The 70,529-nt window shown below is 51.6% G+C and overlaps 1 protein-coding gene across 1 annotated transcript; it reads left to right on the top strand.

Annotated features, from left to right (window-relative positions):
• The first annotated feature begins 44,636 nt into the window (after positions 1-44,636).
• ELFN2 (extracellular leucine-rich repeat and fibronectin type III domain containing 2) lies at positions 44,637-47,374 on the top strand. The gene has a single exon (XM_010585426.1). It carries the CDS (start codon positions 44,637-44,639, stop codon positions 47,061-47,063), a length of 2,427 nt encoding a protein of 808 aa, XP_010583728.1. The 3' UTR covers positions 47,064-47,374.
• The last annotated feature ends 23,155 nt before the right edge of the window (positions 47,375-70,529 follow it).

Genomic DNA, 70,529 nt, shown 5'->3' with positions numbered 1-70,529 from the left:
TGTATATGCACCTTTTCCATCTCTTGGATTTGATGTCTGTTCTCCAGGTGTGTAAGTATGTAAGTGTTTGTAGTTGTGTGCCATGTTCAGCTGGAGGACATCCATCCTACCTGTCCATGTATCTTCTCCCCACTTCTCATGAATCTGCTTCTTCTTCTCCCTGGAGAGAGGTCCTGTGCTTTAAGAGATAGTCTTGAGTTGTATTACCAGCTGCCACATGTATGAAGCGAGTTAGCTTTCCTGACAACTGTGTACTCAGGTACATCCAGAAACATCAAGCCTTGAAGCACAAGGGAGGCCCGATTCATGTTATTTCCAAGGCTTTAGGGACGCCAGTCTGGAAAACCTGGCATTCAAACCTGGGTGCTACGCTAGCTGAAGGAGGGTGATAAATTGGAGAGAATTCAGAGAAGAGCAACAAAAATGATGAAAGGGCTGGAGGGACTTATTTATGAGGAGAGATTAAAAGAACTAAATATGTAGAGCTTGGCTAAATGATGATATGATAACAGTTTACAAGTATTTGAGGAGTGTAAACACCAAGGAAAGGAAGAGATTATTTAAGGTGGTAAAAGATGGGCAAAGGCAGAGCTATGGGAGCAGGCTGAGCAACGAGGAGGATATTTGGCTGGCTCTGAGGTTACATGCAAGCTTCCTGGTGTGAGTGTTCAGACCGACTATGAAATAGTCTGGCAGGTTTATGGAGATGCAACTGCTTGCAGCAAGGAAACACATGGTGGTGAAAAGGCGTGGAGGGAACAAGCTAGACTTGGCCAGTGGTGGAGGTGGAGTGATCTGCAAGGCCTCTTCTTCATATGCAGCATTGCCAGGAATATTTTGAGAGATGTTTGATTGTCCTTCACCTTTTATTGATTCCCTGTCTCATGGCTGGGAAGAACCTGCAGACGGTGTTGTTGAGGGAGCAGAGAGGTGGTACAGAAGGAATGGGTAAATGGAGTCTGATGGAGGTGGAGGACATTATTCCCTCCAACTCTCAGTCCTCTGTGGCTGGAGAGGTAGTCTAGGAAGAAATCCTGTAGGAAGTGCCTGTAGGTGAAAAGGCGCTTTGCCATAACGACTTTCTAGGAGGGTACAGGCTGAACCTACCAAAGCGAGTCGTTCCCTCTTTCCAGACAAAGATGGCTTGGCATGGGGACAGTGGGGTCAGGAGGATCAGGCTTCCCTCCTCTGAATTCCTAGTCACAGATGGTCCAGAATTGGGACAACAAGGTCAGAAGGATTAACACCCCTCCTTTTTTTCCCCCCATTGCAGTCACAGGCCAGGAAAATTGAGTCAGATCATAATAAAAGGATTAGTGTGGAGAGGCTGCTGTGAACAGAGTGATAGACAGGTCAGGGAAATGGAAGGGAATTCAAGGGGGTTGGTCTGCTGTGTTTACCGACAGGGAAAGGGGATTTGGTCTTAAAAAGTCTGGAACAAGGCATCGAGGGGGCTAGCACTCAAGCACAGATACTATTTCCAGCAAGGATCTATCTGGGATGACTGGTTAAAATGACTTCAGACATCCTTCCAGCTTTAGGAGAGAGGTAAAAAAAAATCCTTCCTGGAATGGGCTGTATTGTTTGCTCCCTTGTCCATCCATCTCCAATACGATCTAATGCACCAAAATGATACTGTTACTCATAGCTACTCTTTGCCCGTGACTTCTGGGTCAGCCTGGCTATGGAAAGCCATAGGAATATAAGAAGGACCCTACTGAGCCAGGTCTGAGATCCTTCCAGTCCAGTATCTCCAACAGTGGCTGAAAGAGGGAAGAGCGTAAAGACAGGACAGCTGTGTGGGAGCACCTCCTCTGAACATTCTTTTAGCCTCCGGTGATGTGTGGCTGAGGGACCTTGTGCTGGCAGATCTGTTGTACACTTCACAGGTCTCTGTGGATTTGTTTATTCCCTGAATTTGTCCAGCCAATTTTTGAAGCCAGGTAAAGTTTTAGCATCCACAAAATCTCACAGTAGGAAGTTGTGCAGCCTAAGCATGCAGTGTGCGATGCAAGACCTCCTGTCATTTGTCTTGAACCTGTTACTTTCTGGTTTAATATCCTGACCCTTGATTCTTGAGTGTGAAGAGACAGTTAACACCTGTCCCCTCTACCCTTCCTGTGTCATCCGTGGTTTTATAGAACTGTCTCATTTTGTGCTCTCTATTGTCTCTTTTCCAGTAGCCCTTCACTTTTCATCTTTCTGTATCTATCAGCTGCCTCTTTCTTGGCTACAGAGTGCAGCTTGGTAGTGACAGAAGGACATGGGGCATTGCTAGGTGGGAAGAGACGTCACAGAGATGAGCTGTGCCAGGTCCCACACAGGTGAAGACTTTTGTGTCAGCTACAGTGGCATGGTGTAGGAGGAGGTGAGGGAGTTGGGCAAAAACTCTGAAACCAGTTGAGGGTGCTCTCGGCCATCAAGACAGGACTGGGCAGGATCCTAGGAGGCTTGAAAAATAGGAAAGGGAATTCTGAAGTGGACCTCGGGGTGTGGGGATAGCTTCTCTGAGCATGGGAGGTGGTGGTCAACACAGGCAGGAGTTGGGACTGGTCAATACAGAACAAGTGAGGGAATTGAAAGGCCAGAGGTGACGGAGATCTGATTGGGGCTCTGACTGAAGGATGTTCTGATAAGCAGATTGATGGTGGGACAGTCTGTAGACACGAGGGTCTGGGGAAAAATATGGCTTGGATATTCAGCTGGTGTGATGGGCAGTGGAGGGGAGTGGGAGGAGCAGGTAAGAGGGCATGGACTGTCTACGAGGAGACTCTCAGGCCTAAGCACAGCACAGGGACGTCTTGACCCACTTGAAAGAGATACCCAAAAGTCAGCTCCTAGGTCAGGACTAGGCTTTTCTATGGCAGATTGAGAGATTTAGCAACAAAATCGTTGCTGAAATTAAGTTTTTCTCTTATTTCCTGGCTAGCTGAGACCCTCAGCCAGGCGATGGAGAAAAGATGAATGAAAATGAAACATCAGCCATCTTGTGCGTGGTCTTCAAACGGAATAGGTTCAGAGGGAGGAAACAGGCTCATGCCAGGAAGAAAAAGGCCCTGGTGAGGTGCAGCAGCCTTGTGGTATTGGAGGGTACAGGGAAAGAAGAAGGTGCCCTCAGTAGCCATTATGACATTTGCTATAGAGGAAAACTGTTCTGAGTAACCTTTGGATTAAGGGCTGTAGGGGACTGAGGTGAGTGGTGGAAAGTCTGCTTAGATGCTGTCAAATGTGACCTGGGCCAGGACAGGCAGCAGGGAGAGTGAGGGACAGCACTGTCAGCAAGGGGAGGAGATGAGGGGAGAGGTTTGGTGTGAAGGAATGTGCAAGGGGTGAAGGCAGAAAGGCCTGAACAGCATCACAAGGAGAGACAGTGGTGGCGAGATCTCCGTGGCAGCCATTTATGCCTCGAGATTTCAGTCTGTGCTCCCCACTGGGTGCCTCTCATGGGGCAAGGAGCTCTTCTCCAGTCCCAGCAGCCTGTTCCCACCACGGGACGGTGCAGCAGCCTCGCTCTTCCTTACAGACCAAGGAAGGTGGTGGGATGTGTTGTATCGCACCACGTGCGTATAAAGATTTTCTGCCAGTAAAGTGTGGAGATGGCGAGGGAGAAGGTATCTTTTTTGCCTCCCCTCTCACTTTCTGTCCTTTTCTCTCTTCTGTCTGGTCCCCCATGCTGGCTGTAACCTTTCTTCCCTTCCCTGCCTGCTCACCTAACACCGGCTGCGTCCTGTGCCTCTGTTTGTTTTCCTTCAATCCACGCGACGGACCAGTGACAGACCCCCACTGTATTTTTTTAAATCAAAGCCCTTTATCTTGAATTGAGCAAGGGCAGGGGAAGCATCTTAAGGCATCCGCTGTATTTTCTAGCTCTGCCTCAGAGCAACTTAAAGGATGGCTCAACGGGATTAGTAAAAAGCGCAAGATTGGACAAATGGATTTGGCAGGGGCTGGCTGGTGGGCCTGGGGGTGTGGGAGCTCGCTGTGCTGGAAAGTGGGAGAGCTGGGCTCCGCTCAGGGCCTTCGTCGTTGCCTGCTGCCCACTGTGCTTCTGGGCACGTGAAGGCAGCTGGACTGATGCTGAGCACAGTCCTGACGCTGCCCTGGGAGAGAGCAGTCTCAGCCCGCAGCATCGCTCTTTGCTAAGCAAGGCTACCTAGCGCCGGCCGGGCGCTTTAGGGCCAAGGCACGGGGGGGATATCGCTCTGTGCTTCAGGGATCATCGCCGCCAGCGCGAGTGGCTCTGCAAAGCCTCGAGGGACACGCTGATCACCACGGAGCTATGTACAGCTGGAATAGCGCGGGTCAGGCCGCAGGAACGAGCCGGGATGCCATTCCCTGCAGTCGCAGGTCCCCGTGGCGAGATTCCCGCTCCCCCCGCCAGCCTGCTGGGTGCTGCTGGAGGTGTGAATTAGCAGTCCAGAGGCACCGTCATTAGACTCTGCTTCCTTGGCTTGGCTTCTTCTGCTTCCCTGCTCCCTTCTTTTGTCTTATGCTTTTGCAAGTGCATGTTTTAGAAGAAAGCGTCAGGCTTGCGGGCTGACAGAAGGGCAGCCGGCCACACGCGAGCTCTCTGCACGCTGTGCGGCCCCGACCAGTTTGTGGCTTTTGCTCCCCCAGTGCCTCGCTGGCAGCACCGGTTCTCCCCTCCTCTCAGCCGGGGTGTCTTCTCCTCGGGGGTGGGAGAGGGTCTGCACCAGGCTGTCCCTTCACTTGTGATGACCAAGCTGATTTGACTTGCCAACTGTACACCCAGCCACCGGCTTGTCCCAAGAGGGACCCGTCCCTTCCCCACCGCACAGTGAATCTGTGCCGAAAAGAAGCCCCGGTCCATTTGTTCTGTGATCCCATGGGTGACTGCTTCCCTCCTTCCCCTGAACCCCCTCTGTCCTGTACCGTGTTCTCAGTGGACTGGGGCTCAGTGGTCAGAAAGGGGACGCAGGAGGAGCATCTTGCCCAGCTGCAGCCAGCTCCTACAGCGTGTTCCCCATCGGGCAGGTACTCCCTCCTTGCACGTGGTGTTCAAGGGCATACTCCCGTTGTGTTATCCTATCTGCACGCACAGGGCAGCGTGAATCGAGCGTCCAAGGGAACAGAGATTCACACAACCTTGCCCTTGCTTTCCCAAGCCTCCCAGAAAGATGGGATGGCTGGATTAGCCAGGGATATGACTGCTCCTCCCCAGCGCAAGGATTTCCCTCACAGGACTTGCCACGCCATCATCTTCTCATTAGTCGCCCTTCTTTTCCCCAGCAGATGAAGGGTCTCTCCGGGATCCTGTTTCCTCTCCACTGTCCTCCGGTACCAGCCTGGCCATGTGTCCCAGGGCTCGTCTTTGGTCTGGGGCACCTTCAGCGTGTGCTGCCTGTGGGGGAAGCTCACGGTTTTTCCACACAGAAGAGGATTTGCATGCATGGAGGGGGAGAGACAGCCTGGCCTGTTTATTCTTACTGCTCCGTATTATCTTCCTTAATAATGCCACCTCTGCCTCACATGCTAATTAAGGCTCAAGATTGTTAATGTAATAGGGAATTTGGGCAGAGACCACACAAGACTGGCTGGATTAAGTTAACCTTATGGACTGTTAATGGATCTCCTGGAGGGGCATTTCTGCCTAATGAGAATCCAGCTTGAATGGTAATCAGGGACTCGCTCTCCGCATGCCCAGCAGAGCCGGGAAAGCTGGCGAGGCTGCAGGGTGGGATGCGGGAAAGGCACGGGCAGGAGCTGCTCGTGAAGCCGAGGAGGGAAGAGAAGGGTGCAGGGCTGGAGGGAAAGACCTCGAGGTGAGGGAAGAATTGGGGTGAGCGGAGTAGTGATGCTGGTGGTGCTGCGCAGGGGAGAGCCCCAAACAGGCGCTGAGGCTGGCCCCGTGCTTTTTGTGGTGGGCATTTAAATATTAACACGAAGGGCTGGTTTTCCCAGTCGTGATTGCCAGCAGTGAAAAGGTCACCCAAACAGCGTTAGCTGTGAGCAGGGCTCCTCTCTAGGGACAAAAGCCTGGCAAGATCCTGGCCTGGCTTCCAGAGACCTGTACCATGGGTCGTGGCTGCTGCTACCCGGCGGATCAGAGAGCCAGACTTTCCCAGCCTGTCGTCTTGTACGGTGTGCGGAAAATGTCGTGCAAGGGATCTGGCACTGAGCACTCTGATGTGTAAAGAGTACACTGCCTTGCTGGTGAGCAACAAGGTGAAAGGCTGGGTCTCTGTTCAGAAGAAACCTGGGGACAAATTAAAGGGGACAAAATTGAGCTTAGAGGCGAGGCTTTCAGTGTATAGGGTTGGGTGAAGTTTGGGGGTATCACTGATTCAGGGTTGCAGTTGAGGCAGAACAGATGAAACTTAAGTGTTAGGCTGCATTTTCAAGGCAAAACTGTATCATCCTGGGACTGGATGAAACTGGGAGCCCGTGAAGCCTTCTAGAGAAGGTGTGCGTATTTTCATATCTGGCTCTTGTGTGCTAGTTTCATCATCCAGAGGGAATAGGTGTGGAGTGGGATATAGGGCAAAAGCAAAGCCTGAAATGGAGGCCAGTTGTTTGCATTTCAATTTGGGCAGCTGAGTAATTTAGATCAGCCCCAGAACAAACATGTAGAGCTCAGGGTAGGGTGTTTGGGAGGAAAGTAGTGATCTGCAGAATTGGTTAAAGGAATAAAGAAGTGTGTTTGGGGTTTTCCTCTTGCGCAAGTCCCACTGCCACAGGAGGTGCTGCAAGCGGGCAGGCTCCGTGCTTTGGATCCTAGCGGGGAGGTTACTCAGTACACGTGGGGTCTGGCCGAAGGTTTAGCCTTCCGATGTCAGAGCAATGACAGAGCAGCTAAGATGTGTTGCTTTGGCTCCAGAGGCATGACTTTGAGCTGTGCTGACTTGTGCAAAAGGTTCCTTACACCAAACCCAGCTGTGGGTGATTCTAGCTGGGGAGTTGAAAGTCAAACAGGTATCCCTGTAGCTGCAGGAGCCTCTCTGTATTCCTGGCTGTAGGGACCGCTGCCTCCTAACTCTGTTACCTTGAGCTGCCTTACCTGGGCTGTGTCAGCTTTAGATGGCCCACGGCTTGGATGTGAGCCATGGACCTGGTTTGTGGTGCTCAGGGCTTGGGAGGTGGAAGTGTGTGGGTTTGGGTGAAAGTTTGTGGGTTTGGGTGAAAGTTTGTGGGATTGTGATGCAGTTTCTGGGGGCTGGAAGTGGGTGACAAGGACACGGAAAGGGAATAGGTCCAGTTCAGGTTGCCCAGTGGGGTTTTTCTTCCCTTTCTGGCTCTTGGTACAGGAAGATATCAGGGAACTGCAAGGAAAGGAGTTCCCTTGCTGTGTGTTGGTGTGTGGGAGTTGGTTCCCAGGGCAGAGTACGCTGCTGCCAGTGAGTGAGGGGAACTGAGGGAAGGTGAGAAAGGAAAAGCAGAGACCAGGAGGAGAGGCAGTGCAGGAGCCAAATGGACTGCTCCACCCAGAGATGGATCCCATCCCTGCAAACCTGTATGCACCCTGGAGTGCATGCAGCACGTGCACACTTACCGTAGTTTTGTGATGTCCTCGTCGCATTGCTTTCACAAGGATGCTCACTCTGCAGGTGTGCAGTAGCACACTGGTGTCGCATAAATGCTTCCACAGAGGACGCATCGCTCTCTATGACACCTCACAAATGCACCGATGTTTTCAGCAAAGAACAGATTTGCACACGTACACACTGTTCACCCTATAGTACAGCACTTGGGTGCACACGTGTATACATACACGTTCCATGCATTGATACCTGGAGTCCACTGCTGACAGTGGGCACGTGCACAACACCAACACACAGATGGTCCCCAGAGGCCACACATTCTTGCACCCATGACACCACGTTGTGCCCTTTCAGCATTATCCTGTGCAGATGGACTCCCTCATGACAACGCTGACAGACACACGTGTTTTTGTGTCTTCCACGTCTCCTTGCTTGCCAGCACAAAATTGGCATCTGAAGGTGAGGCAAAACACATCCCTTTGAGAGGAACAAGATGAATACCACACCGACGTACACGTGCAAACACACATACGCATCTCCCTTGGCTCCTGTTTGCCTTGCTTGCGCTCTCCCTGTTCTTTTGTTTAGCCAGTCCATGTTTAGCATGGTGCTTCTTCCATCCCGCTGAGCACAGGAGCAGGTGGTTTGGAGGTCAGTTTAGGATGATAGTTCCCTTTTCCACTAGCGGCTCTCTTCAGCTGCTTAGCTCAGTGCTAAGTATCTCAGAGATGAATATCCTCCTTGCCTATCCACACATGACACCTCTGTGTTACCTCTCAGCACCTATTAGAAATCCTGAGTCCAAAAGCCTCTTTAAATTGCCCTTGTAACTGTACTTTAACCCAAGTAGCACTTCAGGCCACGGTGGCTTTTCCAGGTTTGGCAGCGTCTGTTGTTAGCTTTGACGAAATGAGGCAACTCCATCTCCATTCTGCTCTGTACACGTGCCTTGCTGAGGCCCAAAAGACTCTCTTACTTGTCCCCTTTCAGCCTGCATTATTCATCTCCTGTAATGCACAACGGATGTTTGTGGGAAGAGGCATGCAGGTACAATTGAGCATAGTGCCTGTAAAAGCATCCACAGACGTTCCTAGCAAGCTGAAATTGCCTGGGTGCATAGGCCAAGTTTAGCTGAGAGAGGACATTTTTACTCCTCCAAAGCACTTCTGAAAAGCGGGTGGTGGTGGAGGTAGAGGGGGTGGTTTGGAGGGGTTGAGGTGGTGGTGGGGGGCTTCCCCACATGTTTCTTCTGGCTCCTCTCGTGCCGCCGCACGAACAGGCATGGGAAGGTGGGAGTGCTCTGGGGGAAGGTGTGAAGTAGGTGGCTTTGGGGAGCGGAGAGTTTGAGTAACGGTGGGGAAGGTGTGCTTGCACACGCTGGGAAGGGGGCCGGGGGGGTGCTTGGTGAAGAGCTGTGGACGCAGGGTGCCACGGCACGCCATGTGTGGGAGCGCAGGGAGCTCCTGGAGGAAGAGGCTATTGCAATGTCCGCTTCACTGACTGACGCTGAGGTGCGTCTGTACGTGCTCGGAGCCCACGCCCGTCCAATAGCACAGGACAAGAGCTGGTGGGGGTCCCTCCATTCTCCCTCCGCGTGGCTGGGGCTGGACCTGACTGCGTCGCCTGTGGCCAAGCCACCCCTATGCCAGCCCCTTCGTGTCCGCGGGCTCTTCCTTTTGTACCTGTGCCAGTACCCGCTGCTCCAGCGGTTCCAGTACAGCCACGGACCCCTGCACCGCATGCCCACGGTTGCGCTCACACCCAGTTGCTCTTCCCCCCTTAGAAACCCCATGCTTTCCCGTGCCTCTCCCATTTCGCGGGAGCACACAGGTGCTTGCCCTGATGCCGAACCCTGATTGCTCTCCGTCATCGTCATCGCTAGCAGTATCACGCTGTGACACTACCGAGCTTGTTAAACAAGCCTGGCAGAGTGCTTGCCTGTGCCGTCCCTGGTGCCAGGCCGGTCTCCCCTCCTTCCCTCGTCCCTTCTTACCCACCTTGCGCATCTCCTTGCTCTCCTCGTGCCTGGGGGAAGCTGGTGCCTTCCTGGCCAAATCTCTGCTTCCCATAAGGTTTATGTATTTCTTCACCACGATAAGGTTTTGCAGTCACATCCCCTGATGCCAGTATCAGCCAATTTCAGAGCACTCGGGGCTGCTGGGACCTTGCACTCTTCTTTGCATGCAAATTATGCACATCTAACACCAGAAGAAAGGAGGAAAGGAGAAGGGATGAGTCTGGATGCTTTTACAGCCTTTCTGCTCCAGAGGCTTTGCCCCCAGGAGCTGCAACACGTGTCAGCGGACAGATACATGGGCTTTGCTGGGAGATGGTAGAATGGGCAGAACTAGAAAAAGTGCAAAAAAAAGGGAAGATCTCAGGGATGGAGGCAGTTTAAGCAGGGTTGGTGTGGCAGTAGTACGCCTGTGTGCACGTGCATGCGTGCAGGTGCACAGAATAATACAGCTGTCTCCCAAGTGAGTTCCAGCCTCACAACTTTCAAGGATGTAATTTTTTGGGGTGAGCGATGCTGGCTGTCTGCGTTTCATGTGTAGTTTGTGTTTGTCTGCCTGTGCTGGATGTTGATGAGTATTTGTGTTTTCCATGTGACAGAATATGGCTGGTGTTTGATGATGCTGGGGCTAGCATTTAGGATCCAGAAGGATGGTATGCCACTGTGTGGGCTGAGTTAGGTAGGTAACAGTATCTGATGCGATCAGTTTGTATGCTGCAGGCGATTTGTAAGCGTAGTATTTTTGTGTGTGATATGCAGCCAGCGGTGCTTGCTTGACTTATGTTCCTAAGCACGTGAGGATGTTTTATGGGCTTTTGTTTTCTTATAGAAGTGTGCGTTGTGGTATGCGGGTGTGCTGTTTGCACTGATATAGACGCTCGTGTGTGTGTACGTGGCACTTTTTCTGGTCTTTGATATGGAGGTGGGCTTATTAAATGACGTGCTTTTGTGCAGTGACAGTTACGCATAGGTGGTCAGGAGTTTGTGTGGCAGATACGTTCAGATATTCAGCATACGTTTGTACAGTGGCCATTATTTGCTGTGCTGTATGTAAATGTTTGCGTGCTGGTATGAGTGGTGGAACAGGCTGGGTGGATTTGATGTGGTCGCGTGATGCTTGTCTGAAATCTCACATATGCGTGTTAATACAGCTGTGCGACCTTGTAGGTGCAGGATGTATGTGAAGAAGAGAAGCACCCCACCCTGAATTTTTAGGGGATGTATGCGAGGTGGTGCAGGGGGGGTATGAAAAGGCCGGCGAGCGTGCGTGTACACGGCGTGTGTGCGGCAGCGTGAGTGTGAGCAGCGTGAGTGTGAGCAGCGTGCTTGCAGGGGGGCGTGCCGGGGTGCTGTGAGCGGGGCCGGGAGGCGGCGTGTCTGCGTGCGTGCGTGCGGCCGCGTGTGTAGGCACACTTCACCTTCTCCCGGCACCGCTCCATCAGCACCTTGCCCTGCACCGGGCCGGGTGCCGTCTCCTTTTTGTGTGCGGTGGGACGGCTAGGCTCTTAGGATGCAAGGCCATCCTCCTTCCATCCTTTAAATCTCTTTCCATCGGTCCGTCTGTCTGCTCTGCTGCCCGTGTCCAGTTGTCTGTCCCCATAACCACCGATACGCCCTGGCTAGCTCACACCCCGCTCTGCCTGTGGACTCAGCAGCTGTGCATCTCTCCGTCCCTCCCACACACACACACATTCACACACACACACACACCCCCTGGATCTTCATCTGTGGTATATTCAGTTGCCATTGGAAACCTAAGAAAGAAGTGAATCTACCCTCCAAGTCTTAAGCTGGTGGTTTTTTTCCTTTTCTTTTTTTTTTTTTTCTCCCTCCCCTTTCCTCCTCTCCTCACAGAAGACGAAGTCGTTCGCAATGAATCCATGGCAGCTTCGATCGAGCGGTGAGCTGGAGCACCTACTCGCAGGCCACTCCTTGATGTGACCGAAGAGAGGGCCTTTTCCCAGCGCTCGCCGAGGAACGCGGAGCCCTGGATTTACCTCCCGCGCACCCGGGCACCCCCAGCGCAGGCACGGCGAGGTAAGCCAACCTCGGCACCTCTGTCTACGCGCTTCTCTCCATCCCTCCCTCCCTCTCGTCGCTTGTTCCCCAGAGGTGCGAGGGAGGGGAAAGGCAGAGGTTTCTGCTACGCCGTGAACAAAAATCTAGCCTTTCATCAGGCCCCCCCTCCTTCCCGTAACGGGGAGCTGCTCCCTCCCTTCCGACCCCCTTTCCTTGCAGCTCCGCATGCGTGTGCAGGGAGGGCTTGTTTGCAGAGCAGCAGGGGGAAGTGCTGCGGGTCCCCCGGACGCGGTCCGGAGCGCCTTCCCTTCCTTCCCCATCCCTCCCTTGGCACACACCTGTCTGCTTTTCTCCCTACGGTATTTTCCTCCCCCTTCCCCTGTTTCTCGGCAGAAGGGGTCAGCCGGGCTGACTCTGCTGCAGGGGCTCCGCGGCCGTGGCCTGGGTCCTCCCGGGGATGCAGCTTGCAGCAGAGCAGGAGTGGGCATCACGCTAGCGGCAATGGGGCATGCATGGGGGGGGAGGTTCCCCCTCCCTCCTCATCTCAGGGATATTTTGGGTATCCCGCTTTTCCCCGGAGGCCACCGGCCTCCATTTCCTAGCCAGGTACCTCCTCTGACTACCCAGCCCAGCCTGGCACAGCTTTTGGGGTGATGGGCATGCTTTTTGTCACTGCTTCTCTGCTCTCCCCTGGTTGCTCCTGCCCAGCTGGAAGGGATGTTTTTCCTGCTGGAGACAGTGTGTTTCATAAGCTGGGAACGCCGTGTGCCCTGAACAGGCAGTGAAGGGGCCCTGTGCCGAGCCTGACCCATTTTGGGGCGCAAAGCTCTTGGGAACACCTAAAAGGGCCTCCCACTGCCCGGGGCTGCCCTCGGTGCCCCTTTCCCCGGCTCCTCTGCAGGGGAGGCAGGGAGATCAGCCGCACTTTTTCCATGCTGTGTCTCTTGCGCTGCTGGAGCTGCTGCGGCGCGGGGATGAGCGGGGAGCAGCTGTTTCTCCCATCGCCTGGGCAGGCCCAGACGCGCTGCCGGCCCTCGAGGAGCACGGACTTGCCTGGAAGTGCTTTTCCCCAGAATAAGACCCTAAAGCAAGGAGCTGCTGGCAAGGCAGCGGGCAGAGGGCATGCTCGGAGGAGCAGATTTTGGAGGGGAGGTTTGGGGGTTTGCCTGCCAGGCTGTGGTTTCAGGCTCTGCACAGACTCTGGCAGATGCTGGGGTTTTCTGAGTCCGATTCTGGGGGTGCTGCACTTCTCCGAGGGGAAGGGGCCGGCAGGGTCTGTGCTGCTGCACAGCTCTGGCAGTGGTGCTGGTGTGGTGTCCCCTGAGGGAGGTGATGGGTTGCTCCCCTCCTGCCCAGGTCCCACCTGGTGATCCCAGAAAGAAGGATGCATCTTCCAGTGCGTCTCCCTGCTGCCACCGCGGGAACCTGCCGTCAGCCTTCCCCGGCTGCAGTCCCTCGATGCCCCCTCTCCGACTGCCCTGACACCTACCCTTCCACCCAAACTGCTGCCTTCAACTCCTGTCTGGTGCTGCCAGCTGTTTTTCTTCCTCTTCTGGGGTACCCCTGAGCCCTGCTTTTCCCTCTTTCGACAGCACCCCTTCCTCACTCCTTCTCCAGCACTTCCCATCCCTCATGGCCCCTCGGTGCACGCCATGCGGGGCAGGAGCAGCTTTGGGCAGCCTCGGGAAGGGCTAACGTTCCCTGGCGGGATCGTTTCTGGATGCTGCTGCCAGCTGACAATACTGTGAAGTGATTTTTTTCCCCGTGGTTCGCACTTTTCGGTGCACACGTGCGTGTGTGTGTGTGTTGCGGGGTGACGGATTTGCACTGTCGATGTGTCACTCTTCTTCTTGGCCGGGGCCCGGCAGGGAGCGTGACCATGCAGTCACACTCAGTTTCGTTATTGGGGAAAAAGCAAGCTCTTCCCAGATGGAGCCTCTGAAACCATTTGGCATTGGTTAAATTCCTCAGCCCTCTCAGGACATGGCTTTGGCAGTGGCTCAGGGTGGACAAGACAATAAATCCAGCTCTAGGGAGCTTGGTACTGGGTCAAAACTGCTGCGGCTACGTGGTAGAAAATGCTGATCCAGTATGAACTCACTCTGCTGCTTCAGATTTGTTTAGAAAACAATGTTGGCTTAACTCTGTACTGGCAAGGTTTATGTTGCGTTGGGTATTATCTGTCTGCACAACTCTAGCTTGGTGCTGGCTCGAGTGTTGTTTGTCCTTCCACATCTGGCACGCGCTCCGGATCGTGTGTGCTCTGGCTAATTTGACAGATGCAATTGCATGCCGCAGCCAGCCTGGTTCAGTCCCTCCTGTCGGGCAAGGCGGTTTGAAAGAGGGTTGAATTACAGTCTTAGCAGGGAGCAAGCCACGTCCCACACCAGGCAGCTGCCCTCCCGTTTCAGGAGTTATAACAGCCCTGGTCTCCCAGTTCCTTGAGAAGTGATGCACGGCGAGGCAGAAACCCAACTCTCTGTAGCTCCGTCCCTCCTAGCACCACGCCAGGTCCAGGGAGATCCTAGAGAGACAAGTATGTCCTCTGGCTGGTGGCCACATCTCTGCCCGGTTCTCCCCAAGGGCTTCTGAGCGGTGTCTCGCCTGCTGCCCTGGAGAACGTGTGTGTATGGGGACGAGAGGATGGCAGGCATCGCGCCGAAGAGGAAGAGGGGGGAAGGGTTGTCTCAGCAGAAGGATGTTGTTCTCCAGCCCTGACCACCCCACGCTCCCATGGTCAGTGCACGGGGCCCGGGAGAGGCGTTGTCATTCCTCATAGGATCGCGATGGCAGAAAATAGGGTTGCACCATGGGCGGGAGCCGAGACGGGAGCCCCACGGGAGGCAGATGTTCACTTGGGACAAAGTACGAGCGCAAACCCTCACTGTTAAGCTGTAGGGACTTTTTCCAGATCTGTCACTCAGGTGCTTGTGCTGCTGAGGGAGGTAGTTTTGTTTGCAGGGTGGGGGAAAGGGCAGGAAGGTGGTGAGGGGTGGTTCGCCTCATGTTTGTGTGTAGACGAGTGCAGGTCTCTGGTGATGAGGAGGAGCATTTGCTGAGCAGGTTTTGTGGTCTGAAGCCAGCTTTTACTTTAAAGCCCAGCAAGATGCGCTCTTGGAGGTCGAAGCCAAGAGATGACGCTGCCTACAAAAACCTCGTTGCTGAGGTCTCCTGAACCCTAATCCCAGCGAGGTCTCTCACCGGTCACCATGCTGTGCCTCAGTTTCCCCTACCTTTACGTGGGGCGGGCTGTAGCCACAAACACTGGGGGAGAGGTGGTGGATGGGGAGGAGGGATGTGAAGGCACGCTTACCGTTTGCGTGGTGCTTCAGGCTGCACAGAAGGATGCTGTGGGGAAGGGGAGGTGCAGCCTGCGGACTCTGCTGGCATGGCTGCCTGCTGACCTTCGCAGGGGGCTGGATGCTGGAGGAGAATCCGTAATGACCGGGATGCTGCGTGCCAGGGCCAAGGCACTGATTCACTCAAGCCTCTGTTTGTTTGGGAAGAGAAAGGGAGTTTGTGGCTCGTCGCTTGGGAAACAGAGTGGGGATTCAGCGGCGGAGGGCAGGCTTCTTGGCTGGGCCTCCCCGAGCAGCCATGCCGTGTGCCTGCGTGTGTGTCAGGGGAGCAAAGGGGACCCTGGTACAGGCCACGGCTGGCAGCCGGCCATCCCCGGTCCCCATCGCTTCACCTCCCCCTCGCAACCCCTGCACAGCCGCTGCTGAGCGGCCGAGGACGGCCCTGAGATGCACGCGCCTGACCGACCCACACACGTGAGGCGAGGCAGAGGAGTAAAAGCCTTGCTAGGAGAGCAGCTGGGTGGGATTCCTGCTACCTCCCTGCCCGGCTTAGCCCGCAGGCGGTAGCGCAGCATCTCTGCGGGTGTCCGTGCTGCTTCATCCCAGCCCAAGCAGGGTTGTGCTTGGTGTGTGAGGCCAGGTCACAGGCTGGGGAGTTGTGCCGGGCTAACTCGGGGGATGAAGAAGACCTCTTCCTCCTCTGAGCTCCTCCCCTGTCTCATTCCTGCTGTGCTTCTTCAGGCGTGAGCCCTGCCTCATTTCGTGGAGGTAGAGACCTGCAGGCAGCGGAGGGAGGTGTCGTGGAGGGAACGTAGGGGGATGGAGACACTAAGAAAGAGGGAAGACCTGACAGAAAAAGGGCAGAAGCAGCAAAGGAGAGGAACAGAGAGGGAGGCAGGACGAGAGCAGCATGGCCCTGCAGTGACAGTGTGGTGTGGAAGTCTCTTGTCTAGATATTACAGGCTGGAGTTCAACCTGACTATGTTTATACTGGGCACAGATGTGGTCTGCAAAGCTGTGGCAGGAGGACCAGCACAGGGGACTGCTCATCTCCCATCCTCCTACTTAACCCAGGGAATAAGCAGCCTGAGATTTCCTTCTGCTCTGAGCTGTCTTCTCCTGTGCATGTTCCTCTGCTCCCGATACAGAGGAGGGAGCGCGGCTGAGAAACCCCTTCCCGTGTCCTCTGTCCTCCCGGCCCTGTGGAGCCAGGGGAGGCGAGTGTGCTGCCCAGCACTGCTGGGAATTGCCTTGCTCTGTGCTGGAGGGATGTTGGTGAGGTCTTAGCGGCAGCCACAGGCTTGCCTTTAGGCTGCTCCCCAGAAATACTTATGGCCACATTACCTCCCATAGGCAGTGTCTGCAGGGAATGAATTCAACACGCTACATGAGGCAGAATTTTCTCTACAACTGCCCCACCAACACGTCCCGTTAAGAACTGAATAGCAGCGATTAGATAAGAGGGATTTATGGAAGTTTCTCTTCCTCTTTTATGAAATATACTTGAGTACATATCTGTCAGGTAAAGTAGATATGCCAGGTCTGTCATAGGGTAGGGAGGTTTCCTACGGATGTTGAGTGTCATTTTTGCTGGGAGCGTGGCAGTTTCCAGAAGCTGGAATGCCAGCGTTGGCTTGCAGGTGAACATCTACCCACAGGCGATCATGTGTTCACTGTCACACAAACCTTTGGGTGCTTCTTGCCCATCTTGAGCTTCCTCCCTGTCCCCCTGTTGTAGGACCAGTGGGCCATGTGGCTTGAAGTCAGTGGCATACGAGGGCCATCAGGCTGTGCCCTGATCGGAACTGCCATGCCTTTTGAAGCCAGACAGCATGGTGAGAGCTGTCGAGAACCAGCCCGGCACAAAGAGAGAAACACTCATATAATGGGGCTACTTATTTGAGTTCCCCAGCATTTCCCATTGCGTTTCATGTCTTGGGGCTGATTCAGTTGAAAGGCAATCAATGGAGCTAACAGCCCAGCATTGTTCTGCTCACCTTCTGATTTACTTCTTTTCATCCTCACTGGGTTTCATCTCCTCCCAGGTTCATGCATCCCCCAGCACTGAGGTCACTTTCTTTTTATTGCACCTTAGGCTGTATATAATCAAGCTAGCTCCGTTCCTGCCCTGAATCTTCTGGGGTCAAGTTGGAAATCACTATTCAGCCAGAGACCCAAACAAATGAGCAAAACTAGCCTGGTCGGTCAGAACAGGGTGGAAGTTATCCAAGAAAACTTGCACTGATCAATTCCAGTCACCTCCTGTGTTTAAAGTGACTCAGTATCTCCATTTTTAGGATGTTGCTGGGGAGCTGAATTCTCTTATGATTTCTCTCATATCAGCCATCCCTACCAACGGTGTTTCTGAGATTCTTTTCCCATATCTGCTTAGATGAGGAACTGTTCGAAACCATGCTGGTAGAATAATGGGTGCTGGGACAAAGCCAATCATAAAAGAAACCAAAACCCACTGAAAAAAACCACAAAACCTCCCCCCCCCTTTCCCTGAACAATAAGTTATCAAGTCCAGATGGTTAAACCCGAGAGTTTGGAAGGAGCTTAAGTGATTGAGCTGCTAACAAAAATATGCAATCTCTTGTGAAAAAAAGCTACTGATTCGGGGAATTGGAGAAGACCAAATGTTGTACCTATATTTAAAAAAAGGCTCCAGTGATGATCCGGGGAATTAAAGATCAGTAAGCTTTGCATCTGTATCTGGTAAACTAGTGGGAATGATAATTAAAAAGCAATGCTTGAAGACATCTGGAAGATTGTGGCCTGACAGGGCCTAACCAGCACGGGTTCAGCAGAAGAAAACTGCATCTTGCTAATCTCCTGCAACTCTTTGAATGTGTCAATAAAGCAGTGGATAAAGGACAACCAATTGATATAATGTATTTAGACTTCCAAAAGGCTTTTGAAAGAGCCTGCACAAGAGCTACTAAAGAAGCTAAGTAGTCAGTGAGAGACAAAATATTGACATAGATCAAAAACTGAGTAGGAGACTGAAAGAATGAGGGGATTAAACAGTAAAGTTTCACCATGGCAAAAGGTTAACGTGGCCTCCAGGTTCTCTTCTAAATCCCAGGTGATTTACTGTATTGTTTAATGACTTGGAAAGGTGGGAGGAAAGATATGCCATATGAAAATTTGCAGATGAGACAAAGTTATTAAGTTGGCTAAGGCCAGAAAGGGCTGTGAGAAATGGCGGGGAAAGAGAGCGAAGTTAAATGAACGTGCTGCGCTCTGGTGAACGAAACTCAGCATTGATATGTTCAAAGTAATGTGCGTTGCACGGCAGACTCGCAACTTTTTAGATACCCGCAAAGGTGCTGAATGAAGGGTATGAGCCAAATGAAAGTGTGGGCAGATGTCAGGGAGCTCTTTGCAGAGCTCTGCCCAGTGTTGTGCTGCCCTGGAGCAGGCAGAGTAGCTGTTTGGCTGCGGAGGCAGCGGGTAGAGAGTGCTCTGGAAGAGCTGCGAGATTCTCGGTACGCCTGCCTCATTTGGAATTGCGCGCTGAACCGGGGTCTGCCTGTTTCCGAAGGGATGCTGGAGAATTGAAGGGGCTCTGAGGTGAGACAGAAAGCCTGTGAACACCCCCAAGTGAAGAGAAGGAGGAGACAGGGGTTGCCGGTGTCAGACAGCGGGCTGGGAGGGGATGTTGGAAGGAAACAAAATTATGAGACTTATGAGTACATCTGTCCTTCCTTTCCCCATCACACAGGAGTGAGGGAATGCACAACGAAATTAAAATGTATGGGATTCAGGTGCACAAGGTTGGACTGTGGAGCTCTAAGTCGTGAGATTTTTGTCAGGACCAAGAATTTAGAAAGGTTCATAGTGGGCTTGTGTATTTTTGTGGAGAACAAGAATATGCAAATGAGCTTTAACTAAGGATGAGCCCAGTTTTGGAGCCTGAACCTTCAGGTTCAGTCTTCAGAGCTTATATTAACCTGCAACTCATAGCGGCAAATAAGAAAATGAAGATAGGAGCACATCGTCCCTCATCTGTCTGCTTTGAGGTTTTTCCACCTTTTCCCCCCCAAAATCTGGTGATATCTTTCATGAGAGTCAGCCTGGACATCTCTCTGATCTGGAATGGTTGTTCCCCAGCTTGCACCTTACCTTAATAACACCTACAGGGACATGAGCAGCGAAATTCTGTTCATGTCCCAACTCTTCCTAGCATCACGTGTTCAGGAGCGTCCTTAAGCTCAGGGATGAATGGGATCAGATTCCCTCCTAACATAAACTGGCATAATCATGAAGTTTAACAGGGCTTTTTAGTCTTTCCATTTGCCAGGCCAAGCTGAAGCCCAGAATTAAAAATCTGCTGGGGCTGAAGGGAGAAGAGAAGTCCCTGAGCCTATTGAAACTCTGAAACCTTATCTGATTATTTCCTCCTCTCTTCAGTGTAAGGAGCTGAATCTATAAACGCCTCCTCGCTGTCCCACAGCGTTCCCTGCCCAGGAGCATGGTCCCAGTTCTTGGGAGTTTTTTACTGAATACATGATACAGGGTGCTGAACTCATTAACAGCTTGGCTAACTGAGCTTGTTCACAGAGTTTGATTTCTAGCTATTTGTGTGTGGATTGTCTCCTTCCTGGGCAGCCCACAAGGTGTGAGCCGAGTGACTCCTTGCGCAGGGAAGTGTTTTTAAGCCAGGAAAACAAACACCGAGGATCATCTCCACACTCCACTCTTTGCTGGATCTCTGAGCTCTCTTGTATTCTTAGAGCTGTGATTTGTTTTGGTGGGTATCTCGGAGCTACACCCACTGCAGCTGATGTGGACAGAGTGGGAGCAGCCGGGCTCGTGTCCCAGTGCCGAGAGACCTGGGGTCAGTATCACACCTTTCCACGGGGTTAAAAGCTCCCGTATGGCCAGAGGGAACTTTGGCAGTGTTTCAAAGCTGACATCATCACAGCCCCTGCGAACCTCTGGGATGGAAGCGACATCTCCAGCACCTCTCCTGGAATCCAGGAGCTGGGGACTGCGGGGGCTGAGACGCTGACGTCAGCCCTGCTGCGTGCCAGCAACCCCAGGGCTTCGGAGACGGCTTGATCACCACTGCTTTATTATAGCACCTAAAAAGACCTCTGGGATCGGAAGATGATTGCATCTCTCTGCTCTATTACAGCAACCAATGAACCTCCGGGACCAAAGGATAAATGTACCATCTCTGGAGTATTATAGCATTTAGAAACCTCGCTCACTGACTCACGGCTGTCTTCCCCCCTCCGCTACCACCACCTTCAACTTGTCTCGGCATCCAGCCACCTTCTCCACTGAGGTGTAGCGGGATAATCCCTGTGCTTTTACATCGTCTGGCTGTGTGCAGCACCGAGAGGAGACCACACTACCTTTTCACTTCTTAGGGTACTGGGGAACATCGGTGTTGTGATGCATTTGCTAGCCCTTTGGTCTACGAGTGCAGCAAGGGACCACTTCAACAGAGCGTTTCCACTCTTAATACAGCATCTGTGAACCCCTGGTACTGCTCTGCTGTGGCAGACCATCTGCTCTTGCCTGTTACAGGGTAGGGGCTCTTCTCACGCTGTTATGGATGTTTCAGAGGACAGCTCAGCATCTGGGAACGGCCATGTCATATCAGCAACTGGAGCTTACAGACAGGAAGGGGGATGCTTTGAATGCCTGGTCAGCGATCCTGGCATTTAGAAAGCACAAATTAATTTCTGTGACACCCTAGAGAGGTGGAGTTCTGTCGTGTTGTGAACCTGACTTGTAGATTCTGGGGAAAATCCTAAAAGCTTTTGGTAATAGAGGTTTTAGTGAGTTTAATGCCAATGGAATTAAAAGTCTCTAGGCACTCGTCGTGAATGGATTTACATCAGGGAGATTAGAAAAGGGAAAACATTATTGGTGTCCAGGAAACCCAGGAGAGCAGCTGTCAGCTGGTTTAGATGGAAAGTTCCCCAGCGGGCAGGCGACCTGACAGCCAGGCAGCGCGCACCCTGTGGGGTGGGCTCGCACGCTCACGGGCTGGCGACAGGTCCCAGGGCCCACTGCGAGTCACGTCACACGTGAACTCTTGCCGTGTTTGCACTAGCCAGTTTTACGGACGCATCGAATGCGAGCGAACGCAGTGATCGCCTCTCCATTTCGCCTGGCACGCTCTTACTCAAAGACCCAGATGCCTCATCCAAGTGCTACTGGCCTTTCCCGGTGTGTTCATTACCATTCACTCCTACAGAGGAGCGTGGAGGAGGAAGACCTGCCTTCCTCCCTGCCTGCAGGGACACACTGCACTGGAAGGACTGCAAAACAGTCTCTTCCTTCACGGATGGGGCTTTTACTGTCCCCTTTCTTCCCAACAGAAATGCGCCTGGCACGTAGCTATGAAGTGTAACTATAAAGTGCAGTTAAAGGCGAGACTGGGGAAGATCCTTATGGAGGAATTTTGTGAGGTTTAGTAAATTCATAGGGACCACATCCAACTCATGAAATCTGCTGGCTTCGACTTGTCTGGGAGAGTAACCTGGGGAGCCTTCACTGTATATTGGCCAGGTTCTGCTCCTTTTTCTAAGGCCTCAGTGCTTGAAACCGCTGGAGAAAGCATCCTGGGGTCAGATGGCCCTTGTCTGTGCTCCTAGATAAGAAAGGCATGATCCTGGAGGGTTTGGCCTTCCGTGGACTTCCCTGCTGGGGCTGTGTTGCTGAGGCTGTGCTCTTTGCTGAGGGATCATAGAGGCAATAGAAGAAAAGACACCAAGAAGCCTACAGGGAGAGTGAGAAGGGTTTTGGCCTTAAGTACATGAGCTGGTTATGCTCCTCTCAGAAAGGCTCTGAGAGCTGATTTGTCTGCTGTCCCTCTTGTTATTTCTCTCCACAGTCCTCATCGCTTGTTGGTGCACCTTGTTGAGAGCAGAGATCAGGGTTAATTCACCCTGGCTTTCTGCTTAAGTGGGACACCATCAAGCTGAGGACTCAGTTCAAATCCTGCTTCAAAAATCTTTATCTCCTCTGCAGCCTAGGAAAGCTGGCTGGGAGATCAGGCTTAGCTAAAGCAGGGAGCTCCCTGCCCCAGGGGAGATGGGCAGGCAGGAGAGCAAGGTGCTTTGCCAGGACAGAGGGGTAATAACCTGACTTTTACCACTTAAGTGCTCACAAGCACCACCTCTACCAGCACGCCAAGAGCTACCCTTGCTTTGTAGCATGACAATAATGCCCTGTCCACAACGTACAGCAGGGAGCTGGGATTCGTGCCATCCTTTTTCCTCCTGTTGGCTCTGGGGGGCTGGATGGGAGGGGAAGGCTGCTGGAGTGGTTGACAGTTCCCTCAAAACAAGGCAACTGGTACTGAGTACCAGGAGCAGGACAGGCACCGATGTCTCTGATGTCCCTCCCAGTGAGGGGGTGGATGCCATCAGGGGGTCCACGCAGGAGGTGGTGGGAGTGCAGGCGGTCGGGGAGGGGGGATGCTCTCCTGGCAGGCTGGCACACCGCGAAGCGGCAGGGAGCGAGCGGGCAGTGTGGCAGACAGCCCTTGTCCCTGGGCTCCCATTTGTCAGCTGGGAGATGCAGCTAGGATAGAAGAGGGACTTTTTAAAGTAGAGCACCAGTTTTAGAAGCAAAAATGTTAATATGGTGACTGGGGACGTGGCAGCGCATGGTGAGCGATCAGCAGTGATGTCTGGGCAGGAACTGGAGCTACCCCTGGAGGTGCAGGGCTAATCTGTGGTGGGGAAGAGAGTAAATCTATTGCTGTGACCGCTTATCCCAGGAAGGTGTCTGACCCAGCACTGCTGAGGGTATACTTGTCCCGCAAATGTATTGCATCTGAGCTGCTGGGCATGCAGGTGCCTGCCTTTGGATGGGTACACAGCAAGATCGGGGCACACTTCTGCGTGGGTTGCACTGGCACTGACGGAACCGGTGTATCTCAGCAAAGGGAGCCACTCTACAAACGGCTTTGCAACTGGCACTGCAAAAACTTTTTTGTCCTTCCTGCGTCCTGGGTGAAAGAGCTTCTATCTCACTGTCATCTTTCTTGAGGCACCTCTGTATCTGTTGGTCTATCCACAAGTGCAAAAAGAACATTGGTGCAGGTGCCCCCCCCGCCAGACAGCGGTGCTGGCTGTTGTAATAAGCTCATTCAGGCAGGATGTGTTCACCCCCTGTAAACAGCAGTCGTTGTCTATTCCCCGGCAGAACCGTGCTTCTGGAGGACATCTAGCACAACTAACTCATCGTGACAACCAGCAGCAACTTCAGGCTGCTTTCACAGAGCTGTTTGTGGAATCACCTCAGCCCTTTAGCACAAGCTGTACACTTGCAGGAAGCCCTGCCGCTACAGAAGAGAGAGGTTTCTGCTTTCTGCGAGTGGTGCGTCCCTGGCAAAGTGCTGGTCCATGGCTAACATGTTTGTTGCTGACAGGGCAGCTATCAGAGCTGCAGCAGTAGCGATGGGTAAGGCAACTTGTGCTGCTGTGAGCTTTCTTAGCAGGCGTGAGATGGGAGAAAGGGGTTCTTCAGCTCAGCGGGACCGCTGAGAGCACACGGGCTTTGCAGCTGTAAGGATGCTGTGAAGTTGTCAGCTGCAAACGACTGTGGTCTTCAGGCCTCGACTTAGATGAGGGCAGGTTCGTGAACGCACGATGGGACACGCTCACTGCTTTCCTGGAGATGGGAAAAGTTATTTGAGGGCAGCCTCTAGGATTTTCAGGACCTGTCAGTTGCTTTCTGGTACTGAGGCAATCTGATATTTCCTGTTGGGACTGACTAGCAGAGTTTCAAAGCCCTCTCATTTGCATGATTAGCAGCGTTTATGCTCACTGTTTTTTTCAGGGACTGCCCTGTGCGTGAAACTGTATCCTCACCACAGAGCACTGGGCTGAAGAGAGTAGTGGAGGGTGGAGGCCGAGTGCACCTTTGATTTATTGGAAAATTACAACATTGCCTGCAGATCCACGTGGATGTCAGCGTGGTTTATATTATCTGCACCATGGCGGTGTGTTACATTCTCGCGACACGCGGGAGGGTGAGAAGGGGCTGACTTTTCATGGGGAGCTGCCTCCGGGCGTTGCTCTTTTTTTCCTTCATCCTTGGAATTGGTGAGCCTGGTAGTGTTGCAGGGTGACATGTATGAGGAAACCTGACACCAAGCTGAAGGACCCATGAGGCTGTATCATGATGTAGCCGACAAAGTGAGCTGCTTGCTGTTGCTTTGATGTGATCATATGACAGTTTGATGCTTATTCAAAGCACTGGTTACAACTTCCTTACTCTACTTTCCCAAGCACTTCGAGGCCAACCAATGTATTAATAAATTAGAGGGATTAAAATAAACAGCGCTTTGAAAATCATTAGACATCCCAAATGCCTGGAAACAAACAGCAGTTGAAGTAAAAATACAAATGCAAATAGGCTAAGAACTGGGCCATAAAATATTGTAGCCTAGTCCGGGGACAGCTCTGGAAAGAAAAAAATGTGTTTTTTCCCTCGTCTCTTTGAGTCGGGACAGATGAAGTAGTACTGGGGTACCGCGAATGAGGAATGGTCTCTGCCCCAGTTCCTGCAGTGGTACAGAGCCTGCCCCACCAGTGGCTTTACTGGCTGCAGAAGAGGGATGTGGGGAGATGAGGCCACAAGCACAGGCCACAGGGCTGAAGCTCAGGCACGATCTGAAGGCTGCAGACTGGAGACCATCTGGGTGAGCAGCTGTCCTAGGCAGCTCCTTCTGCTGCTCTTGGTCCTGACCCTCACCCTCCAGGCACTGCATACCCAATTCTCTCCTCCTCTCAGCTCATTGCCTTTCTCACTCCAAGTCCAGCTCCTCCTTCCCTCTGTGAAGATCCAGGGACTGACACAGCCAATTCCCACAGCATCCATTTCATTTTCCCTCAGTGGTACCAAAGCTGGTCCCCCAGCATTGGTGGCCACATCAGCAGAAATGCTGGCTGCTGCCAGGGCGATGAGAGACCATGTTACTCAATGACATTTCTTCTTTCTTCATCCTGGCTGAGGTGATGCATTTATTGCTGCGAACTGCCTTTTTTTGTCAATCTGTGCCAGCTCGCAGACACACTGGAACAGCACTGTCCCGATGAGGAAACACAGTCCCCAGGGACGTCGCAAGGGGTACAAGCAGTGGATGAGAGGGTGGCTGATGGTCTGATTGCTATGATGTTTTGGGTGGTGTTTATAGGGGAATTACCTGAAACAGGAAATGTTTGAGAAATGCATCAGAGCAACACACATATCTTTAATGTGTTTAAAAACCAGCAGGGTCCTGCTTAAGAAGTGACAGTAATGAGGGCAGTCAGTCTCAGATCTATGGCTGTGGGATGCTTTTAGGCCAGAGAAGCACTAAGGAATCACAACGGGCTGATGGTCCCAGCCCAGCAGGGAACGGGGAGATCCAGTTTTTCAGGCCGTTGTTGGAGGTCCTGTGTAGGTGAAGGAGATATTCACTGCCTGTGGACTGAGCAGCCTATCCATACTCAGAGAAGACCATGTATTCGTGAGGAGGAGGAGGGGTTCAGCTGTGAAATGTCCTGCTTGATTCAGGAATTGCCCGGACCATCTTGAGTTTCTCTTGCGTGACAGACTTCTCAAGCATCACTGGCCAGGGAGAAAGCAGTCAGACAATAAGAGAAAGCTGGCCTAGGAAAAGGCAGAGCCTGTCTGATAATTGAATACTTCTCCCTGCCTGGCCAGCATGCTGTGAGTGGAAGGCATCATGAGGCCAAGTGCCTGCCACTGCCAAGGGACTTTTCCCTTCCACACAGCCACTGGGATTTCTAATCCAGGCTGGGTAGGACAATGCTGTCATGTTAGTAATGGTATAACTCTCTTAGCAGTCTACCGGTGTGACAGAGTCACAAAGAGAACAGTGTAGGCTGAATATGCACTCATGCTTGCTAAGCCTGTAATCCCAGCTTTGATTTTCTCTCCCTCTCTTTCGATTTTTTTTTTTTTTTAATAATCAGTTCAAACTTAATAAAAGTGATTCACTAGTTGCCTGTTTATCTATCCTTGCCACGGCATCCAATTTGGAACGCACAGGGCAGAAGGATGGGGTGGAGAAGTAAGAACTGGGAGAGAAATGGGGAGGCTGGAGAGTGTCCCTTTTTCCTCTCCCCATGGAAACTAAGGCTGGTATCTTTCTGTGAACCTGAAAGTCTTGGCTGTTATTTCCCCCATGGGCAGAAGAGGTTGGTGATCAGCTCTGTTCTCCCATTCTAGTTAGATATTTTGTGGCTTTCTCAGTAAAGCTTCAGCAGCTGTTAGCAGCTGATGGGAAGTGTTTGGTGGTCTGTGGGATGGAAGAAGGCAGGGTGCGTGAGTGCCCTGGACTTGTCTGGGCTGTGCCGTGGTTGTTACACTTGCATGAGACACAAGTCAGTGATGGAGCTAAGCCATTCCAAGGCTGTGTCTTGCAATAGCGTCTGAGAGTGCGTCTGCACCTCTTTGAGGCTGATCTCTTTTCTCTGCAGCTCCGAGCAGACCCCAGATACTCCTCAGCCCAGGCAGCTGCAAGACCCTGCTGTGGGGCTGACTCCGGCACCATAATGTGTTTCTGCATCTAAACCCTTTTGACTCTGTCTGCCTAGGAATCTGACCACCTCTTCTCAGAAACCACTTGGGCTGGGCAGTGAGATTCACGGAAGGTAGCCAGGGAATCGCTGGATATGCGTGTGAAGACTTTTGCCCAAGAGCTGATGCTAAGAACTGCTTTGCACTGCTCTCCTTGCCCCGGGCAGTCGCTGGCCTGACTCACACCTCCCAGGTCTTCTCCCAGGGTCAGACTCTTCCCTCTTTGTCTCCAGCAGCAGGCACAGCCCTGCTGAACTGCTCTGGGCTGCAGATGGCCGTGCTTTTGGCTGGGTGACACTGAACACGGGAGACACGGAGCAGGTCATCCAGAATAAGCGGTTAAGTGTAGGCTGGTGCATAGGAGGATAGTGAACAGGGGCGGGCAGAAAGGTCAGAAAAACTGAAGATGTGGACAATTGTGGAGGAGCATTAGAGGACTATGGAAAGGTGAGTTCAGCTAGCCTTCTGCTTCACCTTAGTTAAATACTGTGTACCCATGGCTCACCGTGGCAGGACTGGTCCTGACTCCCAAACAGCTGTGTCCAGGTGACCCATGCGTGGTGCTGAGACAGCCTGGCATAGAGAAGGCAGCTCCTCTGAAGCTAAGGGGAGCTGTGGGGCACTCTGGCAGCTTGTGGGGTGGTAAGTGATGGCAGGGAGCATGCTGTCGTGCAGGATCAGTGAAGCACTGCTTATCTCTGAAGCTGTCTGCTTCTCTTGCTCTTTGTGAGTATCTTCTCACTTCTTCTCATGTGCTCATATCACCTCTCTTTTCTTTCCCTCACTTTCTTTCTGTGCTTGGTGCATGGCCCAGTGAATATAATGCATAGATAACCCTCTATTCTCTCTTTTCTTTTCCTCACCATCTTTCTCACTCATCCTTTCTTCCTGTCTCTCACTAACGCTCTGTTGCTCTCTCTGCCAATTTATTCTTCTCTTTCCTCCCACACTCTGTCCCCGTTTAATCAATCTCAGCAGAGGCCTGTTTTCCACCAGAGCTGCTGTTTCACGCTTACTCCCATGGAGGGAGGGTGGGCAGGTGTGTGGTTAAGGTACCAGGTAGGAAGCAGGAAAGCTGAGCTGAGACTCTTTTTGGTGGCCATGGCTGAGTCACTTCACTCATTCTGTGGCTTGGCTCCTTCCCTTTGACATGGGAACGCTACAGCTATGAGTGAATCTGTAGTGCTTAGAGGTTGTAGGGCCGAGGTCTGTGAAGCTCCTGGAAGCGGGCTAGAGCTCTTTGGGTGCCCATGCAGTGCTTGTTTGTCTTTGGTGCCCAGCTGAGCCCAGAGTCTTGTGCCCAGACTGGCACATTGGAGGCACACTCTCAGCCCTGCCCGTTGTTCTATTCACAAAGTTTGCCTGATCCAGTCTTTCATGAGAAATAACCCCATGGGATGCAGGTGAGAAGACTCAGCCGTGGAGTTTTGATCTGTGGTGATCCAGAGCTTTATTCCCTGCAAATCCCTGGAGACTAAGGGCAACCCCTGTTCCTATAGGTGCTATCTTTGCAAACCAATCACACCGAGTCCCTGCCTCTCCCCTTCCAGCTCTTTCTCTTCTTCTCTCTCTTCCTGCCATGCCCCTTGTCCACCTTTGCTTCTTTTCAGCACGGTGTCCCTCCACTTCCACTGGGAGCTTTCACCTCCCCATGGCAGCACACGCTCCATACCGGAGCCTGCCTTCCCTGCTAGCTGTTGAGGGCTTGCCCGGAGCTGCCAGATGCTTGCACCTTCTTAGCTCTCATGGGTAGGAGTTGCTATGGGAGACAGGGAGAAAGAAAAAGTGCCTTCCCTAGCAGCACTAGGAGCCAGAAGTCTTCCATTGAGTGGAGAACACCCCCCTCTTGTGCTCCTTCCTCCCCTCAGCCCCCCTTTAGAGAGCACTCTGCAGAAAGCCGCCTTTGAAGCCCCTTAATTAGTGTCCCGCGTGTCCTGAACGGAGCCCTTCATTACCACCAGCAAGAGGCACAAATTGGCGTGTGTTTCAGGTTTGGGCTCAGCGCCAGAATTTTGTTCCAGTCCCCTCCCTCCAAACCTCTCCAGCTTCCCCCCTCCTCGGCACACATGCATGCACACACACTCACTCTCTCTCACCGAAAAACACATACACACAAGGGATCCTGCCAAAAAAGAGACATCCCCTTTCCAGCATCCCAGATTTGAGGGAAAAAACCCAAATGGCAAAGGTCACTCTGCTCCCTGCCTCCCCCTGGCTTGCTCTTGGCTCTGCTGACCCTTCAACATATGCAACTGCAGGCTGGGGGTCATTATCAGCCCCAGAGTATCTCTCACAGCCTGTGGATGTACTCAGAGGGTGCTAATTAGTGAGAGAAGGGCTGATTAGGTTAGAAATTAAGTGTTTATTTTCTCTTCTTTTTTTGTGCGTGTGTGTAAAAATAGTGGAGCCAGATGGAGTCTCAGGAATGATGGGAGAAAAGGCAGCCAGGAGTCAAAGGAGGGGAATCTGTACCCCGTGTCCCCCCTCCTGCACGCACAGGGCCCTGGGTGGCCAGGCACTCTGCAACTCCCAGCATTCCTGCAGCACACAGGCCCTGCGGCTGTCTTGTCCTTGATGGGATTGAGCTGGACCTCTCCTCTCTGCCCAATGTTCTGTAGAAGCTTTTGATGCCTGCAAGAGCCTCTCATCTCCATCACCTCATCTTTTCCAGACCAACCTTAACCCCTTTGTTTCCCCCCCTTTTTTGACCTCAGGTCCTTCAAGTCACTGTTAGCAGCAGCAGGCGACAGGTTACGAGCATCACCACCCTTTCAGTGCCACCCCTTGTCTTGGTGGTCTCTCAGACCCCATAGAGACATCCCACCTCACAGGGCCTTGCCCTGCCAGACTGAGGAAATTCGGTCTATCTCCGCCATGGATGTTGCCTCTGCATTGCGAAAGTTGCAACACAGGGCTCCCAAAGCTGATGAGGCGTCTGATTTCCAGGATCACCAAGGCTTCTATGCCTGAGCAAACCCTGCTCCTGCCCTGACATCAGGCCATTTCTCCCCCGCACCCTTGCTAGCCTCAGCCTGTTACCGGCTGTGCGATAAGGAAGAACGGATCATGATATGACTCAATAGCAACTTTGCCTTGCTAGAAGGCTATTCTGTGCTTCCAGCTCTCCAGGGAGCAGCTCCAAGGCTGTGAGGGGCAGTTGAAAAATCATCTCCTTCCTTCCACTTGTCCCAAAGGAGATCTCTGGGGCCACTACTTTGGATGCATTGGACATCGAGCCTTTCTCCAAAGGCCACAGTTTAGGTTGAGAATACTCAGGTCCCAGCAGGCTGGAGGAGAGGGAGGGAAAGAGGCTGTACTTAACTCTGCTCTACAGCTTGCTTTCTGGGGTGGGAATTGTGCTGGCAGACTCCTAAGATGGTGGTGTCACAGCTGGAGGTTGGTAACAAGTTCTTACCACCTTGGGGGGTAAGAACTAGTCACTGTGATGTGCTGGAGGAGTATTTACAGGGAGTATTTTCTCAGCACCCAATGGGGAGTTCGTGATCCCTTAGCATCATGGCTAACTGGGATGTGTGGACCCGACGGCAGGGCAGATTCTCTTGCTGACACAAGCTGGTGAGCCCCAGACTCTTAGTTGCACTTCAGTGCCCTACTAGAAAGTGTCTGGTGCACGGGGGCTTTGTACCTATGAAACAAGAAGTCTGGCTTCTTGGGACAGTGGGAGAGTAGCTAGGGGACCCCCAGCTCCAGAGGTGTACGTGTGGTGGGAAGAGGGGACACGTTTGTGTGCTGGTGTTCCTCAGGCTGTGTGCTCTGAATATGACTGCATGCATGACTGTTTTGCTGTTGCATGAGAGGAGGGCGTATTTGTCTGTGTACAATTCAGGCCCTATTCCCTTTTCATTGCGACAGTGCTTTTTTACCATGTGGCTCCTGCAAACAGCCGAACAAACAAACAAACACACATGGGAACCCAAACTCCCTATTACCACCACATTGCAGATGCAGCCTGGTTTGGCCTGTATTTCTCCCGTTGCCACAGCAACGGTAAGCCAGGGAGTAAATTAGAATATCCTCTCTGGTGCTCAACACCCCCATATGGCAAAATAATAGTGACAGTGTGGAAAGCCTGGTCTGTCTCCCCTACCTCTCCTTCCCAACTCCAGTTCAGCAGAGACCCTTCAGAGACCTGTCATACGCCTGTCAGAGCCCCAAGGAGATCACAAGCCTCCTCCATAGGGGACGAGGGAACACCATCTTTGCTGTGACTGGCAATCACCCTTATTCCCTGCTCCGGTTGCTGTGTCTCCCATGGCGGGTGTTTAGGTCTGAATCAATGTTCAGTGTTCGTGGTCTCAGCTCAGCTGGCTTTTAACGAGTCCTGTCAGCTCCACTAGAGACCAAACAGCATCCAAACCAGGCTTAGCAACCTGCTTCTTGCTTCAGCAAACTCTGCTTACAGCTGGGAGATACAGAGCCTTTAGAGAAGAGCAAAGCAATCAAAGCACATTTAGGACCAAGCCTCCTGTCCAGCTGAGCTCAGAAATACGCTCGCTGGGACAGCTGCCAAAAGGGCTCCACCAGCTACGCTTTGTGTTGGCCTTGGGCACTTCCAAAGTCGGCAATGTGCTTAGGAGAGAGATCTGTCTGCCCAGAAAGATGAGTCCTTGGGAGGAGAGGAGGGACGGCTGTCCCTGGAACGGCTGTGGGGCAGTCCCGTGGAAGGAGGGGAGAAGCCGGACTTGCATTTTCTACAGCAGCTCTTTCCATGCACGTCCTAGTCTGGAGATTCTAGGTGCTACTAAAGCCTTGGAGAACGACCCGCATCCCCTTTTCTGCCAGCAGGCGATTATAGGGTATCCATCATTTGTGCCTCCCCCAGCTCTGGCCACGAGTACCTTCATTAGGAATCTCACTGTGTTCTTTGGCTGGATTTCCCCTGAGAATCCGATTTTAAGGCTCCCCAGTGGTTGCTAATGTGTAAATACAGTGTGCTTCAGCATGGCAATGTGAGTGCCCGAGTGGATTGGAGCTGTGAACTCTTCAGCAGCCGAAGATCCGCCCCACGGCTCCCTGTTGTGGGAGCCACCTTGTTTCACAGGGAGACGGTCGGTGGGAGCCCAGCCTGGCTCTGGGCGTGCTTACAGATCAGCGCGGATGGGTGAACCCCCAGGCCTCCTCATGTTTCTGTGGAGGACAGGGGAAGAGGCAGGAGCGGCCTAAAGAAAAGGCAAAAAGGGCCATTTGATGATTAAATGCTAGAGCACAGCAGCAGTGTAAAAATATACATATATCACAAGCCTTAATTAACACAAGTGAAGGGAAAAGGAGGAAAAAAAGCCACTTTTTAAAGGTTTCATAGAGACTATAAACTGGCAGCAGAGAAAAAAAACATAATACATGCAAATTAATGGCATAAATTTAGGGTTACTTAACTTCACAAATGTTAACAAGCTCATAAAAAAAAAAAGTCATTCTTTCCCAGTTTCCTGTCGCTGTTTGTTTAATTCTCTCTCTCTCTTCCCCCCCCCCTCCGTTGAGAAGATTATGTTTTCAGTATATTCCTCCTAAATTAATTCTGGCTCTCTCTCTTCCTTCTCCCTCCCTCCCTCCTTCGTCTCTGTCTCTCTCTCAGTGCCTGCCTCTGTCTGTTTGCCTTCCTTTCCTGCCTATCTATCATATTCTTAATGTCCCCATCATCATAATATCTAGTCTTGGATACAATACCGTCTCATTTCTCTCCCTTTTTCCTTGCCTGGCTCTCCCCCGCTCCCACCCCACCCTTCTCTCCAGCTCTCAGCTTTCTCCCCTCTTCTGTATCTTTTTTTTTTTTCTGTAGCAGTCAGTGTAACTCCAGCCTGGTAATGCTATACACAACACTGCCAATTTCCAAACATGCGTTTTTCCCTGCCACCGGCAGACAAAGAAGGCAAGGAGCAAATTAAGTGGTCTCCGGCTGAACTGCTCGTTTATCAACCATTTGAATGGCTGTTTGTTGCTGCAGACTGTGTAGCCAGAGGCAGAGGTAAGAGTGTGTGGGCAGGCTGCGTCGGTACGCCACAGTCCCACTTTGAAACAGCCGGCACAGTTCCCCCGACACCGTCCCCTTTATTCGAGACTCTGCCTCCGTACAAAGGTGGATCACAAAGGGCACGGTAGCTCCTTGCTGAGCCCAGGAAGTCATGAGCCCTTGAGGTCACGGTGTCTCTGCTTCCCGCATGTTTCTTGCTTTGCTTACAGATAAAACTAAGTTTAGAAAACTCAGGCAATTGCCAGTCTAGCGCTGCCAAACCCCATTTCTCCAGAAAGAGGACATGCGCCTTTGTTCTGCTGCTTTTAAAGCCACCAAGGACACCCAAGTTGCATTACTCGTGACGTAACCCGTCCTATCCGTGATGCCACAGCGTTCTGTTCTTAGGCTCTTGTTCTCATTGCTTAAAGGGAGGATGGTTAAAAAAAAAATTCTCGTTTTGACTTATGGACCAGACTGAGTCATAGGAAGACATCATTAAAAAAAAGGGGGGGTGGATATCATCATTTTTGGCCACAAGCCATCCCTGGAGCTTTCAAAGTAGCCTGTAAATATTACTGCCAGCTCTGTTGCAGTATCAGAGGCAGCAGTCCTGGCCAATAGCTTTTCTCCTCAATGGCCCAATTCGGTACTTCAGAATACTGGAGAGCAGAGGAGGAAATCAGTGTTTTATTCAACATAGCAATCTCAGGAAAAGGGAGGTGAAATTACAAGCCGGAGTCCCTGGGCAGCAGTGAAAACAAGAAAATCCAAACAAGCAAAGGGAAAAAAAGGAGAAGTCTAAATTTCTCAAAGTGCGAGAAAGGCTGTTGGTGGGTGGGTAACAAAGAGGCTAGGAAGAGGAAGCACAGAAGGAGAATCTGTTGTGTTTGGAAGATGTGGGAACCATCAACACAGATGTTGCAGAAGAAAGCAATTGAGAAGCTGAATGGGACTTGCATAGGTTTACAGTTGGGTGCATGCTTAAGTATGTTGCTAAATGGAGACCTGAATGAGTGAGAAGAGAACAAGAAATAATCATGCGGGAGTCCCCGTGCAGTATCAGCCTCTGTCCAGATTGACATCACAGGCTTTCCCACTGATTTAAATCATCGCTTTTCCTGGGTAGGAAATGAGTCAGGGTGACTACAGAGCTTAGGGTTTGGCCTATGCAGATTAAGAGGAGTAGTAAGGAATAAATAAAATACAGCATATGCAAGGGTGACTAAAGACTGGAAGAAGAGCAAAGAACAGTGTGGGGGAAAGAATACGGGCTACGGTGAGGAATGAGGAGGGACTGCCAGATGAATTATTTGCTAGGGCTACCTGATGAAGCCTCTGGAGAGAGATTTAGGGGGATGTGGCATCACTCCCTGGTCATGGAGTGTACATTACCTGGGTTAGTGGGTGAGACATTTACGTGCCCCTATTAGCTGAGTGATACTCCTTTTTTTCTCTCCTTTCAGCTTGGAAACAGTCTGGAGCAAAGTTTGTTTCTCACTGAACATATTTGCAGCACCTAGGAAACCAGAGGCCCGATATCAGTTGTGGCCTCCATGTACTCTGCTACTAAGACCATCGAAAGAGGCAGAGCAGCGAATAGGTGGGAAAAAAAAGGTTGAAATCTGGACTGAGCAAGAGCAAAGGAAAGGTGGGGAGTGTTTTAAATTAAGTTGTCCCCTATTTTTGATTGCTTTATAGCTTGAATTAGCTTTGGCCTACATAATTAAAATGGAGGATGACAAGGTGCCAGCAGAGACAATTACTTTGTTGGGTTATTTGCATGGATCATCTGTTTGCTGCACGGCTGCTGTAGGAAATGCAACACCATGAGTAGACATATATAATTGTAGAGAGGGGGAATGAATAGATGTGTTTCAAAGAACAAGGAGAATTCTAAATGTCAGCAAAGGGGTATATGACTCAGTCACTGGGAAAATACTATTATTGGATACGTAAGTAGGACTGTACAAAGCACTCAGAGGAGGGATGCTACTAGAAAAAAGGAGAATTAATAAGTGAAGGTAGCATTTGGATAAGTGACAGTGAATGAATGAGATGTGCTGCAAGTGCCACGAGCCAACACAGGGCCTGGAGTGAAAGCAGAGGGAGAACGCAGGGTGAGGGTGGCGAAGGATGAAAAGCGAGGGATCACGGATGAGGAGGAGCATTACTGGAGACTGCTGAAACACAATGGAACGGATGAGTGTGTGTTAAAAGACTCTGCTTGGCTTTTGGCAGAATAACGGTGACAGCGTTTCTGTTTTACTGAGTCGGGATTAAGGAAATAAATGAGGTGGAACTCCATGGGAGGAGAGGAAGGGGCTGTGCTGAGGAGGCAGGAGGAGCCCCAGGACTCAGCCGGAGCTAGCTTCTGCAGAGGTGGGTTAGGCTGCGACGGATGAGTGGTGTGGAGGAATTCTCCCCTTTTTTCGAGAAGAAAAAGCAGTGTTTAATTGTAACAGATGATGTTGTATAGATTATGGACATGGTTGAAAAGAGCAGTGCAGGATCAAGGCATTTTGCATGAGTTCAAGCCAGGCACCGAGAATAATTAACTAATGCTCCTGGTACAGTCAATGACAAAATTGCAGATTTCTTGAGTCCGGAACATATTGAACTTGAAACCTTTCAGTTGCCAAATCCAGGGCACCATCTCAACAGCCCTGTCCCACAGGTCTGGCTGGTCATCCTCACAGCCTGAAAGGCTGTGTGCTAGCACGTGTGCCCAAGCAGAGGCCGAGGAGTCCAGCCACTTTGGTGAATGGATCAGTCCAGTTTGCAGCAGGGGCCAGGGGATCTCCAGTCCTGGAGGAGGATATTTCCAGAGCCTTTAGTTTGGGTCCAGCTGGGAGCAGCACCAGTTCTTATTTTGGTTTTGAAACCTTGAATTTCCAGCAAGCTGCTTTTTTGGCTGGCTTGGGTTGATTGAGTTGGTAGAGAGACAGATGTAGGTGGATAATGGGGAGAGGGGGTGGTAAGTGGCAGAGCTATTGCCTTAGCGAGAGGGAAGGATGCCGTATAAGTACTGCCAGTCCCCATTCAGTGAGCAAGTGGTGAGTCAAGGGTAGATACTGAGTCAGCAAGAAGGCGGACGGGTGGGTGGCTGGGTAGAGCACCCTGGCTAGCTCAGTACAAACCACTCAGCCACACCATTGCGCTCAGCTCCCTGTGGGAAAGTCGCAGGCAGCGGTTCAGGCTATGGCATCCCGGGTTCTCCCCTTCCCGTGCAATTCCCTGGGCTGCCGTTCGGAGCCTGTGGGGCTTCAGAGAGGGCCCCTGACCATGGCCTCTGGTGGGCACTTTTTTTCCCTACATGTTCATGATCCTACTTGCAAAAGAAGAGGAATAAAAACAGCTAATGAAGGTAGAGAGCGCCCTTCAGCCTGTCTCACCCCAAAGGTATCACTCATGCAGTCAGGGAGCTGGTGAAAGGTAGGAGCAGGGAGAGAGAAAAGAAAGAAAGAAAAAAAGAAATGAGGTAGAAATGAGAGTGAGAGAGAGAAAATATTTGAGAGATGAAAAGAAATTACCATACGGCAGGATCCTGTTATTCAACCTAATTTTCAAAGGACTGCAGCTGTCGCACTGAGATAATCTGTTAATTATAACAGTCATTGTGTTTTGGCAATGGAAGAAAAAAACAGGCTCTAAACAAGGCAAGGTAGTGGGGAAAAGAGAGGGGAGGCACGGCTGTGTCAAAATGCATGTCAGATGTTAGCTTGAAATATAGGTGGGCGAGCTGGCCGGGAGGAGGGTCCCTCCCCAGCGGGGCTGAGCTGTGCCATTGCCTGAGGGTGGTGGATGAAGGGGAGGTGGAAGCAGCCATGTGGAAATACAATGTCCTGTCCAGCGTGGGGCTAGTCCTCTGGCTGAATCCAGGCAGGCATTGACCAGAGGAAGGGCTTTGAGGTGCACAAGTGTCCCCGTTAGCCTGTGCTGTCACAGCGTTTCACGGTCACCTGAAACAGCTTCTCCATGTCCTCCCCCCTGCCCCTTTCCTCTGCTTCTGCCCCACACCATATCAGGACTGCATCTGCCATATTTGAACCACCATCTGTAACAGCTGCTGCTTCTGGTTGACTCTCCATTTGTGGGAAAACTGAGCACAGGGGCTGCCCCATCTTTTGACACCTTGCAGGCTAATGACTTGGGGTAACGATGCATGACTGTCAGACACACTCTGGCTGGGAGAGCCACACAAGGGCAGCCCCCTCCTCTCACTGGAATGGTGGCTCAACCTCTGGAGTTTTCGTGCTGGAGTTGTACCAGGGTGGCTGCTTGTTCTACTTGGAGGGAGGTTTCGCTGCCAGCAAGAGAACCTCTCCCACAGGGAAGGTTCCCTGGAAGGTGAGAGCACATTGAAGGATGCTGGAATGCCAATGCTTGTGCCCTGCAAGAGTTTGCAGGCCTGGAGGTATCCTCCGCAGGATGACTGGCCGCCAGTGCGCCTCGTGAAGCGATTGCTACCCTCAGCCAGCCCAGGACCTATGTGATTCCTTAGGCTCTGAGTCCCTCCAGCAAGAGACAGTAGTGAGCTGTAATGCAAGGGACTAACCCCCTCCATGCCCCTTCCCTGCAGGGTAGCGTGTTTGGGGGCACTCCATACTGGCACTGCTGAGTTGCTGAGGATGAATGTATTTAGAAATACTGGAGGTATGTTTGGTTTGAGTGAGGGCGTCTCTCAAATACCCTGCCATTCACAGCCAGCCCAGTGAAAGCCAGGAGCTGCTGTTGTAGGAAATAGGGCAGCAAGGCATCCACAGGACAGCAGAGGCATCACAGTGACCCTGAGGGGATGGGGGTCTTCATACAGCCCAAGAATTTCTCCTGACCTCGTGCCAGACATGCTGCCCTCCCCTGCACACAAACAGAGCCAGTGCTCCCACCCTGTTTCCTACAGCAGCTCCCTCCCATGCACCCAGACCCCCACTCCTGCCCCGCTACCTGCCGCAGCTCACACGCACACTCACGCAGAGCTGCCGCTCCTGTCCCTTTCCTCCCCCCCGACAGCTTGCAGAGAGCGGGGGTCATTCCCCGTCCCCTACAGCAACTCCGTCCCACGCGCAGATGTACAGAGCCAGCCCTCGCACCCTGCTCCCTACGGTGATTCACGTCGGGGCACACATACAGAAGGAGTGCTCCCACCCCTTTTCCTACAGCCCTTCTCCCCTACACACGCTCGCACACCCGTGGCCGTCTCCTGTGATCCACGCACGCCCACGCGCAGCCCGCGCTCCCACCCCGTTCCCTACGGCTCCTCACCCCCCCCAGCACTCCCACCCCTTTCTCCACAGTGACTGCTTCATGCAAACACACGTGCACACACACACGTATGCTCGCACCCAGCGCTTTGCCTGCTTCCCCACGGCAATTCCCCCCCACCCCAGGAGTCAGCACTCATTCTCTGCTTCACGGAGTGATTAACCCACGTACATACCCGGCCTGCACACCCACCCCATCACCTATAGCAACTCCTCCGCATATACTCCCCCTTTGCCTCGCTCCCTCCCCATCGCCAACAGGAATTATTTCTAAGCCTTTCCACTGCCTCATGTCTGGGCTCATGGGATGACACCAAGGGCAGTGATGTTTCCCAGGCCCCCCTCTCCCCTGGAGGGAGAGCGATGAATGTGGCTTTATTGCTGCTAATATTTTTTATGGAACCTGTAATCTCTTGACATCCTCTTCTACCTGGAGAAGGCTGTTCCCCACGCCTACCCCCATGCATGCACTCCTGTGGGCTGCTGCGGGCTGTCTGGGTGGAGCTGGCTTGATGCAAATCCCCCTTAATCTTCAATAATCATATTAATATAAAAGGTAACCATTTCACTTTGGAAAACAAAGGTGGCTCTCTGGCCTGCCAAGGAACCACTGGCATATGAAAGACCTTTCTGGCAGTATTTATCACTCTAAAATAAGATTTACGCTTCTAAAGCTCTTTCTTTTCTTTCATGCTTCTGAGCTGCTTCATTTTTCTCCCCTGAGCTTTCCCATTCTCTCTTTCTTGCTGCCTAACAAATTAGGCATCTAATCACTGTTGGGGAGGCGCGATGGGAGAGCAGGGGTTTTATATACAGCATCGTGTTGGGTTTTTTTCACGGTTAGTCTTTAAGCTGTTTGGCTCAGCAAAGGTTTGGAATCAACGGCTGTGCATTTGCTTGAGCCTGGGTGCACGTGTATGGCGGATGGTAACTTCAGGTTAACACCTGAACCCTTCCCATGCCCCGAACTGGCCAAAGGGCAGGACTGCAGAGCAGCATGTCCTTGGGGCAATCCTGCAGCCTGTATTTCAGCCCTCTGCCCTGTGCAGGACCCCATCGTTGCCGGCTGGAGTTTGAGCGCTGTGAGCATCCTTGCAGCCGTGTCCTGTGAGAAGCAGCTGAGATCCTGCGTGGTTTTGTGGGCTTCCTCAGCACAGTGTCCTGCTGGGATCCTAGTGCTCTGGGCTTCCTCATGTCAGGAACAGCTGGAATTTGGGAGCTGCGAGCGAGCTCCCCCCTCACGGCAGGGCCAGCGCAGCTTTCAGAGGGATGATTTTTCTCCCAGCAGGCACTCTGGATTCATATACGGTGAAATGAACCTGCCCAGAACTGAACCACGAGACTTCTCTTGTGGCAGCACTCTGCCAAAACTCACAGAGCCTCTAATGTTGAGTGGCCACCCTTCAGCAGGACCCACTGATACTGGTTCAACCCCTATAAGGGATGGAGTCTTTGTCTGGTTAGTGACATGAAAACACCTTTTGTTGCATGACTTTCTAGGGTGGCTCTACAGCTTTTTTTTTCTTTTTATGTTTCTGCCTAAGCCAGCTCCTCTGTCCTCTAGATTTTTGAAGCTACAGGGCCAATTTCTAACAAATGTCATGTTGGGATGGATCTCAGAGATGCTGAGATCTTACATGTTTCATGAAAATAGGAGGATAAATTAGAGAAGAGAGAAAGTGAGAGAGAAGCCTTCACAGAGCCCCATTAAAGTAAAGAGTGCTGTGTGACCTCGACCCTTGGTGGACATCAGAGAAGCTGCAGTAGAAGACATTTTCTATCTCTCTCTCTCACATACATGCACACAAATGTCTTCCATGTCACAAATCCACAGGTCGTCAGGCTTCCTGCTCCCTCTTCTCTCGATCCCAAACTTCTCAGGGCTTCTGGAGCACCTTTGGGAACAGCCACAGGTTCTCTGCTGCATGATTTGATGGTAACTCCTGCAATAAACGGGAACATCCCTGGAAGCAGTGGGGCTGAGAGGAAAGGGGCTGCTGTGGTGTAAGTGCCACACCAGTGCTGCAAGCTTCTCCCACAGCACTGTCCTTTCACTATAGCCGGGGCAAAAGCAAGGACCATCTCTGGGTGGTGAGTTGAAGCAGCTGCAGTGATGCTCAGACCAGTGCGTATTACAGAGACTATCCAGCAGGTGTGGAGAGTCCCTTCAAGCAAGGCACCAACTCCCAGTACCAAGCGCCCCTAGGAAAGGCTTATTTTTTTCAGAAAGTGGTTAGAGAAATCCTGGAAGGACCTTGAAGCCAAGAGTGGGGAGGCAGAGACCCTTGGGGGTGGTGTTTGTGCCCTGAGGCTGCCAGCAGCAGGCAGTGCACTGAGCTGGGAAGAGGGCTGATGCCCAGATGAAGTGCAAAGCGTAAGAAAGCAGCAGGAGCTTTGGCCTGGTTTCGGGGTGTCCCCAGAGGAGCCAAGAATGTTTGGCAGGTTTTTAATGCATGCATTTCTAATGGGAGGCTCTTAGCACCGTTTAAGCAATGGTGGAATTAAGTGCTGGCTTTTCCAGTGCACTGGGCCCCAGGAGGACAAGGTTGACAGGGTCAGAATTTCAGGCCCAAATTGCTGCTGTATGTGGTTTTTCTGGTTTCCATTTTACACCGTGGCCTCTAGACCTTGTATCCTTTCTCAGTCATGGTCCTTCCACCCCCTCAGCCCCCAGCTCCTCCCTGTCCCTCATATCATGCCTGTCCACACTTTCAGTGGTTGTATTTTAACCTGCCCTCATACCTGGCCATCTAACTAGTGACTGCACTCCTGTGTCACCCCTCGTGCTACCTTGATCCCCAAGCCAAAGGGTTTTCTGTGGCTATCAGGACATCCAGCTCCTAAATCAGATTTGGGGCTCTCATCCTTCTATTTTGCCCTCCCTACTGTCTCCTCTGAACAGGGGAACCATCCCTGTGGCCTCCTCCTCTTCTCCAAACACTCTGGTGCAAAGAAATGCCAATAACATTGAGGTATCCATTAGTAGGGAATAAACCAGAAGGAAATCGTTGGGACCTCAGAGCGGATGGGTTGACTTTGTGCCAGCCAAGGAAGGTACAGCCATTCATGGGCACCATGCCACTACTGTTCCTTGATGCTCTCGCATACATGAGGATGGCCAGGAGCCAAGGGCACGTTGTAAGAGCCGTCTTGGGTTACAGTGAAGAGTGTTGGAACCCTACAGCCGGGTAGGCCCAGCACATGGGGGTGGTGACATTGCACCTGCCCTATAAACCAGATCCCGTGTCCCAGCTTTTCCCCTCACCTGTAATCACAGCCTCCCTCCACACCAGGCTCTCCACAACTCGTGTGTCCCCCTTCCTCGGCTCTTCTCTGGGCTGGAGTTGCTTGCCCTTGCTCTCCCTGCCCACCCTCCATCCCTGCATCTTTTTGCTCTGTTGCCTGAGAAGCAAGGGAGGGAAACAGCCAACTCCACTGTCAACACCTTTCAGGCCAGTAGAAAGGACAAAATGTTGTTTGTGTTGTTGGACTCCAACGCTATCCGATTTATGTTCATTTGGCTCTAGACAGTCGAGGGAGGGCATGGTGCTGACCCCCATCCCTGGCCTCCCCTTGCCTGTGAATTGCCAGTGTCAGGGAGCTGCTGCTCCCTAAAGGGCAGGGCATGGCCGTGGTGGAGCTGGAGACTGGCATTCCTATGGCATTGCTCCGGCAGGGACTGACGGCACCGGGCTGAACTGAAATGGAGTCCCAGGCCATGGGCAGGGGTGGAGGAAGCCACAGATTGGGCTGGCCTCGGAGCCCTTAAAACCAGTGTGATAGCAGGGAGACAGGAGCCATTGGGGAAAGAATGGCAGGGTCTGCGTATTTCTTGTACATAGCCACCTTGGGGACCCAAGGGGAGCAATGAGTTTGGCTTGAGGAATGGCTTTGACCTTCCTTTGGCCTGTGGCTGAGACAAGGTTGCACAGCCAAGGTGGGAGGTAGATAGGAAGCGGGTCTTCTCTGCGTGGTCCCCTTGCTTTTGACCCATAGCAAGGATAAACACCACCTTCATTTCCATCCACCCCCTAACCCAGCCATCTCTTTCTAGGCTGCTAGGACATCTCCCCTTCCCAAACCCTCTCTGTGCTGCCTGAGTGCAGGTCCCTGAGTGGGATGGGGTGGCTCTCAGTGATTACTGGGGCTGCTGCAGAGGAATGTGGTCCTGGCCTCAGGGTTTCTCCCTGTGCACCATGAACGAGCTACAGCAGGTAGAGCTGACTTCAGCACAGCATTTGGAGCAGCCTGCCCTACCAGAAGGGGTCAAAGTAAGGGGGCTGGGATGTTCCTGTATGGAGTTGGATATTGTGCAGGGCATTTGGTGAAGTGAGACAGGCCAAAGCATAATGGTCAGAGAAGGACTCTGGCTAAAATCTGGGCTACGCTTTTCACTGCTTGCTGAGGGGCTGCCCCTGGCCTCTCCCGGGGTGGACATACTTTAGGCACCAATGTGCAAAAAACGTGATAGTACCTGCCATTCTTTTGTTCAGTGGAAGAGACTAGGCAAAGTGAAGGAGCATTAGAGGGGAAGGTAAAGGAACAGAGATGGTATGGGGGATTGGCTGTATCTCTGCATGCCATCACCTCTGGAAAAGGTGGGACAAAGCAGGGGACTGGCGCTGAGGAATATCAGAGGTCTGTGAGTCCCAGCCTGTGGAGAGCCAGATGTGCCTCCTATCTGATGCATCTGGGGAGACAGTGTCAGGAAATTATTTCTCATTGGATTATAAGGCTGAGAAACAAAGCAACAGACTGTAAAAACCTCTGCCTTCTGCTTCAGTGCTGGCTGATGCAAAGCTGAGGCAGCAGCTGGAGGTCGTCATATGACAACCATAAATGACATGAGTTTGGTGGCCTCAGATGATGAGCTGTGGGGAACAGAGGCTTTCTCTCTGTCTTTTCCATTGGTCTAGCTCTCCCCCCCGCCCCCTTCCCTTCTCCATCTTGGCTTTACTTTTTGGATTATTGAATATTTAAGTGTTTCTCTGTGACACTATCTCTGATCCTTTAATCCAGCTGGCCTGGTAATTCCACAGACCCAAATCAGCTCAGATTTCTCCACAGACATAAGCCTTGTTCCTCAAGGGTTCACTCCTCCTCCATTTATCTTCCTTCATTTTATTTCTGCCCTTTGTGTCTCTGTGCTAGAAATTGGTTCGCCTTTCGCAGCAAAAGCTTCGGTGATATCTTTAGTGAGCAGCCTCCCCCCAAAATAAAAGGGGCAAGAGGGGATCTATTTTTCATTAACTAAGAATCCTTTTCTCTGTTTTTTATTGTCTTTCTCCTCAAAATTTAAAAAAAAAAAAAAAGACAGCATAGTGCCCACATGTTTTATCTGCTGTATGAAATTATTTCCTCTGCACCGCCTGAGGACATCCCCGCCAGGCTCCTGTCAGCACACTGGGAGAAGGGTTGAACCTGTAGCCGGAGGGAAGGGTGCTCCAGGCTGCCTTTCCCAGTCAGAACCAGCAGCTTACGCAGAGCCCAGAAATACATTGAAGCAAATGTCACTTTGCTGCTGATTCCTGCAAGGTGTCCTTTCCCACAGATGGGCAGTGTTCATAGCCCCCAAGGGGAGGTGGCAAAGTAGGAAGGTGGAAGCTGTGCACCTCTCTTTGGTGGGGGTAGGTGGGTGATGTGCTCCAGCTCAGACCTGCTGGCATTGCTGGGTGAGAGACTGGAGGCTGGTATTTGACACACTACTTACACCCTGCTCCCCCCACCGCCGCCCCCAGCATGCTCAAGCCAGGCTGGCTCACCTCAACAGCTTTGTCCCTTCACCAAGAGGCAGGAACAATTTTTAGGGCACAAGTGGTTACACGTGGCTTGAATTATTTATCCCTCTTGCATCAAGGAAGGAAGGAAACAAACAAAAAAGTGTTGGGGTTTTTTTTTAGGAGGGAAGGCTTGTCTGCATTTTCCCTGCTTCGTGCATTCTGTGTACATCATTTTCAGGCGGCTGAAAATCTGTGGCTTTGGCTGTGCTTGGGGCTTGCCTTTGTTTACACTAGGAGTTTTGAGCCACCCGCAATAACAGTCTTATGTTTCCTACCCTCCATCCCCTTCCCCTTCTACCCCCACGCTGCTGCCTTCCCCCAGGTCCCTGGCTGTGATCACGTTACTTAAGGGAGCCTGGGTACCCTTCTGCATACCCCTGATACAAGATTATACGTCGCGAGGGTTCCCTTCTCAAAGGCTTATCAGCATGGCAGGCAGTACCACTCCTCTCTTCCTTGCACCCCCCATAATGCGGTCTCTTCCCCATCTCCCTCTTCTCATGAAACCTTGCTGTCTATACTCTTATCTCAAAGACCCCCTCCAACTGATGCCTCTTCTTGCCTCCTGTGTGCTTTCTTTTCCAGATTCCAGTGACAGATGGATCTCTCTCGTGCGCACTTGCTCTTTCCCTCTGTATTTTTTGTTTTCGACATTTTTGATCTGAAGCTCTGAAGCTTCTCGGAGGGAACCCGGGAGAGAAGGAGAAGGAGGAGGAACCGAGGGAGCGTGAGCGACAGAGGAGGCAGCCCTGCCTTGTTCTTCCAAATCACACCGTGGAGGGGCGGGGGAAGACTAGAGAGGGGGGAGGACTTGGGTTTGTTTTGGGGTGGGTTCAGTGTGGGTGGGGGGTGGGTGGGAGGGAGAAAAGTGGAAAAGGTGGTCGAGTCGCTCATGAGCATCAAAGAAGATTCGTTATCCTCAGTCTGAATTTTTGTTTAGAAAAGAAGCACAAGGTAGTTCCCTTCCAGACCAATCATCCATGTTCATAGCTTTTGGGTGTGCTGGAAGCAGATTGCACGTGTTCCCCCTGCTCCATGCTCCTGGCTTGACCCAGAGGGCAAGAAGAAATAATGGTGACGACACCCAATAGGACTGGGGTGCTCATGCCCTTCCATTGCTAAACCCCAGTTACTGCCCCTTTCTCTTCCCTCTGCCCCTTAGTTTCCTTTTGCTGTGGTCCTGAGATTTGGGGTTGGTTTCTGTTGGTGGGGTTTTTTTTCCATCCTGATGAGGGCACCACTGCAGACCATGATGTGCCTGGGGTTGTGGGCAGCGGTCCTGCTCTGCTTGTTTTCCCCTGGCACCGTGCGAGGTGACTGCTGGCTGATTGAGGGGGACAAAGGTTATGTGTGGCTGGCCATCTGCAGCCAGAACCAGCCCCCGTACGAGACCATCCCCCAGCATATCAACAGCACGGTGCACGACTTGCGTCTGAACGAGAATAAGCTCAAAGTGGTGCTGTACTCCTCCCTCAACCGCTTCGGCAACCTGACTGATTTGAACCTGACCAAGAATGAGATCTCCTATATCGAGGACGGGGCTTTCATGGGCCAGTCAAACCTCCAGGTCTTACAGCTGGGCTACAACAAACTCACCAACCTGACAGAGGGCATGTTGCGGGGCATGGCCCGTCTCCAGTTCCTCTTTGTGCAGCACAACCTAATTGAGCTGGTCACCCCTACTGCCTTCTCTGAGTGCCCCAGCTTGATTAGCATTGACCTGTCATCTAACCGTCTCAGCCGCCTGGAGGGGAACACTTTCACCAGCTTGAGCAATCTGATGGTGTGCGAGCTGGCTGGCAACCCCTTCAACTGCGACTGTAGCCTCTACAGCTTTCTTAACTGGCTGGCGCTCTTCAACAACGTCACCAAGAACTATGACCGGCTCCAGTGTGAGACTCCACGGGAGTTCGCTGGGTACCCGCTCCTGGTACCTCGGCCTCACCACAACCGCAATGCCATCACCATCTTCCAGTCCATGTGCAGAGGTGGCACCATCCCTTCCCTCTCCAGGGTCAACCCTACCCCCTACACCCCTGACTCCCAGCGGGACCTGGACGAGGGCTCAGCCATCAGCCCTGGGGACTTCCTCTCAGTCAAGCCTCCAGCCTCCTCCACCACTGACTCCTCCTTCAGTCCCAGCATCAAGCTCCACGATGTCACCATTACCTCAGCCATCCTGATGGTAACCATCCCCATGCCCTACAGTAAGATGTATGTGCTGGTCCAATACAACAACAGCTACGTTTCTGACATAGCAACACTGAAGAGCAAGAAGGAATATGTCACTGTCAACAAGTTGAAGGCCCACACTGATTATACTTTCTGCGTGGCCTCCATCCGCAACAACAGGCGCTACAACCACACTTGCCTGACCTTTGCAACCCGGAGCAAAGGCAGGGAGGACCCTATTTCCAGTACTTCCACCACCACACACTATATCATGACCACCCTGGGTTGCCTCTTTGGGATGGTCATTGTCCTGGGAGTGGTGTACTACTGCCTGCGGAAGCGGAGGATGCAGGAGGAGAAACAGAAGTCCCTCAATGTCAAAAAGACCATTCTGGAAATGCGTTACGGATCAGATATTGATACCAGTACCATGGTCCATCCTTCCCAGAAGCTGGGTGAGCCACCAGTCATCCCTGTCTCACGGATGTCCTCCATCCCTTCCATGATTGGGGAGAAGTTGCCCCCATCAAAGTCAATGGAGGCTGGGATGGAGACTCCTAAAGTCACCACCAAAGGTAACTACATTGAGGTGCGGACTGGTGGTGGGGATGGGCTGGAGCGAACCCAGCGGGATGAGGACCTGAGGGAACTTGACAATGGGCAAGGCTCAGCTGCTGAGATCTCTACTATAGCCAAGGAGGTAGACAAGGTCAACCAGATCATCAACAACTGCATTGATGCCCTCAAGCTGGACACAGCCTCATTCCTGGGTGGTGGGACTGGTGTTGACTCAGACATGGCCTTTGAGTGCCAGTCCATCCCAGCCAGTTCCTCGGGTGGGCTAGAGCGGCCCAGCTTTCTTTCCCCACCCTACAAGGAAAGCTCCCACCACCCTTTGCAGCGCCAGCTCAGTGCTGATGCTGCCGTGGCCAGAAAGACCTGCAGTGTCTCCTCTAGTGGCTCCATCAAGAGCGCCAAGGTCTTCAGCTTGGATGTGCCTGACCACCCACCACTCAGCAAGTCTGACTCCAAATACATTGAGAAGGGCAGCCCACTCAACAGCCCTTTGGATCGTCTTCCCTTGGTGTCCCCAGGCGCCATCCACCACTTGGAGGTCAAGCCTTCTTACCATTGCAGTGAGCACCGTCACTCCTTCCCGGCCCTGTATTACGAGGAAAGTGCTGACACCTTGAGCCAGCGGGTGTCATTCCTCAAGCCACTCTCCCGGTCCAAGCGAGACTCCACGTACTCCCAGCTCTCCCCCAGACACTACTTCTCGGGCTACTCCTCCAGCCCTGAGTACTCATCAGAGAGCACCCATAAGATCTGGGAGCGATTCCGGCCTTACAAGAAGCACCACAGGGAGGAGGTTTACATGGCGGCTGGGCATGCCCTGCGGAAGAAAGTTCAGTTTGCCAAGGACGAGGATCTGCATGACATCCTGGATTACTGGAAAGGAGTCTCTGCTCAGCAGAAGCTGTGACTCTCCCTCGCTCTTTCCAAGGAAACAATACAAAACAAGACCCCCCCCCCCAACAACCAGAAAAAAAATATGCCACTTGACTGTGAAAAATAAACCAACAACAAAATACTCCCGACAAATACAAAACTGACAAAATCGTTTCTTAAAGTTTACAACAACAACAGAAAGCTCTCACACACACAGACACACACACACAGACACACACACACGCCGAATTGTCTCTACTGTGTTACGGGGACCATTGTTCTGCCTGCAGATGGTTGGGAGGAGCGTCCTGCTCTGACACTGTGGTAACAACACTGGAGTGTGTGGGGGTGGGAATGGCCCGGGAGAGGGTGGCAGTGGTGGCAGGGGAAGGGCAGGGATGGACACTCACTGGGCATGAAACTCAGCTGTGAACTATCGCTCTTTCTGTCCCTGTCGAGGGCTGATTTTTCTTTTGGGTGGGAGGGGAGGGCTTTGGTTTAGAAAGCTTCTCTTCCCACCTGATACACCTGCTTTTCCAAATCTTCCATCACTAATTTTTCCCTCATTTCCTTTGGCAGTGGAGGCTTTTCTCTCTCCCATCCCCTTCCAATATAGGTGGGATGTGTTGGAAGAAGTTCTCTGGCTTCTTTTCCTTTGCCTTTCCCTGCTCTTCTCTGTTAAGGCTCCCTAGGCTTTCACTTTCTGTCTAGATACTTCACAAACCTCCACCCTCCTCAGAGGAAGGAGAGGAGGTGTGAAGGACCAAGGGAGGTAGGACCTGCCATACAACAGGCTCTGTGCCCTTGCTGCTCTTCTTCCTTTCCTTCTCCCGCCATGTTGTTGCTGATGAACACCAGCAATTCTGGAGCGATGGCCATTCTTCAGGTCTGCTCAGAGCCAGTTTTCTGCCGGTTGGTGGGGGGGTATGAATGTGCTCTTTGGCATGGCAAGCCAGGTCCTCAAGGAGTGGTGGAGGAGAAGGCAGGAAGGTCTGGTCTCTCAGAGGTGTCAAGGGTTCCCATCTCTCCACAAGTGTCACAGGTCAGAGGTCCTCCCCACCATACACACCTATGCTCAGGCTGCCCTTGGGCAGTAGGTTTGACACTCTCTGTTCATGCCTCCCTTACTCTGAGGAGGGGACCTGGAGAGGAGCTCAGCAGAACAAGTTCTACATGAAGCTTCTGCAGCTCTTCCCAACTGACTTGCACCATGGGGTGTGGGATGGGTGGGTGTGCGTGAGAAGAGCGTCACCCAACTTCATCACTTGCAGGTGGATGCGAAGAACAGGATTTCAGTTGCTCACCTCGCTGGGTTGACAGAAAAGCCATGAAGTGGCTTCCTTTTGAATAGGCCATGGACATTCTGGCATGGATAGGAGACAGCCTAGGGTGAAGGCAGAAGCACAGGAAATAAAAGGGGTGTGAGAATGGGGCCTGGGAGTAGTCCAAGAGGGATGGCTCCAGAAGTTCCCTTTGTGTGTGCAGCCACACTGCGTGTGCTGGGCTGGAAGAGGATACCAGCCTCTGGATGGCAGTGTTCCTTTGAATACTTAGAGGCCCTCATGAGAGTCACCTCCTAAATCCTCCAGCTCCTCGTAGCTACCTGTGACAAACTCTTCTTAGGGATCCTTTAATGTCTTGGCAAAAAAACTGGTTTCACTTGCTAGGTCCCAGCCTCTGTCCCTTGGATAGAAGATCTGCCACAGAGTTGGGAATGAGCCTACTGCTGAATGAGCTACTTTGTCCCATTTCTGAGCAGCCCAACGAAGCACAATCTTGGCACCGTCTCCCCCAAAGTTTTCTTGTCAGGCGGGGGTGCTGCCTGCTGCCTGCGTCTCTATGCGGCACAGTGGGCTTCCTCTCCATGAGCTGCACACCCCAATTCTTGACAATCGTTCGCCTCTGTCAGGATGAGGGTGAGGGCCTGTGTTGTGTTGGCCTTTCCTAAGTGGCTATTTCCTTTTTGAGGCGCTCCTCAGAAGCCCCATTGTTTTTGGGGGCCCTGGGAAAAGGATGAGGGTGTAGGAGCTTCTCTGGGAGGTATTTACATGCTGCCTGCAGAGAACCTGCCCATTATCTGTCAGGTAGTAGCACTGCCAGCTGTGAGAGCTGGTTTCTATGCCACAGGTGACATGACTTCATCTTCTGTAAGTGAGGAGCAGCAGTACCAGAGCCTGGTGTGTGAAAACCAGAGCGGGGTTCCCCAAGATCTGTACCTGTGAAGATCCGTGGGGTTCCTTCCTTGTAGGGATGCTGATGGTAACAATCCTAAGCTACGTCCTGATCCCATTGCTTCAGCCTCCTTCAGCCTGCTTCCCCACAGTCAAAGCATTGGTTTGCCTTGAGTCCAGAGGTATTCATGGGACTGACTCCACACTGTAAGAGCCAGTCCAACCCAGAGGAAAGGGGGTGTGTGCACACGTGTGTGTGTGTATGTATGTGTAGGAGGATGAAGGGAAGTCACATCGCTGCTGCCAGGCATCCCTCTATGTTGGGACGATGCAGCAAATCAAGACAGGTAGATGCTGTGAGAGGTACTTAGGCACAGCAGAGACATCTCCAGCTACCACATGGAGCAGGCCCAGTGGTCTTCCAGCATGGCAACCATCCAAGCAGGAAAGACTAATGGCTGGGGCACAGAACTGGACGGGAAAAGGGGAATGACAGGCATGGGGGGATGGAGTCCTGTTCCTCTCCCCAGCTCTTCCCTCCCTGTGCTTCTCTGCTGTATGGTCTTGTAATCAGTTCCACTCAGTCTATACTTTTGGGGGGAGTGTTAACCTCTAATGGTTTCTGCTCCCTCGCCCCATCACCCCAACGAGGCAGTAAAGAAAGGTCAGGGATAGAGCTATCATCAGGCCCTTCTTTTGCCTGTGGTGGGGGTAAGGCTGGGTAGGAGGACAAGCCATTTCTCTCCCAACTGTAGCCCCCCACTCTAAACCAGTGGGTGAAGTTTGCACAAGATGGACTGTTCTGTGGGAGGAAGAGGGCAAGGAAGGGGAACAAAGTGTCTCGCCTTCCTTCCTCCTCCCTTCTTCCTTGTCCTGCTCCCTCCCCAGGGATGAGGGCTCGCAAAGTGACGCCAGCCCTGTCGGAGGAAAGCAGATTTAACGTTCTATTTGCATGACGATTTTACTGTATTTTTCTGAGCAAACACCTGTTGTGTATGTGCCAGTTTGTTGGAATTTAACCTCCTCTCCCAAAGTCTCTCCCGTCCTCGTCCCTGTTTTCCCTGCTCCTTTCATTCATCCCTGATGTGATTTTATGAGAGACTCCTACCAGTTTGGGAGGGAGCACACCCCAAAGAGAACCCACCCCAATCAGCCCCATGAAAAACATTCCTTCTTCTTTCCAGTGTCCCTCTGCCCTTTCCCCAAATGTGGTCTCTCGGCTGCTTTCCAGGGTCATGTGTGTGAAGGGGGGATGTGTTATATATCCAAGGCCTGCTCTTCCTGGTGGTCATCATTTCTCCTAATTATCTAGAAACAGGAGTGAGGCCCATCAAGATAGATCTCGTAAGAGAAATGGTCACTACCATCCCCATGCCCTGGTTGCTCCTTCCCCATACCTACAAGCAAGGCTATTCCTGGGGGAACAAGGAGTGCTTCAGCTGCAGGGAAACCTCTGATACAGTGAAAGCTTGATGTGGAGCTGGTTGCGATCACTTAGAAGACCTCCCACCACCTTCCTCTCATTGATTGCAGGGAGCTCTGGATCAGGTCTGTCCTACCCCTCCTCTCTGGTGGGTGGCCCTGGCAGAGGGCAGGGCATGATGAAACTTTTAAGGTCTTCGTGGTGGGAAAAAGCACGGAGAGACTGCCACAAGCTTCTAAGCCCTCTATGGCTTGGCTTTGGCAAGAGTTCCTCACCCCTGCCTTCTCCCAGGGCAAAGTGGATCCGTGGGGCAGAACCAGGACCAGCCCCTTTCACGCTTTATTTCTGGGTTGGTGACTCTTGGCAGGGAAAACAGGGGTTTAGTTCACCTTGCTGGAAAGCACGGAGGGTGAGGAATGAAGTTGGGTGCTCACCTGCCCTCTTCCCCCAAGGAACAGGCTTGGGGGGAGCCTGGGCTGGATTCCTGCACCCAGCAGAGCGAAGGTGAGACCCTAGCTGTGCTGTTCCCATGGGGCAGAGCTCTTCCCCACCCCTGCCAGTGCTGCCCCAGCTTATGCTGCGGTGCCACGTTCCCCTCTCCCCTCCCCACTCTTCCATGCTGAATAAATCCCTCCCGAGGCAGGTGTGAAATATTCATGACTGACAAATGAAGATTTATGTCGGGCTGAGGAGGCCTCTGTGTGTTTGCAATTCTAATCAGCCTGCCTTCCCGGAGGAGGCTCTGCCAGGCAGGCTTGGGGGAAGGAGAGGGAGATGCAGGAGGGAAGGGGGAAAAGGAGCTGAGGAAGAGAGAGGAGAGGCAGACACAGCAGGGTTGAGGAAGGTGTGGTGGGACCAAGGAATGGGGAGGCAAGGAGGCGACAGGTTGAGGGAGATGGACAGGGTGAAGAAGAAGGACAGGCTGGAAGGACTAGGGGATGAGATGGCTGCACTGGAAAGAATGGGATGGTAAAGGGAGAAAGGGACCAGCCAGAGAAAGGGTTGAGTGCAGGGATGGAGGCTCTCTGAGGTGGGGAGTAAGTCAGCAGTGCCTGAAGAAACAAGCTGGGCAGACTTCGTGATGAGCTGTGGCCCCTCTCTGTAGGGCAGAGCTCAGCGCTGCAGGGCGGGCAGCTGCCACACGGGCAGGAGCTGGACCCGGAGCCCCGAAAGCACATTTGCCATGCTTGTCGCTGACTGGAAAGCTCAGCTGCGTCTGGGAGGACACACAGCCTCCGGGAGCCTGGAGAACGCCCCTTCCACCGCCATCACCTCCTTCAGCACAAGCCGCGTGCAAGAAGAGCCTCGTGGAGCCGCATCCTCTTGCCAGAGCCAGCCTGCTGCCGTCCCACCGTCTGAGCGGGAGGGACCATCTTCAGGGTGTCTCGGTGTGGGACGGACACGGAGTGCCACCCTCCACCGGGCTACGGGGGTCTCTTGGCGGGCTGGCGGAGCCTCGCCTCCCCTCAGTGGCCCCCTGCCCACCCTGGCCGAGGCAGGTGTTTTTGGGGTCTTTCCCCAAAGAAAGGCAGAGGGGAGCGTTCTGTTGCCTCCCCGGCCCCCACACACGCACGCACTCCTGCACCCTGTCCCTCCAGCCGCTTTGGCCTTGTACCGTGAGGGACGTTCGCGGTCTGCCTCCCCCCCGCCGTGCGCCGTGGGGGTCTCGATACCTCTCCACGCGCAGTCCCCCCCCCAGGGCCGCCCCAACCCGCCTCCCCGTCCCCGGGTGGAGAGAGGACAATCTGCCCGCCTTCTCCTTCTCCCACCGGGTGGGCACGTCCTCTCCTCCTCGCCCTTTCTCCCCTTACGGTCCCCCCCCCGACCTCCGTCTGCCCCATCCTCGCGCGTTTGGCTTGGCCTTTGCCTCCCCCATAACAACCACCGCCACTGTGAGGCCTTGCTCTTGGGTGGCCTGCCCCCAATGTCTACTCTCCATCTTCCCCGGGGGGGGAGAAGAGGAAGAGGACGGCCGGGTCAGGCCAGACCCTCCAGGGCTGGTCCGGCTGGTCCATCCACAAGCACAGCACCTGGGGCGAGGGGGTGGGAAGGGACGGGCGGCTGCCGGTCACAGAGCCGGGGATATCAGCCCTTGAATGTAAGGAAGGGCCTGGGGGGGCAGCTGCTGGGACTGGCTCCTTGTGGCCTCTTTGGTGTTCGTCCTTCCGTAACAACCCTGTGACCCCCCTGGTTGTGTATGGACAAATTTGAGTTGGAGTTACGTTCTATTTTCTTTTCTTTTCTTCCTTTTTTTTTTCTTCTTTTCCTCTTTTAGATTTTTATTTCTTTCCTTTCTTTCTTTTTTCTTTTTTCTTTTCTTTTCCTGTTTTAAAACTGAATGGCACGAAATCGTTTTTCCTCAACTCGGAGATTCCTGTATGGAGAAAATCAATTTCTATATTTGCAATAAATTTCTTATTTAAAAAAAAAAACAACAAAAAAACCCAAAAAACAACAAACAAAAAATATGAAAAGCTGCTTCTGAGTCCATTTGTCCCAGCCTTGTCTTGCAGAGGAGGTGGGATGGGATGGGAGGGAACAGGGTACGGGAGAAACTGAGAAAGCTGGGACAGGGCGTGGGAGAAGGATTGTGGATTCTCCCAGGCACCCAGTGATCATCTGCTCCCCCCAAACATGCTGTTTCTCTGCCCTTGGATATCGCCTTGTTTGCACACATCCTCATTTTTACTGAGTCCTTAGTTCTGCCATGATACCGGTCCCCTCCTGCACCCATCGGCACCCAGTTCACACCCCATTCTGGACATGCATCCAGGACTGCCTGGGTGTAGGGCGTCATCTTCCTCACCCATCACCTACACAACAAATCCTCAGCTGGCAGTGAGACACATCCTCTGCCCGAGCTCCAGAGCTCTCCGGAGGAAGGCTGTCCAAGCCAGGCGATTCGGCCATGGGTAATGACTGAGCAATCTGTAACCTAATCCACCAGCAGATATCCTGATCTCAGCTCTTCCTAAGCATCAATATTTAAAGTCAAGAAGCCAGCAAATCCGTGGCTATTGGTGCATTTATACACATAATTAGGCGAATTTGCGTATGGTGACGTAGCAGCCGTTCCTTTGCACGCCTTGTCTCTTCTCTGCCTCCTGTTTTTTCTCGTTTCTAGTTTCTCCCAAGAGTGGTACTGCTGCTTGGCTCAGATGGTTTCTTCTTTTGCCCTTGCACATCCAGCTTTGATCAGAGGGGTCTAACTGTGGCTTCTGAGCTTCCTTCTTGGGTGTGCTGAGTTCACAGCCTCTGCTCCTAGTGTAGGGAGGGGCAGGAATAAAGGGTCCTAGGGGGCTGTGAATATGGACACAACAGTGACTTTCAGCTCCTGGATATATATGCTGCAGTAGCTGATGACTCCTATTAATGCTTGAATTGATTTTAGAGCAGCCTTGGGGGCAGATGCTACTACAGGCAGATGCTTCACAGTCTGACGCGTTCTTCATTGGACTTGGGAAGAATGATTGAGTGTGGGAGGGAATGGTGCTGGGCTGTGCATCTCTGGGGGATGGACACTGGTGCATAACAAAGAAGAGCTCTGCTGGGGTTAATCAGAGTTTCGTGTTCTTGGTGGAAAGCTGGATCTTTGGGTCAAGGTGGTGTTCCTGGCATCTGCATCTCTGCAGTGCAGGGATATGGGTCTTCTGAGACAGGGAATCTCAAACCTTGGGAGGAATTAATACATAAATTATAAAGAGGCGTAATCTAATCAGTAGAGTGCCCCCATGCTGTTTATTTTGTTGCTAAATTCGATTTTGTCTCCACAGTCCCTGCATTTCATCTGGCTGCTCTGCCACAGGAATGAGAAAGGACAAGATGTATTTGCAAATGCTGTCCAGGGGGAGTGGGAAGCTTTAGGAAGGGAAAACTGTCAGGGCTGAAGTAATCACAAATGTCCTGAAGCCAGGGGGGGATTGTTGGGCTGGGGGGACATGGAGCAACTGTAGTCAGCCCTCTGGGCCAAAATGATCTGGGGTGAAAGAGTTAAGCAGTGCTTGTATTTAAGCAGCCTTTGGCTGATTCCGGTCAGAGACCTTGGGAGTCCTCCACTCTGCACAGGGTTGTGTGAGCTGGTGTGTGTCCGGGGAAAGGATGAGGTGTGAGCTGCGTCTGGGAGTCTGTGTTGTTCTCTCACGTGCCTCTGACTATAACCGTGTCCAATTGACGCAGTCCCTGCAGCAGACCACACTGACCTCGGCCTCCAGAACCTGCTTGGTGGACCATGACAGCTGCGTCATGGAGTGGGAGAAAGGCCCAGCGCTGGGCTGTGAACAGTGACGTGGCTGCAGTGGACAGTGGGAGGGAGGGAGTCACCTGGGTGGCTGGCGTGAGCTGGCCCACTAAGCAAACCCACCATGGAGAAGAACAGTGCAGCTTTGCCTAGCCTCGTGTTTTAGGCTGGCTGCAGACTCGGGAAGACCATTTTGTGTTGTTTTGTGGTTGGTTCATGCTGATGTGGCTCTTTTTTGCCCCCATGAAGTTCAGTAACTTATCCAAGCCATCGTTTGCTGCAGAACAGGAAGAACTGACTTGGCCACAGAGCCTTTTGCTGGAAATCATACAGAACAGTTGAGATCTCTTTGCGTAAGTGTGTGCATGCATGTGCATATGTGTTGTGAAACGGACAGGCAAGTGGGCAACATTGCCCTCTTCTGGATTGACTGTCTGGACTGGAAGAGCATCTCTGGTGGAATTGCAGCCTGACAGATGAATCCCGTCTCCACTGCAAAGGTAACATCCTTTCCGAGCCTTGATTTCCTATTCAAATCCTGGTGGCTTTTACAACAGCCAGGTCAGGTTGGGAGATACCACTGCTCGCTGCAGCTCCAGTGCCTGCAGACCCTGAGCAGTCGTGATGACTCAGGGTCAAGCCAAGCCTAAGAGAGCAGGGTGAGGAATCTCTCCCCTCCGGATAATGGAACCAGTAACCGACAGCTCTGATGATGGGCAGTGAGCAAATGGACAAGGGTGTGAGGGTCACACTGCTGACATTTGTCCCAAGGGCTGTCCCTCAAGAGGAGGAGAGCAGTGCAGGCTAGGGAATGGTCAGGCCAACATCTTTCCCTGGGTCTTGGATTCAGTCTCAATGAAAACACGAAAGTGTGTGTCATGCAGAGCTGGAGGATAGACTGAGATCTACACAGAGCCTGGGGGATTTGGGGTGTAAGTGCACAGGCCATGCCCATCCTTAGCAGGGGAGCAGAGGATGTCACTAAACAACCTGTACATCTCCCTTCTCATCCTTGGAGGAAACACAAAGTGAGAGAAGGCAAACCTGAACAGCCCAAGAGTGAAAGATTTAGGAATGAAAGGATAAGAGAGATGGAAGGAGGAGTCAAATACACAAGGAACAGGTTCACATACATAGTTAAGCTGATGGATGGATTAGTATCACTGGTGCTGCCGTATATGGCCAAATTCAAGGTTCTGGCACACACTTTGTGGGACTGTGGCAGGGTGCAGAACTGCTCCATTCCTTGGCTTCCCAAGTATCCAACAGGGATCTGTGTCTTCCCTTCCCTTGTCAGGCTGCCTGGGACAGGGTCTGTCTCTCACAGCATGGTTACATGATACCTCTTGCAGTGGGATTGCCAGACTACTTGGGGACTGATAGTTCACACACATCCTCGAAGGAGGAGGGAACGGCATTGAAAGTGAGTCCAAGGAGCTGTATTGGTGCCTTCTGCTAAGCAAGGCAGAAGTAAGCAGGGGCTCAGCCAATGTTACTGTGGAAAATGGATCAAAAGCCTCATCACTTTTTAAATAAGAAACACTTTAAAAAAGAAAAGCATTCTGCTCCATCTCTCTGTATACGTTGCCAGAAAGGGCATCATTAAGAATTCATTGCAACTTCTACACCCAATTTTCCGGCCCAGTGCCTTGTCCCGCTTGTCTTGCTCCAGCTCCAAAGACAGTGGAGGTTCTGCCATGAGTATCGAGGGACAAACGGGACCTGAATAACAAGATGGAGCTTGAAGAAAGGGCGGGGGGACCTGAGGACCTCTGGCGTGAAGTGGCTGAAGGAGGGAGAAGCACAGCCAGGCAGGGAGCATGAGGAAGAGCCAGGCTTGCCTGCAGACTTGTGAGCAACTAGGCACAAGCCTGCCCCAGCTGCCTGCTGTTACCTGCTCACACAGGCCTGGGCATTTCCTTCTAATCTGTTCTTTCCTTTCTTGAACATCTGGAGTTTATCCAGGGTGAGAGTTTAAGGGTGGGGATGACTGGGGATTCCTAACAGCCGAAAATGGCCCGTGAGCTGTTGGACCAAGGTCCTGACCTGTAGGACAGTGATGCAGCTGGCAAAAATGGCCAAGCCAAGCAAAACTGTGTCACAGGGTGGATTCATCAGGGCAAGAAGGTGCTAGGCCTAGCAGGTTAAATCTATAAAGGCTGAAGTGGCTGTACGTGTTGTGTATGAGTGCCTTCAGTGAAAGCAAAGTGGCTGCTTAGTGTCATGATATCTGCTTGTCCGGAGCAAAAGGGGTTTCATTCTGGGCTTTGCGCAGCTTGGGCATTGAGCCAGAAGACACACGAGATCCCAGCTTCTCATCCCTTCCTGATAAGGTGGGGAGAGATCTGTTTCGGCTGTTTCTCTGTCGTACATTTTCTGTCTCTGTCTTGTGTCACCATCACCCACCAGGCTTCCTGCCCGCGGCACCCATTTCTCTTTCTCTCTGCTTCTCAAGTGTCAGCCAGGGAGATAATTGGTATTTTTGACACTGTCTATTGAGCACTTTGTGGCAGGAGCTACCAGGATGAAGCCGTGAATTAGATAATTAGGGTTAATTAGAGGCTTTCCAGGACTATGTTACCATGCTCCATGAGGACAGTGCCCTCCTTTCAGGGCCATCGTAGGGAACAGTGCCTTTGGGGGAGAGGAGTAAGGAGGTGTCGGTGCCATTGATGGTGGTTGTGGTGGTCAGGAAAAGGGTGTTCTGGCTCCTTAGTGGCATTGGAGGTGCTGGGGTGGAGCAAACAGCTCAGAAGAATGAGAAGCAAGGTTGGATACAGACTGCAGTGGGGGGACATGATGGGGGAGAAAATGCAACTGAGGGGAGAGAGCCAGTTCTCAGCACCAGCTGATGGGAGTTTGGCTTTTGCTGCAGCAAAAGCAGTGGCTCTCTAAAACCCAGCAGGTAAAAGAGGCCCTGAGGAGGCAGATCAGCCTGAGCTGGTCCTGAGGTTTAATGACTGATGTGGTGGAGGAGGAGGGCTTTTAAACTCCTATGGAGCTGTGGTCTGATGTTGGAGGGGTAGCTGGGTGGCAGGTCCCTCACTGGTCCTCATTACTCCCTCCACTGCTGCAGGGAACTGAGCTGGAAGGCAGAACTTGCCAGGGCAACATCCATAGAAACCGAGGCTTGAGCGACCTTGAAAGGCACTTGGCCACCCAAAACTGCCAGATGACAACTCTGCTCCCAGCATGCATAGCCTGCTTCTCTAAGAAGGTCAGCCTGCCTGTGACTGTGTGCAGTGGAAGAGAACACCAACCCAGTGGTGGAGTATGAGAGGGAGAGAGGTGATCCTCCAGGTTTTGCTGTCCCCATCATGCCAGACCTGCTCTGTCTGTACCTGTCTCCACTCTGCCAGTGCTGGGTTGTTTGACTCTGGGGATGATGAGGAGACACTGCTCCCTCATCCCTACCCAGATCCTTAACGGAGAATGGGGCACTAATTTCTCCAGCCCTGTTGTGCAGTCAGTGTGCCTGAAGGTAAAACTGCCTGAGGCAGGTTAGCCAGCCTGGGAGGGAGGTTTAGATGACAGCTCTCCTTCTTACCTGCAATTGTTGCTATGTAGGGATGCTCTGAAGAGGTTGTCTTTGCCAGCACAGCCTCTTTACACCCCCGTGCCCTCTCAGAGGAATAAGAAACTTGTCTTGTTGCTAGAAGACCTTGGAGTGATCGCTCCGGCATATTATGGGGTCTTTCCACAGAAAAGTATAAACTTCAAGGTCATTATGTCTCTGAATTTACATTGTTATAGACCTCCTGGGTCTGAAGAAACTGAAGAACTCCCTTCTGGCTCTGGGGAAGGAATGGACTTCTCTGGGTCTCTTGGAAAGTCACATCCCTTATCCCCCAGATAAACTTCATGATGTGTCTTTGGGAAATGGAAGAGATTTGTCTCCCTCACTTTCTCTCCACATCACTAAGTCCCAAGTCTAATCGGTGTGGCAGATGGAAGGAGGCAACACATGATGGCAGCCAGACCTCTGAGCCTCTTCTACCCGGCCGCTTACCTGTGAGAAGCAGCCAGTCATCCAAAGCAGTGTCGGAACAAGACACGGGTTCTCCTCTCACCTCTGCTTTATCTTCTAGGCCATCACCTCTCTCCTCCTTTCCTGCATACCGTGTTTTCCTCACAATTCCCACCCACCACTCCCTTCACACTTCCCTTTTTTCCTGTTTTCTCCATTCCCCACCTTCCTTCACTGTCCCTCACCTCTCTGTTCCTTAGGGAATCACGACTTCCTCCATCTCTCCTCTCCTTCACTTTCCTGATGCTTTCACTCACCACCTTCCATCTGTTGTCCTTTTTCCATTTCTCCATTTCTTTCCTTCCATTCAACCCCTTCTGTCTCCTCCTGTGTCCACATATTTTCCTCTTTCATATAATATCTAATATAATTCCTCACATCTTGAGTCATCCAAACCTGCAAGGAAGTGGTTTCCCGCAGGGAAACAGAATGTGAAAAATATCTTTGTTCACCAGAAATTAAATATTGACCATATGGGGTGGAAAAAACCCAACAAACTAGGCAAAAAAAATGCCAGCTCATTGCTCAGAAAGGGACGAAGAAAGGCAAAACTTGTCTGAGCAGGTATTCACCACAGGGTTTTAAGCTTTTCTGCATCAGTGTGTCACTGAAAGTCCTGCTAAGATTCTCAGCCAAACATGTGCTGCACTGGGGCCAACCTAGACTGCACTGGTGGAATCTGGGATGCAGCTGAGATACAATAAGTATGTGAAACAAACTTAGGATGTCTCTTCCACCTCCCCAGTGGGTCCTCCCCCCAGTCCTACAGCTTTGTCCTTCTAGGCTGAGTCAGGAAAGAAATTTAATTTTAGGGAAAAAATACAAAGCCTACTGAACACTGAACCTTTCTCTTGTATTAAACAGGGACTGGAATAAAGTAAAAGTACAGCCCTTCGAAATGAGGAAAGGAAAAGGGAAATGCAGCCCTCAAAGCAGTTGGATAGTCTCTGCTTCAGTCATTTCTGAGATGATGCCTCTGCCCAAATTACCCCAGTTGTGACTCTTCCAGAAATGGCCTTGATTGTGGGGTAGGAAGGGCAGGGTAGGCCCATTCTAACATGGTGCCATACCATCAGAATAGGAACCTGGTGAACACTCACAGCATCCCTGAAAAGTACTTCCATGAGGGATCAGGCACCTTCCCCTACAGACGGTCCTGCCAGATCCCCAGGTCTCTCCTGGTTCCTTATTGAATGCTCTCAACTGTAACCAACTTCTCCCACACCTTGATCCCAGACATGACCTACTGCAGTGTCTGGGCATCACCCACAGGCTGGAATTTCTTAACAAAGACCATAGTACAGAGGAAGTCCAATAGATTTGGGCAGGGGCATCACCTCAGAAATGACTGAAGCAGAGAAAGTAACATATTGTTCTTACAAGCAGGGGACAGACCCAGCACCACTATAGGTTCTAGGCAGGGCAAAGAAGAATTTGACTCAATGCATAATAGCTCAATCAGAGAGCAGCTTTGGTGGGCAGAGAAAGAAAATCTTAATGAATCCCTCAGACCTTTGTGTTGCAGTGATCTATTAAACAAACCATATCTCTGTGTACAGCAAGCACAGGCTTAGTCCCACGTGATTCTGGTATTTTTAGTAGCTTGTTCATGGATAGGGTAACTGGGACTTTTTCTTGCTTCACTTGCAGGAACCCTGAAGCCAGACTCCAAAGATTCCTAGTAAATAGGAAGATCTCAGGTGAAAATCAAGGTCCCTGAGTGCAGCAGAGAGAGACACAAGATGTCTGATTAAAAGAAAAATCTCTTGGGATCTAGATGAACCAGCTGTTCTACAGCTGGGTCTTAGGCTAATTTACTGTGTGCCTGGCTATGCTGCCAACTTGTGATGTTCTGGAGTCAGATCCTACCATGATCAGGCTCTGTAGCTGCAGCAGGGTTCCTCTGGTGTGTGATGGGGAGCATGTGCTCCCTACCTGCTGTTATAAATGAAGGGAGTTGGAGGGTGGGAATGGATTCCCCTTATGGGTGTCGTGGTTTACCTGAAACCAGGGCAATGGGTCAGCTCCTTCTCCCAGCTTCTGCTGACACCACCTGGAACAATCTGGACAGAAGAGATTCCTTAGATCTGCACCAAAGTTGCATGGACAGGGCACATCCAGGTGGCTTTTGCCAGAAACATTCCCTGCAGAAAGCCATGATGGCAGGGTTTCTCCTTTTCCAGATAGAGCAGCCCTCATAACTACTCCATTGCTAGTGTCTCAGGCAAGAAAAAAGGTCCAGTGGAAGAAGGCACGTGTTTTCTGGTCTCTGTATGATCACCACCAGGTGACCACCAGATGAGGCAATTTTATCTGCTCAGGGAACATAACATGAGCTTTCTTCCAAGTTAAGGAAATATTTTGTGGAGCAGCAGCAGAAAAATTGCCATATCAGCATGAATCAAAGCTGTCTGCATCTTCTTCTCCACTGAGGATCCTAAAAATCACAAATGGTCTGGAGAAGGCAAGCAGGGCAAAAACATTGACTATTCCTTGCAATGTTAGAACATCGAGTATCCTTGAAATGACTGGGCATCAGGTTTAAGAGAAAATCCAAGGAAACATCATATCATAGTACAGAAAAAATTTGTGAAACTCCTTGCTAAAGTGTTTAAACCAAATCTCTGGAAGTGTTTAAATTGGTGATGGCCAGTATCAGGGAAAAGAAAACAGCGAAGGCTTATGCCCTGTTCTTGCCCAGCCAGCCAGCTCTGGACATCGTCAGAGACAGAACACTGGGACAGATGGACCTTCATGCTGGTGCAGTACATCTGTTCTTCTGCATTTTTGAACACCTTATTCAACCTCTGTCAGCCTTGCGCCAAGGTCTACCCAGCAAGGCTGCTGCAGTGGTCTGAAATGCCAGGTAACTCTTAGCCTGATGCTAAGATCATCTGACAGACCTGATGGGAAAACAGCTGCATCTGAATCTTCCCAACATTGCAGCAGTGAGACTCACGGTTTCAGAACAGAGTTTCTGCAGCTGCTGTTGACGGCTCTCCCAGCTCACAGCAAGTGCTTGCATAAAGTTCAGGCCTTGTAACTATTTGGCATGGACTGAAAGGGCAAGTGGGATGCTCAGGTAGAAAAAAGCTTAAATGTACACAGCAGCAATTAGACAAATGAACAGGAGAAAGAACTACATTTAGCTTGGGCTTCTCATCAAAAAAACCATATAAGTCAGAACAGCCCTGGAGACTTGCTTGCCTTGGGCACCAGAGTCTTCACAATTACCCTGGTCAGCACCTTGGCAGGTGTTGCGACCAGGGCCAGGCACATCAGATGATGTGAGAGAGGGAGAGCCATGGCCCAGGGCAGTGGAATCTTCCTAGCAGCAAAATTTGCCTCATGACAAGAATGCTGACGTCAGCAATTGCTGACACAGGAGCGTGTGTGGCGAGTGGTAGGATAGAAGAAACCAGGATTTTATTGGTGAAAATAGGGACAGGGAAGAAGATGAAACATATGGCTTCATGACCTAAAGCCCCTTCTGGACCAAGATAGGTCCTGAGACAGGGAAGTCCCTGTGGGATTGATCCTGGGAGATGTAGGTCTATGCTAGATGTTCTAATGACCTTGTTTGCAGTCAGCTTCACATCCTCTCTTGAGCAGATGGTAGGTACACTCTGCACTACTTGCTTGTGGGACATTGTGCTGAGTGTCTCTGAGTAAGCCTTCAGGTGAGTTCCCCATTACTGTACAGAACCTTAAAACTGGCAAAAATACAAGAGTATATAAGTGGCAAAAGGAAGACTTGGGAAAATGTGGTCCCACTGCTAAATGGGGCAGGTGCCCTGGGGAGACAGGACATGGAAAAGACTGAGTTATTGAATGTCTTCTTCAGGTCAGTCTTTACTAGCAAGACTGGCCTGCAGAATGCCAGGTCCCAGAGATCACGGGAAAATATGGGGCAACTTAACCTTGGTGGAAGAGGATCAGAGAATACTTAAGCAAACGGACATATGTAAGTCCATGGGCCCTGATGGGATGCACCCAGCAGTGCTAAGAAAGCTGGCTGATGTCATTTCAAGGTCACTCTAAATAGTCTTTGAACACTCATCGTGACTGGGAGAAGTGCCTGAGGACTGGTGGCATGTGAATATCACTATGGAAGGTCTAAGTCTGTATGAAGTCCTGGGAAAGTTCATGCCAACTGGGAAGGATGGAACTGTACACCTCTAAGGGGGGTGATTCTGCTGTGAGGAATCCATGCATCTCTGATTACTGGCAAGTTGGAACAAAGTTGGTGAGACAAGGTTTATAGAGGGAGATAAATGTCTTTATTTGGAAAGCCAAATTGAATATAAAAATGGACAAGCTCTTCTTTGGGCCCGCTACATTTATCTCCTCCAGACCCGCTTGTGTGCCTGACACCCTGTCCATTTCTTTCTGCTTGTATCATAGCTGATCCTTGTCTACAAACCTTGCCACTCTCATGGTCTTCAGACATCACACTTAGAACAGCACTGCTGTTAAAATATGAATTCTTATTTTCACAGAGACCCAGCGGTAAGAACAATGTACTCTACACTGATTGGTGAGCTGGAAAGAAAAGGAAGCAGAAGATTAAGGAATTGTTTGATGATCCATTGTGATAATTCACACTTGAATAAGGAAGAAGAGGATCAGCTGTTCTTCCAGGTAGTTGAACTGCAGTTCAACAGTTAAGTCTTTCAGAGCTGATCTTTGCTACTGCATAGCTTGTTTTCACATTAAGCTCACCTGGTGTTCAGATTGACTCATGTGAACCTGCCACACGCTGGAAGCATCACTTTCTGACAGGTAATACAGCCAAACAGAGCAGGGTCTAAAGAAAAATCCTCATGGACCTGCCAATGAAGGCATGGCTGGTGTATCCTAGGAAGAGGGACATGTTTCTTGCTACGCCATAAGGGTTTGAGCTCCTCCTTGAGGGGAGGGAACTGAGCCCTGAGCAAAGAAGATAGCAGTAATATAGCAAAACAAATGGTACAGACTAGCAGGGAGTGAGGTACTGCGAACAGAGTGAATAAGACAGAGCCTTGTTCTCTGAAACTCCCACCAATGCCAAAAAGAGACAGAAGAAAAAGAGGTGTATGCAAGCACGAGTGTGAGGGAGAGAGACTGTGTGTGTGTGAAAGACACCGTGTGAGGGAGAAGGATCCTATACAATGTGTGAGAGACATGTATCCTATAGCTTTTGTGTTTGTGTTTGAGCTTATGTGTACGAGACAGACTGTGAGAGAGGCCGAGACAGCTACAGCGTGCATGTGAGCGGGAGCATGACAGCCAGGCAGAAGGAGAGGGGTGAGCTGAAGAGGAGCCTCCGCAACCTCCTCTCTGCCTCAGAGGCCGCGTTGCTGGCTTGGAGTTGCGGTGGGTTGGCACATTTCACGTGGGGATGGGGAGTCCTGAGAGTTGCTCACTGACCCTTCTGGCTCGAGTCAGTGATGCCAGGGGGGAGCTGGGGGGTCCCAGCAACCTCCTCGCTGTACACGTGCCTTCCCTGTTATGGTACTTGTCCTCCATCCTCACCACGCCTGAAATACCACCTGGCTGGTCTGCAGCGGTGAGGGTGGAAACAAGGGAGCCTGGCTGAATAAACCTTTTCCCTTCCATGTACGCTGGAAAGCCAAAGAGGACTAGTCCAAAGGCCCTGACAGACAGCAGCTGCCGTCCTGCTCACACAGCCAGTCCTCTGCCTCTGTGTTGGTGCTGTTTGTAACCAGAGCAGGAGGCAGACAGCCTTCCTCTTGTTTGCAGGAGGCTCCTCCACAGAGCCAAACGACCAGCAGAGCATAGCGAGGTCCTGCAGCTGGCCAGACCCAGTCCTGTCTCACCACAAACTCCCAGTCTCAGGGAGATGGGAACATCGTGTCCTTTCCCAGCACCTGCTTGGTCTGAATGCATCAGCTATGCCGCTCCTGCTGCCTCTGCAGGGGGGATCGCCTGCCATCCGATGCTCAGAGACCCCTTAGTTTTGGTCAGGGCTCAGTGACGGATCCTTTCCAAGCCCTGCGAGGGTGAGGGAAATGTGTGATGGCAAAACAAGGGTTTCTGCAGCGCTCTTGCACTATGAAATGCAGCTCAGCTCTCTGCTAGCTGGAGGGACAGCAGCCTGAGCCAGGTGCTGGGAACAGCCCTCCGCATTTGAGTGGCTGTCCTGAGAAGAGAGGAAAAACTGGAAGAACGGCATCCCAGCAAGGCTCTGGAGATGGGGGATGGCACCATTGCTGCAGACCCTTAGGGATGTGAAGGGTGAGATTCTGGTTTCCAGTGCCATTTTTGGTGCCCTGGGTTATCCAAAACATTTGCTCAGTGCTGGCAAATACCACACAGGACCTGTGGGAGATATTCTGGAGAAGCTGAAGGCAGGTGGGTGACCTTGCACTGAACACCAGGGTTTGGGCCTCTGACTCACTCCTTGACTGACATCATTTGCGCTAACCCTGAAAACCAGGGACAGCATCAGCACTGCAGATTTTCAGAGGTACCATGTGACATCATCCAGCAGAGCTCTTCAAAGCCTGGGTGGTGTCATCACTGCAAAGTCCTGGTGCAGGGCTGATGAGCCTGTTCTTTCCTGGGGAGAGAGCAGGTCTTACCAACACCTTTTAGCTGGTCGCAAATTCACACATACCTTAGCCCTGCACAGCAATAACACGAGGTGAGAACATCATGTGGCTTTCGGTGCTGGTTGGGAATACGGTTTGTGAGCTGTATCTCTGAGCTGAGATTGTGATGACATATGCAGAGACCTTGGCTGTGCCAGGGTTATCGCTCGTGTTGCCCAGGTACAGGTCTTATGAGTGTGCCAAGTGTCTGTGATACGTCCCAGGGCCATAAGCTCTTGCAGGCTATATCCAGTCCATGGGCCTTAGGTCTCCCACCCTTGCTTTAGATAAAACAATGAGGTCACATGTGGCAGCCCTAAGGATGACCGCGAAGACAGACCATCAGCATGAGCTTTCTAAGGAAGTTAAAACATCATGCTTTCATTCTACATCGAGGGACTGTGAGCAGCAACTTTTAACAAAAGGCAATGATATCACCCATGTGAGCCTCTAGAGAACTGAATGATGACACCAACTTGTGTAGCAGTCAATTGCAAGGTCAGTTCTAGAGGCTAGAGACTGGTGAACCACTTGAGCACAGTGTAATGCCCAGCTGACCACTCCTAATAAGTAGGATGTCCCTGCAGGCACTAATGAACACTTGTTGTGATTACTGAATCAGAGCTGGCTGGGGAATTTGAACACATGCCTTCTCATTGTACTGCAGGGCAAGTGTCTGAATGCACTTACCAGCAGGAGTGCCTCAGGAGAGAGTTACAGCGCTAGATAAATGCCTGATTCTGAGCCTTCCAGAAATCATTGGTCTATGTTAGAGCCATGTGGCGGTAGCTCAGACCCAAAGAGCCATATGTCCCTGGGGTTATACCTCTTCCATCCAAATGTGCATGTTGCTGTTGTCTGTGGAGCGAAGGAGTCTTTCCTCATCACTGCTCCCATGAGAGAGGAAGCATATCCCTACCTATCAGGCTGGTTCAGCTGGGTTGAGATCTTGATGAGCCTCTAGGGATGTGCAGATGTGTCTGGAGCAAAAGCTATGCCCAAATCCTCTGAACAAAAAGCAGGAGAGCTGTCTGTACTCAATTCTGCATAGTGTGCATATGTGCATAAGGAGGTGAGATGCTGTTCTCACTCCCACCAGGGTCCCCTTGGGCAGCCCAGCACTGCCCGGGATGCTTGCTGTAGTAGTCTGCCCTTCAGAGCAGCTCCCTCTCCTTGGAGCCAAAAAGCAAGGCGTGCCTTGAATGTTCCCTCTGTGCACTTGCTCTGTGGTGCCCTGCTCCATTTCTTCTCCCTCAGTCCAGTGCCTCCTCCTTGGTCACATTCCCATGCCCGTGATCTCCGTCAGTATTACCTGTCCATCCCCATCAGCCTCTGAGAACGGAGACAATAAGCTGACAGGCACGAGCCATTCCTGATGGGAGGGAGAAGATAGTCCCCCACAGCTCTCTCATCAAGAGGCCCCTCTAAAACCATCCTAATGAGATTCTCCTTAGGGCCCCTGTCAGCTCTGCCTTTCTTTGCAGGCTCCTTTGACAGACGGATGTCAATTCAGGGAAAGCTGTCTGATGTTCTTCATCTTAATGAAACTGATCCTCGGGCAGGCACTGTCTCTTTTGCCTCTAGGCGCCTGTGGTCTAGCAGTGTCAGGCTACTCTGTGCTTTGTCATACTGGATCCTAATTAGTGGCTGGCTCCCACGCCCCTGAAGTCAATGGGGAAAACATCCCTCTGGCTGCAGGGGAGCAGGAGGTAGAGGATGAGAAAGTCAGTGTAGAGAGAAACAGCAAGGGTCCGGGTGAGTTCCTTCCCATCCTCTCCGAATATTACTGTCATCTGCTTTTCTCTCTTTCCTCTGCTCATCCAAAGACAGGGATGGATACGCAGGCAGTTCTACGTCTGCTCCCTGGCTACTGCTGACCTGTTGTGCACACACACGCTGCTGCGGGGGAGAGAGAAAGAGTAGAGCCACCCCCAGGCCACTCACTTGGGGCTGGCTAAGTGCCGAGAAGAGGTGAACCTAATGGGAGATATACTTACTGTAGGATGAGAAGACACACATTACAGGATCCCTGCTCTAGGCTTATGCCTAGAGAATGTGTTGTATCTTTTTGATTCGAGTTGTTGGCTGAAGTTCAAGCTCCTGTATCTTGTTTTCTTTTAAGGTGACAAATTAATGATGGATCTAGGAAGTTCTCTGGGGATACCCTCTGTTTCCCAAGGAAGTATGAAGTGCTGCATTGATAAGTCAAAAACTAGGAGGCAATTTCTTTGCTGTCAAAACCCCTTCTTCAGGTTGTTCTTAGTGTTTTTTTACTTCCTGCCTGTTATCTCATCCTTTTATCGGACTGCACTGCTTTCTTTAGCCCTCTCTCAAACAGAGCTCTTCTCTCACACACCTCTCTGTTTCAGCAAGTGGTGTGTGCCTATGTGTAGGTGATGACCACTAATGCAGCATACAGGAGGTTAATTGTGTCCTGGAACCATCTTAAAGAAAGGCAGCAGATAAATCCACCTGATTGAAGGACATTCGATCAGTTTGTAGCAGAACTTATTCAAAATCCAGTCAGATCCTCCATCCTTATCCACAAGCAAATGCAGGCTCCCTAGCAATCATTAAACCTGCAGCATCTTTTTTATTCATCGCTGTCAGAGACGCACAGCCCTGTCCTGGATTCCCCCCTGCCTTCCCAGTGGGGATGTGTGTGTGACTGTACAGTCCAGAATCTCTCTGTGCTTGTGTGCTGGAGCTCTTTGAAGCGACTGTTATATTGCTAATGCAGCACAATGAATGAGTAGATTCTTTCCACGGCTCTCACTATAATTTCTCCGTGATACCTGACAAACCCTGGTCCCATTACAGCTTTTGAGGCAAGGTGTACAGCAGGCTGCCTCACCCTGCTGCCCCTATCTGTCAGGTCACTTTGGGGACATATGGGCTGCAAGAAGGCCAAATCTGACTATGTTGTGGGTACGTGGCCAGTCAATCAATAGGGAAGGCACTGCTGGGCTTTGGTACTTCAGGGCTGCAACCTGGACCACTGGAGGGATTTGGTAGCACTGCTCTAAAAAAAGAGATTTCTGGAAGCTACTGGAAGGCACAGACAGATAAACACCTTGTGAAGGATGTGACACCACAAATATAGTGGTATAATAGAAGGTCTTTGGGTTCATGCAACTGAGATACGGTTATCATAATGAATTTTAAATGATAATTTGAATACTCGGTGGTTTTTGTCTTTGAGCTTTGTTTGTACATGGGCTTCTTTTTGTCGAACTTTTCTCAGCCACAGCTTTCCTTTTATTTAGAGAAGTGCATATACTTTTATACATAATTCTCAAGAACTCAAAATTGTCCCCTCTTCATCTGACACCAGTAACTGGTTCTTTAAAGGAGAAGGATAGCCACTGAGAGACTTGGAAGCAAATTCCTAGGCTTAGCAAGGGTAGTAGAGAAAGGAAGGGTAGAGAAAATTACAAAACAATATCCATAGCTGCTATTTGGAAGCGATAGATTGGGGGGGGTACAGAAGGAAATGGTTGTCCTTAATGAAGCATCAAGTCACAGAACAGGGAGATGCTGGCCCCTTTCCGGAGGGCTCTGCTTGGCTGGGCAGCTTATTAACTGAAATGGAGAGAAAATGGAGAAGATTCAGGGCAGAGCAGCAGATAGAGGGGCAAAGGAAGGCCTGACTGATGAGGAACGATTAAGCACTAAATGTGTTTAGCTTTGGTAAGTGATGACTAAGAGGATGTGTGATAACCATCTTCCCATCTGAGAGGCATGAATAACTGTGCAAGTGAGGGGGGGCATGCTTTAGGGCAGTGATGGGGACAAGGCACTGGGAAGAGCCAGACCCCAGCGGTTACCTTGCCCCTGCACAGGCTCAAGGGCAGGCAGAGTCACCTCGCAGCACCAGAGAGGGACCAGTCCTTCTGCGATTCAGAAGAGAAGAGGGTAGTGGGTTTGGATCAGGTGGGAGATGGGATGGGAAGGAGATCAAGGAAATCTCGCTGCTCCGTCTCCAGATATAGTGCTTTCTACTACCCTGCCCCTCCATTTTTCATGTTATCTTTTACCCTTTTGGGTTTAGTTGCTCTGCCTCACTTAATCTCCTCATCTCAGCTTCTTTATTCTCTGCCCCCCCCTCCATGTTTCCTCTCTCTTCCCCCCTCCTCCCTTCTTTCTCAGCAGGTGGATCTGCATCTGTGATTGAAGGTTCATTTTCCTTTCATTCTGCGGGTGACAAATTCTGACTTCGATAATCACTTGTGAAAAATCAAGAGAGAAACAAACTGCTCCAAGGACACAGAAACTGGCTGTGATGTTCCTGATGACCGATGGCAGGCAGCGTGAGGGGTGGGAGGGTGCTGGGCAGGGCAGGGAGATGTTCTTCTTTCACTTCACAGGATGGGAGGGTGGAGGGGGGGGTGACAAAAATGCTGAACAGATTTGGGGCAAATGGGAAATCTCTTCCTCGGGCAGTTTTGATCCAAGTGAGCAAAGTGGAATGTGTTTCCTGAGCTCTGACCTCCTGGGTAAAACTGGGTTTGAACCTTCAAGTTGAGGGGGAAAGATATTATACTGGTAGAGCCATGCAGAGGTTTGACCGCACTGTGAGGTGCAGAGCAGGCCGTGTTTGTCCATATTGCTGGCTCTAGCTTGAATTAATGTACCCGCAATGTGCTTAGGCAGAGCCCCGCTTTGGTATTGCTGGTACATCATGTTGAAGGAAGGATTTGGACAGGCCTTGCTCCATCCAAACTGTGTGACCGTGGGCCTGCTAAGATGTCACCGTGCAGGTGACATCCCTTCCACGGGGCACCAGCAACCTCTTAGCACTTGCGTGAGCAGTTTTGATGTGGACAGTAAGCGAGTCTGGTTCATATTCATAGGACTGACTTTGTCAGGATTACCCTTCCACAGAGCTCATGATCGCTCTCTCTAAGGCAATGGCTGTGTGTGTGTAGTATGAACCTTCCTTCTACCTTGCAGAAGCCGAGTCAGTGCTGTTTCCACAAAGCGGGAACCCTCTGTGCCTCGTGGCACAGCGGTGCTCACAAAAGCAGAGTCATGGCGATGACACAGGGA

The sequence above is a fragment of the Haliaeetus leucocephalus genome, unplaced genomic scaffold (assembly GCF_000737465.1).
Source record: "Haliaeetus leucocephalus isolate CR32 unplaced genomic scaffold, Haliaeetus_leucocephalus-4.0 Scaffold101, whole genome shotgun sequence".
In the NCBI taxonomy this organism is placed as follows: domain Eukaryota; kingdom Metazoa; phylum Chordata; class Aves; order Accipitriformes; family Accipitridae; genus Haliaeetus; species Haliaeetus leucocephalus.
Note: the sequence above shows the minus strand (reverse complement) of the source record. Positions and strands in the feature narration are given on the sequence as shown.

What these genes read in the sequence shown, in the direction of transcription:
- ELFN2 (XM_010585426.1), top strand. Translation starts at nt 44,637, where the DNA reads ATGAGGGCACCACTGCAGACCATGATGTGCCTGGGGTTGTGGGCAGCG.